The 69,006-nt window shown below is 45.6% G+C and overlaps 1 protein-coding gene across 1 annotated transcript; it reads right to left on the minus strand.

The window, feature by feature from the left end:
* Window positions 1-3,727: 3,727 nt before the first annotated feature.
* LOC115415787 (partitioning defective 3 homolog) lies at window positions 3,728-51,449 on the minus strand. Its single transcript, XM_030129425.1, has 10 exons — window positions 51,387-51,449; window positions 50,376-50,467; window positions 48,266-48,277; window positions 47,292-47,375; window positions 40,055-40,180; window positions 30,964-31,352; window positions 19,963-20,102; window positions 16,793-16,921; window positions 13,943-13,978; window positions 3,728-3,853 (listed from the first exon to the last, which is right to left on the minus strand). The coding sequence occupies exons 1-10, from the start codon at window positions 51,447-51,449 to the stop codon at window positions 3,728-3,730; spliced, it is 1,197 nt and encodes a 398-aa protein (XP_029985285.1).
* Between the last annotated feature and the right edge of the window lie 17,557 nt (window positions 51,450-69,006).

The raw sequence follows: 69,006 nt of genomic DNA on the forward strand, positions 1-69,006 counted from the left end.
TTGTGTTCATGTTGTCCTCTGTGTTTCCTCAGTGTTTCCTCGTGTTCCTCCGTGTTTCCTCCACGTTCCTTTGTGTTTCCTGTGTTTCCTCCATGTTTCCTCCGTGTTTCCTCAGTGTTTCCTCTGTGTTCCTGTGTTTTCCTCTGTGTTTCCTCCACGTTTCCTCCACGTTTCCTTTGTGTTTCCTGTGTTTCCTCATGTTTCCTCCGTGTTTCCTCTGTGTTTCCTGTGTTTCCTGTGTTTCCCTGTGTTTCCTCTGTGTTTCCTGTGTTTCCTCTGTGTTTCCTCTGTTTTCCTCTGTGTTTCCTCCTTTTTCCCCACGTTTCCTTTGTGTTTCCTGTGTTTCCTCCATGTTTCCTCCGTGTTTCCTCAGTGTTTCCTCTGTGTTTCCGTGTTTCCTGTGTTTCCTCTGTGTTTCCTCTGTGTTTCCTGTGTTTCCTCTGTGTTTCCTGTGTTTCCTCCGTGGTTTCCCCTCCACGTTCCTTTGTGTTTCCTGTGTTTCCTCCAGTTTCCTCCGGTTTCCTCAGTGTTCCTCTGTGTTTCCTGTGTTTCCTGTGTTTCCTCTGTGTTTCCTCTGTGTTTCCTGTGTTTCCTTTGTGTTTCCTGTGTTTCCTCCATGTTTCCTCCGTGTATCCTCAGTGTTTCCTCCGTGTTTCCTCTGTGTTTCCTCTGTTTCCTCTGTGTTTCCTCCGTGTTTCCTCTGTGTTTCCTCCGTGTTTCCTCTGTGTTTCCTCTGTGTTTCCTCCATGTTTCCTCTGTGTTTCCTCCGTGTTTCCTCCGTGTTTCCTCCGTGTTTTCCTCAGTGTTTCCTCCTGTTTCCTCCGGTTTTCCTGTGTTTCCCTCGTGTTTCCTGTTTTCCTCCGTGTTTCCTGTGTTTCCTTCGTGTTTCCTGTGTTTCCTCCGTGTTCCTGTGTTTCCTCTGTGTTTCCTGTGTTTCCTCCGTGTTTCCTCTGTGTTTTCCTCTGTGTTTGTCCTCTGTGTTCCTGTGTTTCCTCCGTGTTTCCTCAGTGTTTCCTCCGTGTTTCCTGTGTTTCCTGTGTTTCCTCCGTGTTTCCTGTGTTTCCTCCGTGTTTCCTCTGTGTTTTCCTGTGTCTGTGTTTCCTCTGTGTTCTGTGTTTCCTCCGTGTTTCCTCAGGGTTTCCTCCGGTTCTGTGTTTCATTCAGTGGTTTCCCCGTGTTTGCCGTGTGTTTCCTACCGTGTTTCCTCTTGTGTTTCCTGTGTTTTCGGTTGTTCTCCTGTGTTCCTCAAGTGTTTCCTCTGTGTTTCTCTGTGTTTCCTGTGTTTCCTCAGTGTTTCCTCCAGCTGTTTTACTCATGTGTTTCCTCCGTGTTTCCTCTGTAGCTCACTGCAGGTGCATGTGGACTTTTACTGACGACACATAAATGTGGGCATCAGATAAAAGGAACCGTATGTGGACATTAAGCCTGTGTGACACAGTGCTGGTGCCAGCTGCGGCCACAGTAACTGACAGACCATAATAGTTGGCTGATGATGGGGCTCATCCACACAGCTGGCACCCACGTCAGCCAATCAAATTAACCGGCCAATTACACTTCTAACGCACCGCCAAAAAACACGACCAATTACCTGCACTGGTCCAGATGTGACTGAAGAAAGACCAGATGTGAGGACGAGAGGAGAGAGCAAGCGTGATTAAATTACACATCTGTGATGGGGGTGGAAACGGACCAATGTGGAAACGGACCAATGTGGAAAAGGACCAATGTGGAAAAGGACCCAATTTGGAAAACGGACCAATGTGGAAAAAGGACCAATGTGGAAACGGACCAATGTGGAAAAGGACCAATGTGGAATACGGACCAATGTGGAAAAGGACCATGTGGAAAAGGACCAATGTGGAAAGGACCAATGTGGAAAGGACCAATGTGGAAAAGGACCAATGTGGAAACGGACCAATGTGGACACGGACCAATGTGGAACCGGACCAATGTGGAAAAGGACCAATGTGGAAATGGACCAATGTGGAAAAAGGACCAATGTGGAAACGGACCAATGTGGAAACGGACCAATGTGGAAACGGACAAATGTGGAAACGGACAAATGTGGAAAAGGACCAATGTGGAAACGGACCAATGTGGAAACGGACCAACGTGGAAACGGACCAACGTGGAAACGGACCAATGTGGAAACGGACCAATGTTGGAAACAGACCAATGTGGAAACGACCAATGTGGAGCCGTGAAGGCCTTTGGATCTGAGGAGCCTTTACCAGCTGCTGCGTCAGCTCTGACACACACTGAACCTCCCATCACACACAGGAGGGCCCTACACACACTACAGACTAGGGATGCACCGATACCGATGCCAGTATCGGGGATCGGTCCAATCCCGAACGCATGTACTCGTACTCATTAAACTCCCCCGGTACAACCACACCCATACCACTTTCCAGCAGCATGACGTTCATCACTTCATAGTGCAGCAGGTACGTGACGAAGGAATGATGTCAGCAGTGTGGAGATTTTCAGAGTAAATGACGGTGACAAAAGTAAAGCTGACTGCAAGTGATGTTCAGCCATCCTGTCCAGGTGAGGGGTGAAAACGGGCTCATTCAACACTAGCAATCTCATAAAACACCTGAAGTACCAACACGATACGAAATTCAAGGAACTGCTAATGCTAGCAGCGGGGAAACCCGACACAACCGACTTTGCGGCAAACGCTGTAGAAGACGGAGAAAGTGTCCAGGAGACAGCAGTGGAGGATAACAGGCTCCTCCCAGTTCACTGCTCCGGATGACCAGCCTTTGACTGTTGGTGACCAATATGGATTTGGACGTCTTCTCAACGTACTGGAGCCCAGCTATGAGATCCCCAGCACAGACACGGCGGTTACCGAAGCTGCACGACTTCGTTTCAGATATTAGCTTCACCACAGATATTTGGACCAGCAGTGTCATCAGCTTCACTCAGGGTTTCCAACTTTTTTTTGCCTCCTGACCCCATTTTATCATCACCAAATTCCTGACAACCATAGACATTCAAACTGAGACTTTTATTTTACTAAAATTCATTGTTTTTGATCACGTAATAGTTTGCTATACTATGTTGCAAATAAAAGTTAATTTTAGAGAACACTTAGGTGATATCATGTATTATATACATACACTAGAAACAAAAATTTAAGGATATTTTTCATTTTTTGGGCTATTTTTTTCAGTTGGGATTCTTGCACAGCGCTTTTTAAATTTTTGCGTGTGAATTGAATTGAAACACTTTTTTTAATGACCAGACAGTTTTATTTACAAATGGCAAAATGGACAAAAAACATGACCCAAAACAATTAAATATCCTTAATTTTGTGTTTGTAGTGTACATATACTCTGTTCGGTCTTGTTTTTGACTGACTGTGTCCAGTACAGACACACCCTCTCAGATTTTACATCCTAAATTTGATTTGACACTGAATTTTTAATAGGAAAAATTTGTGGTGTTTTAATTATAATGAAAAATATATTGAATCATAAAAAATATTTTCATCAGTATCTTTTTTTTTTTTATCAATTAGTAGAAATTTCAGGCGACCCCATTCGACCACAAGGTTGAAAAACACTGGCTTAACTGCACAGTGGATCGATGAAAATTTTTACCGCCACAGAAAGTGATTCCGGCATGCAAGACCGTTTCGGGGCTCACACACTAGCCAGGCCATCGTTGGTGCGTTCGATGAAATGCTTCAGACGTGGAGCATCTCAAAAAGTTCTGTTCACGTTGTGCTCAGGGATAACACCAAAAACATGCTGATGCTGAAGTCCAGAGCCTGCCGTGTGCTGCACACAGCCTGCAGCAGGCTGTTCACAGGGCCTTTTGGCACAGACGGGTGAAGCTGATGCTGTGGCAGTCACACGGAAAAACAGTCGGACATTTTAACATTCCGCCTTAGCCTACTCCCACCTGGAAGATACTGAGGTGCAGCTCAGCCGGCCGATAAAAAGACTCCAACAGGATGTGCAGACCGCTGGAATAGCAGGTCTACACGCTGCAGTCTGTTATCGAGCACAAGAGGACCCTGGGAACTTCTGGTTCCCGGTACGACCTCCCTGACAATCTGACTGCTCATCAGTGGACACTTGTGGAAAAGGCCGTGTCTGTGCTGGCTCCGTTTGACCACTTAACCCAAAAGTGAGCTCCTCCATCGCACTGGCATCAGCTCATTCCTGCTGTGAACCAGCTTCTGACACGTCTGACTAGGGATGCACCGACCCCCATACCAGTATCAGGCATCAGCTCCAATACCTCAGTGCGTGTACTCGTATTTGTACTCGTAAAGTAATCCGATTACAAATGCACTGATACCACTTGTGTCCGTGTGCCATTCCCAGTTCAGTGCAGCAGGTACGAGGAGGAGCAAGAATGTGTGTGAGTGTGAAGAGTGTGGAGATGGAACCAAAGAGATGATCAGAGTAACACTGACAGTACTGTTCACACACAGATACAGACGCAGCCTTCTGTCTGTAATCTGACTACATTCATCTGTTTTCCAGCTGATGGAGGATGAGTACCCAGACACAGAATACCAGCAGGAGTACGGAGCGGTGCGGACCGCCGCCAGCGGAAGTGCAAACCAAACCTGTCCCTCATCTGTCTTTTCTCTTCCTGCTGAAGCTAAACTTTTAAAGCTTACAGAGAAAACACTACCTTTAGTATCACAGTAGTGTTCCTCTGTCGTCTACAGGTTGGTATTACTGACCTTCTTCTTCTTCTTCTTCATTAAACTTTCCTCTTCTTCGTGGTATTTGTCTAGTATGGTTAATTCAGAGCGACGCCCCTGGTGGAATTAACTGACAAACGCTCCATTCCAACACATTAAATGTCAGTAGCAGCACTTTGTTCCAGTCAGACTAATGACAACGACAATAAAGCACATTTACAAAAGGAACCAACGACTGGAATGGGATTACTAAGGACTAGGATCAGTACTCAGTATCAGCAAGTACTCAAATGGAAGTACTCGTACTCAGTCTGGAAAACAGTGGTATCAGTGCATCCCTACTTCTGACCAAAGAAACAGACCAGGACCAAAGAAACAGACCAGGACCAAAGAACAGACCAGGACCAAAGAGAACAAAACCAGGACCAAGAAAACAGACCAGGGACTAAGAACAAACCAGGACCAAAGAAACAGACCAGGACTAAAGAAACAAACCAGGACCAAAGAAACAGACCAGACTAAAGAAACAAACCAGGACCAAAGAAACAGACCAGGACTAAAGAAACAAACCAGGACCAAAGAAACAGACCAGGACCAAAGAAACAGACCAGGACTAAAGAAACAAACCAGGACCAAAGAACAGACCAGGACCAAAGAAACAGACCAGGTACCAAGAAACAGACCAGGGACCAAAGAAACAAACCAGGACCAAAGAAACAGACCAGGACCAAAGAAACAAACCAGGACCAAAGAAACAGACCAGGACCAAGAACAGACCAGGACCAAAGAAACAGACCAGGACTAAAGAAACAAACCAGGACCAAAGAAACAGACCAGGACTAAAGAAACAAACCAGGACCAAAGAAACAGACCAGGACCAAAGAAAAACAGACCAGGACCAAAGAAACAAACCAGGACCAAAGAAACAGACCAGGACAAAGAAGAAACAAACCAGGACCAAAGAACAAACCAGGACCAAAGAAACAGACCAGGACCAAAGAAACAAACCAGGACCAAAGAAACAAACCAGGACCAAAGAAACAGACCAGGACTAAAGAAACAGACCAGGACAAAAAAAACAAACCAGGACCAAAGAAACAGACCAGGACCAAAGAAACAAACCAGGACCAAAGAAACAGGACCAGGACCAAAGAAACAGACCAGGACCAAAGAAACAGACCAGGACCAAAAGAAAACAAACCAGGACCAAAGAAACAGACCAGGACCAAAGAAACAAACCAGGACTAAAGAAACAACCAGGACCAAAGAAACAGACCAGGACCAAAGAAACAGACAGGACTAAAGAAACAAACCAGGACCAAAGAAACAGACCAGGACTAAAGAACAAACCAGGACCAAAGAAACAGACCAGGACTAAAGAAACAGACCAGGACCAAAGAAACAAACCAGGACCAAAGAAACAAACCAGGACCAAAGAAACAACCAGGACCAAAGAACCAGACCAGGACTAAAGAAACAGACCAGGACCAAAGAAACAGACCAGGACCAAAGAAACAAACCAGGACCAAAGAAACAGACAAGGACCAAAGAAACAGACCAGGATCAAAGAAAGAAACCAGGACCAAAGAAACAGACCAGGACTAAAGAAACAAACCAGGACCAAAGAAACAAACCAGGACCAAAGAAACAGACCAGGACCAAAGAAACAAACCAGGACCAAAGAAACAGACCAGGACCAAAGAAACAAACCAGGACCAAAGAAACAGACCAGGACCAAAGAAACAAACCAGGACCAAAGAAACAGACCAGGACCAAAGAAACAAACCAGGACTAAAGAAACAAACCAGGACCAAAGAAACAAACCAGGACCAAAGAAACAGACCAGGACCAAAGAAACAGATCAGGACCAAAGAAACAGACCAGGACTAAAGAAACAAACCAGGACCAAAGAAACAGACCAGGACTAAAGAAACAAACCAGGACCAAGAAACAGACCATGGACTAAAGAAACAGACCAGGACCAAAGAAACAAACCAGGACCAAAGAAACAGACCAGGACCAAAGAAACAGACCAGGACCAAAGAAACAAACCAGGACCAAAGAAACAAACCCAGACCAAAGAAACAGACCAGGACTAAAGAAACAAACCAGGACCAAAGAAACAAACCAGGACCAAAGAAACAGACCAGGACCAAAGAAACAAACCAGGACCAAAGAAACAGACCAGGACTAAAGAAACAGACCAGGACCAAAGAAACAAACCAGGACCAAAGAAACAGACCAGGACTAAAGAAACAGACCAGGACTAAAGAAACAGACCAGGACCAAAGAAACAGACCAGGACCAAAGAAACAAACCAGGACCAAAGAAACAGACCAGGACCAAAGAAACAGACCAGGACCAAAGAAACAGACCAGGACCAAAGAAACAAACCAGGACCAAAGAAACAGACCAGGACCAAAGAAACAAACCAGGACCAAAGAAACAACCAGGACCAAAGAAACAGACCAGGACTAAAGAAACAAACCAGGACCAAAGAAACAGACCAGGACCAAAGAAATAGACCAGGACCAAAGAAACAGACCAGGACTAAAGAAACAGACCAGGACAAATAAACAGACCAGGACTAAAGAAACAGACCAGGACCAAAGAAACAGGACCAGGACTAAAGAAACAGGACCAGGACCAAAGAAACAGACCAGGACCAAAGAAACAGACCAGGACCAAAGAAACAGACCAGGACCAAAGAAACAGACCAGGACTAAAGAAACAGACCAGGACCAAAGAAACAGACCAGGACTAAAGAACAGACCAGGACCAAAGAAAACAGACCAGGACCACTGCATTAAAACCATGAAGGGGACATGAGCTGCCGCCGTCAAAAGACACTTCACCAACACAGAGAAAAACCCACTGTACTGCATCCAAGGTCAAGTGTGTTCATCAGTGTGTGTTGTGTGTGTGTGTGTGTACTGAATGTGTTGTGTCTTTGTGTGTTTCTGTCTATTCATGTGTGTCAGTCTGTGTATGTGTTCATCTAAATGTGTGTGTGTGTGCATGTATGTGTGTGTGTGTGTGTGTGTGCATGTGTGTGCGTGTGTGTGCGTGCATGCATGTGTGTGTGTGTGTGTATGTGTGTGTGTGTGTGCGCATGTGTGTGTATGTGTGTGTGCGTATGTGTGTGTGTGTGTGTGTGTGCGTGCGCATGTGTGTGTGTGCGTGTGCATGGGTGTGTGTGTTTGTGTGTGCATGTGTGTGTGTGTGTGTGTGTGTGTGCGTGTGCATGGGTGTGTGTCTGTGTGTGTGTGCATGGGTGTGTGTGTGTGTGTGTGCGTGTGCATGGGTGTGTGTCTGTGTGTGTGTGCATGGGTGTGTGTGTGTGTGTGTGCATGTGCATGTGTGTGTGTTGTGGTGTGTGTCTGGTCTATTTGCTGTGTATGTGAGTGTGATCAGAACATTCTTAGTGACTGAATTGTCATACACTGATATGCATGTGGAATATTCCACAGATTGTTCTGCTTTGTCTGATACCAGCTAATATTTAATTTTGACTGTTTCCAGGTATAAAGATCGTTTTTTCTCAAATCTAAGTAATACTGCAGAGGCCAAGGAGATGTGATGCAGGGCTGCAGAAGGCGTCCAGAGGAGCACAAGACCAGCAGGAGGATCTGGAGGAGCCCCTGCCAGAAAGACACCCACAGCCAAGGCCAGCAGTGGTCTGGAGGAGCCCCCCCCAGGCCAGCAGTGGTCTGGGTCTGGACAGTGTGTTTGATGAGACAGCAGAGGAGCAAGAATCACCAGGACTAAGCAGAGCACCAGTGGGAGCTGCCCTTCAGTTAGAGACACACCGACGGGAGAACACAGCCGATGGAGAAGATACCCCGCTGCAGTACTGGGGGGTGAACAAAGGCAGGTACTGGGGGGTGAACAAAGGCAGGTACTGGGGGGTGAACAAAGGCAGGTACTGGGGGGTGAACAAAGGCAGGTTTCCCACTCTGGCTCAAATGTCCACAAACACCTGTCAGCCCCACGCAGCAGTGTGGACAGTGAAAGGCCGGTCAGCCCAGTGGCACACAGTGGAGATGAAAACACTAACACACTCACAGCTGATCATGCACAGAAGCTTCTTTTCATCTTTTCTTTTAAATGTTTGAATGGCCTTGGCCCCTCCCTACCTCTCTGACATGATCCACCCCTATACCCCCCTAGCTCTCTCAGGTCAGATCAGCTGCAGCTTGTGGTTCCAAAAACTAAACAGAAGCTTGGTGTGACTGTGGGCTCTGCTGTGCTTCTGCCCCAGAGCTGTGGACCCAGTTCCCATATATATATATACACACACACACACACACACACATATAGATAGATATAGATATATAGATATATATCTATATATCATGTTGCATTTGTCAGATTTTAATTTGTCTTAGTTTTTATGATGGTTGTATTTTGTGTTCGTAACCCTCTTTGCACCCTGTGTTACCACTGGTTTTACTTATTTTCTTCTTTCATCCCTTGTTTTATGTTTTGTGTACGGCACTTTGTCCAGCTGTGAAGTTCTTAAAGTGCATTATAAATAAAGCAGGTATGGTCTGGTAAAAGAACCTGCCCCTGACTTTTTCCAAACAGGCCTAGCCCTCACAGACAGGTTGATTTCAGTTGTTCTGCCACAGTTTTATGTTGGCTCTGAGATATCTTGTTCCATTTAAGTAAAATGTGTGGAAATGCCATGTTTGTTTTCAGTTGAACATTAAAATGTTATTAACAACAATTTGTTGCACTTGTGTTAATAATTTAGTCTGTGTCCTCTATCCACCAGACCCGCTCCATCCTCCCAGTCCCACCCATGGCTCAATGATACCCTCCGGTCGCTGCGTACCAACCTCAGAGCCACAGAGAGAAAATGGCACAAAACAAAAAGCTCTTCTGACCTGATCACATTCCAGTCACTATTGGTATCCTTCTCATCCAGTGTCACTGCTGCAAAGAAGGTTTACTATAAGAACAGAATTCGTTCTGCCACCGACACCAAGAAACTATTCTCAACCTTTAAAACACTACTCAACCCTCCACCTCCACCGCCCACTACCAACCTGACAGCAGATGATTTTGCTTCATTTTTCACAAATAAAGTGTCTACTATCAGCAGTCAGTTCACTGAATCCACCCATAGACTGCACGCCTCCTTCTTCAACATCATCCTCATCCCACACTGCTTCCTCTCCCCTGACTATGGCTACTACTAACTCAACTGATAAAAGCCCAACTGCGTCATTCCCCTCATTTACTCCCCTCACAGAGAACGAGGTGTCTAAACTCCTTTCCTCTAGCCGTCCTACAACATGCCTGTGGACCCTATTCCATCCAACCTCTTACAGTCTGTAGCCCCCTACTATCACAGCACCAATCACACATGTGATGAATGCTTCACTGACTTCAGGAACATTTCCTACAGTATTTAAACAAGCGCAGGTAACACCACTACTCAAAAAACCTTCCCTCACCCCCACTCAAGTGGACAATTATCGACCAGTCTCACTCCTCCCATACCTTTCTAAGCTCATCGAAAGGGCGGTCTTCAAACAGGTCACAGAATTCTTCTCCCAAAATAACCTCCTTGACATCAACCAATCTGGCTTCAAAATCGGCCACTCCACTGAAACGGCTCTGTTGTCTGTGACAGAAGCCTTGAAAGAGGCTAGAGCAGCAGCCAAGTCTTCAGTACTCATTCTACGGACTTATCAGCAGCATCTGACACTGTCAGTCACCATATCCTGTTATCCATACTCTGGAACATGGGCATCACAGGCCACGCCCACTCCTGGTTTCAATCTTACCTTACTGGTCGGTCCTTCAGTGTGTCCTGGCTAGGGCACACATCAGCAGTTCACCGCCTCACCACGGGGGTCCCCCAAGGCTCTGTGTTGGGCCCCCTGCTTTTTGCCATATACACCACCTCACTGGGTCAGATCATCCACTCACACGGCTTCTCATATCATTGCTATGCTGATGATACCCAGCTCTATCTGTCATTCCCACCTGATGACTCCACAGTCTCAGTGCGGATCTCAGATTGTCTCTCTGACATATCTGCATGGATGAAAGCCCATCACCTTCAGCTGAACCTGTCCAAAACTGAAACTGCTGGTCTTCCCAGCTAAGCCAACCATACAGCAGGACCATCTCCATCACTATGACTCCATACCTCTGGCTCCTACCAGTGTAGCACAAAACTTGGGAGTCATGATTGATAATCAGTTGACCTTCACGGATCACGTTGCCTCTGTCACCCGATCATGCCGTTTCACTCTGTTCAACCTAAGAAAGATCAGACCATACCTAACCCAACAGGCCACCAGCTCCTGGTGCAGACTATGGTTATCTCCACCCAGCTCCTGGTGCAGACTATGGTTATCTCCACCAGCTCCTGGTGCAGACTATGGTTATCTCCACCCAGCTCCTGGTGCAGGACTATGGTTATCTCCACCCAGCTCCTGGTGCAGACTATGGTTATCTCCCGTCTTGACTACTGCAGTGCTCTTCTAACGGGCCTCCCAGCTTGTGTTGTCAAACCACTACAGATGGTCCAGAATGCAGCAGTGCGACAGGTCTTCAATCAGCCTAAAAGGGCACATGTCCCCCCCTTACTCACCCTAAAAGGGCACATGTCACCCCCTTACTCACCCTAAAAGGGCACATGTCACCCCCTTACTTATTGAGTTCCACTGGTCTACCCATAGCTGCTCGCATCAAATTCAAATCTTTAATCCTAGCCACAAATTCTCCGTGGGTCTGCTCCTACCTACCTAGGTGCACTAATAAAAGCTTATGTTGCCCCACGACCACTCCGCTCGTCTAGGGAACGTTGTCTGGTGGTCCCCAGACCTTGTACAAGACAATCCAGGCTCTTTTCATGGGACATTCCCTTTTAAATACACTATATTGCCAAAAGTATTCACTCACCTGCCTCGACTTGCATATGAACTTAAGTGACATCCCATTCTTAATCAATAGGGTTTTAAAATGACATTGATCCACTCTTTGCAGCTCTAACAGCTTCAACTCTTCTGGGAAGGCTGTCCACAAGGATTAGGAGTGTGTTCATGGGAATTTTGGACCGTTCTTCCAGAAGTGCATTTGTGAGGTCCCACACTGATGTTGGACAGAAGGCCTGGCTCTCAGTCTGCGCTCTAATTCATCCAAAGGTGTTCTATGGGGTTGAGGTCAGGACTGTGTGCAGGCCAGTCCAGTTCATCCACACCAGACTCTGTCCTCCATGTCCAAATGGACCTTGCTTTGTGCACTGGTGCACAGTCATGTTGGAAGAGGAAGGGGCCGGCTCCAAACTGTTCCCACAAAGTTGGGAGCATGGAATTGTCCAAAATTCCCATGAACACACTCCTAAACCTTGTGGACAGCCTTCCCAGAAGAGTTGAAGCTGTTAGAGCTGCAAAGGGTGGAGCCACGTCAGACTGAACCCCATAGACTAGGAATGGGATGGCACTGAAATTCATATGCGAGTCAAGGCAGGTGAGTGAATACTTTTGGCAATATAGTGTATTTTAATAAGGTTTTTCCCAGGATTATCACAGATTTTCCCAGGATTATCTCTGGACCTGCTGCGGTGGTCCTGCCTCTCTCCTGCCTTCATCATCATCACTCACTTATCCTCAACTGCCTCCATGTGTCTCCCCCTACTCCCCCCTTCTCCCCCTCTCCCACAGTCTCCATCTCTATCGCTCTCTCTTTTTCTCTTTCTCTACTCTCTCTCTTTAACCCCAGCTGGTCCTGTCAGTCGTCCATCCTCAGGAGTCTGGGTCTGCTCCAGGTTTCTGCTGCTAAAGGGAAGTTTTTCCTTCCACTGTCACCAGTTACAAGTGTTTGCTCCTGGAGGATTCTGTTGGTTTCTGTAATTGGCTTAGAGTCTGGTTTGGACCAACTCTATTTATAAAGTGTCATGAGAGAACTTTTTTGTTATGATCTGGCGCTATATAATAAAATTTGATTGACTGAGTGATTTGATTAGTTTTCCCCTGTAAGTTGCTTTGGAAAAAAGTGTCTGCCAAATGCATAAACATAAACATAATTTAGTGAAATGTATGGCAATGCCATGTTTAACAAAACATAAGGTTAAATGTGATGAGCAGCACTCTGGTACAGTCAGACTGTAAAGACAGTATGACAATGAAGCACATTTTCTAAAGAACTCAGAACTGTTACAGTATTATTAACCCTTTCATGTATGAATTATGACAACCATAGTCAAGATTTTTTTCTTTTTTCTTGTTTTTATCCCCCCTTGGCATGAAAAAAAAAGCAATTGAGTTTTTTTAATGAAGTTACAAAATGTCCATGCGTTTAATTTTTGAAGTAAAGAAATGTGTTTAAAACCCAATATCAGAAAGTGAGATAAAAACAATGAAAGATTATAATCCTACTAATCTGATGTTTTCTCACATTTTAACATATTCTACTGCTAGTTATTACTCACTTCATGGAGGTAATATGCAAAAAAAAAAAAAAACTTTTTGTCTAACAAATAATTGATTTGCACTAAAACATGTTACTGCAGATCAGGTTTATCAAGAACAGCCAAGTTACAGTAATGGGATGAATTGCAGTTTATGGGATGATGTAGTGTCCACTGTGTGGCTGATATGAACTAAAACAACCAAAACCCATGAATATACAGAGAACAGCTGGAGAATAGCTGTCCACTGGAGTGACCACTATGCATGAAAGGGTTTAAGTACTCGTACCAGTACTCAGTATCGGCAAGTACTCAAATGTAAGTACTTGTACTTGTACTGGGTCTGGAAAAAAGTGGTATCAGTGCATCCCTAGTCAGTAGTGTATGGTCAGTAGTGGTCAGTAGTGGTCAGTCTGTTCTCCATTCCAGTTCAACCCTCAGTAAACATGCTGGTTAATATTCACCACACATACCACAGTCTGTAGAAAACCCAGAGCAACAGCCTTATCCACAGCTGACAAATAAAAGCAGACTCCCCCCCTGCCCCCCCCACTGTCACCCCCTCACTCTGACAACCACGGCTCGGGGGGGGGGGGGGGGGGGGGTTCAGAGCCCCAGCTCCATACTGATGAACCATGAAATGAGGATTTGTTGGACTAAGTGTGGATGCAGATGCAGTGAACTGAGCACCGTGTGTGTTTACTACAGAGGAAAACTCCCAGCATGCATCTGTGTTTGAGGACCAGCTGGGTGGGACGACACATATGAACAACAGGCATGAAAAGGGGAGGAGCAGAGGATAAGTAGAGGAGAGGTTTACATGAGTGTGGGCAGAGTCTTACCAGGTCTGTGGGGGGGTGCACCTGTGGTTCAGCATTCTAGAACAAAAAGAAGAAGAAGACAGTCATATGTGGTCCTAAATCTGACCCAGACCACTGTCATATGTGGTCCTAAATCTGACCCAGACCACTGTCATATGTGGTCCTAAATCTGACCCAGACCACTGTCATATGTGGTCCTAAATCTGACCCAGACCACTGTCATATGTGGTCCTAAATCTGACCCAGACCACTTTCATATGTGGTCCTAAATCTGACCCAGACCACTGTCATATGTGGTCCTAAATCTGACCCAGACCACTGTCATATGTGGTCCTAAACCTGACCCAGACCACTGTCATATGTGGTCCTAAATCTGACCCAGACCACTGTCATATGTGGTCCTAAATCTGACCCAGACCACTGTCATATGTGGTCCTAAATCTGACCCAGACCACTGTCATATGTGGTCCTAAATCTGACCCAGACCACTGTCATATGTGGTCCTAAATCTGACCCAGACCACTGTCATATGTGGTCCTAAATCTGACCCAGACCACTGTCATATGTGGTCCTAAATCTGACCCAGACCACTTTCATATGTGGTCCTAAATCTGACCCAGACCACTGTCATATGTGGTCCTAAATCTGACCCAGACCACTGTCATATGTGGTCCTAAATCTGACCCAGACCACTGTCATATGTGGTCCTAAATCTGACCCAGACCATGTCATATGTGGTCCTAAATCTGACCCAGACCACTGTCATATGTGGTCCTAAATCTGACCCAGACCACTTTCATATGTGGTCCTAAATCTGACCCAGACACTGTCATATGTGGTCCTAAATCGACCCAGACCACTTTCTGGGCCTCTCCACCCACCCAAACCCTCCTTCATCCTCAGTGTTCTACTTCCTGCTCTCGCTCATCCCTTCATCATGCACCTCAGATGCAGCTCCAGATGTGCACCACATCACACCTGATTTTCTGCACAGATAATTATGGGTCACATCTGGTGTCTGTGTACAAACGCAGCAGTTGGTCCAATCGCACAAACTACATGAACAGTGGCTGGCAAAAATGTGGGAAGTTCCAGGATGTGAGTGGAATCAACAGCATCTGGAAACCTTTGAACAGAGCTGTGCACGTGGAGCCGTGCACGTGGAGCATCCTGCTTATATTCAGAACCAGTGTGTGTTTGTTCTGCCTTCTATGTGTCCTGTGTCTGTCAACGCAGACAGAAGAGAGCGTGGATGAAGTTAGAGACGCAAACGCAGAGGCAACAGACAGGTGAGTTAAAAAAGCACCTAGCATTAGCCAAACCAGGACACAGCAGCTAACATTAGCCAAACCAGGACACAGCAGCTAACATTAGCCAAACCAGGACACAGCAGCTAACATTAGCCAAACCAGGACACAGCAGCTAGCATTAGCCAAACCAGGACACAGCAGCTAGCATTAGCCAAACCAGGACACAGCAGCTAGCATTAGCCAAACCAGGACACAGCAGCTAGCATTAGCCAAACCAGGACACAGCAGCTAGCATTAGCCAAAGCAGGACACAGCAGCTAGCATTAGCCAAACCAGGACACAGCAGCTAGCATTAGCCAAACCAGGACACAGCAGCTAACATTAGCCAAACCAGGACACAGCAGCTAGCATTAGCCAAACCAGGACACAGCAGCTAGCATTAGCCAAACCAGGACACAGCAGCTAACATTAGCCAAACCAGGACACAGCAGCTAACATTAGCCAAACCAAGACACAGCAGCTAGCATTAGCCAAACCAGGACACAGCAGCTAGCATTAGCCAAACCAGGACACAGCAGCTAGCATTAGCCAAACCAGGACACAGCAGCTAGCATTAGCCAAACCAGGACACAGCAGCTAGCATTAGCCAAACCAGGACACAGCAGCTAACATTAGCCAAACCAGGACACAGCAGCTAGCATTAGCCAAACCAGGACACAGCAGCTAACATAGCCAAACCAGGACACAGCAGCTAGCATTAGCCAACCAGGACACAGCAGCTAGCATTAGCCAAACCAGGACACAGCAGCTAGCATTAGCAAACCAGGACACAGCAGCTAACATTAGCCAAACCAGGACACAGCAGCTAGCATTAGCCAAAGCAGGACACAGCAGCTAGCATTAGCCAAACCAGGACACAGCAGCTAACATTAGCCAAAACCAGGACACAGCAGCTAACATTAGCCAAACCAGGACACAGCAGCTAGCATTAGCCAAACCAGGACACAGCAGCTAGCATTAGCCAAACCAGGACACAGCAGCTAACATTAGCCAAACCAGGACACAGCAGCTAACATTAGCCAAACCAGGACAGCAGCTAACATTAGCCAAACCAGGACACAGCAGCTAGCATTAGCCAAACCAGGACACAGCAGCTAGCATTAGCCAAACCAGGACACAGCAGCTAGCATTAGCCAAACCAGGACACAGCAGCTAACATTAGCCAAACCAGGACACAGCAGCTAGCATTAGCCAAACCAGGACACAGCAGCTAGCATTAGCCAAACCAGGACACAGCAGCTAACATTAGCCAAACCAGGACACAGCAGCTAACATTAGCCAAACCAGGACACAGCAGCTAACATTAGCCAAACCAGGACAGCAGCTAACATTAGCCAAACCAGGACACAGCAGCTAACATTAGCCAAACCAGGACACAGCAGCTAGCATTAGCCAAACCAGGACACAGCAGCTAACATTAGCCAAACCAGGACACAGCAGCTAACATTAGCCAAACCAGGACACAGCAGCTAACATTAGCCAAACCAGGACACAGCAGCTAACATTAGCCAAACCAGGACACAGCAGCTAACATTAGCAGCTGTGGAACACACAGACGTACCATCTCTGGTGGAAGGAACGCCTCCTCCTGTCGTAGAACCAGAAGACCCACAGCTCCGCCCATGGGCGTGGCCCTCAGCAAAGACACCACCTCTTCTTGAGTCCGCCCATTCAGGTCCACACTGTTCACCTGAGGAGGAGGAGGAGGAGGAGGAGGAGGAAGAAGAGGAGGAGGAAGAAGAGGAAGAGGAGAAGTGTGTCTTGAACATGTTGACCTCCATCAGTACTCATTTGTCCAGAACATACTGATGGTCTACATGACCTGGTGTGACCCTGATGGACTGGACATACAAGACAACAGCCTGGACAGTCATAAACATTATATATATATATTATATATATATATATATATATATATATATATATATATATATATACTATATATACATATACATATATATATATATATATATTATATATATATATATATATATGTGTGTGTATGGAGGGGGTTGCCGGCATCAACAGTGTGTATTTCCTTTCAGTGATATTTCAGACTGCAGTACTCCACTGATAAAAATAATTGCACATGTCAGTGCTTCCAAACACCTGTGTGTCCCCCCCCCACCATCTGAAGACATTTCAAATGAAAAAGTCCATGGAACAGACCGCTACTGTTACACATGTTTATGTCCACACAGGTTTATTTCCAGTTGTGAGTGATTGACAGGAGTCTTAGTCCCACTAATCAGTACTAATACTAATAAGCCCAATAATATGTGATGTTCAGGGTGTTCAATGTAAACAAAGGGGGCCCTCTAGTGGTGGGAATAAGCTGCACTAACAGATGTTTATGCCAGGAGGTACTGTGACCGCTTTGCTTTGTGTGTTTGCATGCGTGCGTATTTGTTTGTTTGTTTGTTAGCAAGATAACTCAAAAAAGTTATGGAGGGATTTTCATGAATTTTTCAGTAAATGTTGATACTGGTACAAGGAAGAATGACTAAATTTTGGTGGTGATTGGGGTGGGGGCACTCATATGCCTTGGTGGAGGTCTGCACTGTCCAAGTGCTTTTCTTGTTTGTCCTTGTGGTGTTCCCGTAGTCAGTTCAGACATAAGAAGGAACTATCAGACACGTTTCTTTCACTCTGTTTGTATGGCCCCAAAAACGTTTGCCTGAGTATTTATGTTCAGTTGTTGTCAGAATGAATAGTATCAAATATCTCTGATGTGAACCTTTGTTTCTGGATAAAAAAGGTGTTGTAAATCTTCAGTAAATCTGTAAATGCTAATCGTTAGCGTGTCTATGGATTTTCCCATTCAAGTTAGCATCGAGCTAGTGGCCTTTTTCCCATTCATTTAAATGCACACTGAACAAAAATATAAACGCACCACTTTTGTTTTTGCTCCATTTTTCATGAGCTGAACTCAAAGATCTAAAACTTTTTCTGTGTACACACAAGGTTTATTTCTCTCAAATATTGTTCACAAATCTGTCTAAATTTGTGTTAGTGAACACTTGTTCTTTGCTGAGATAATCCATCCACCTCACAGGTGTAGCAGATCAAGATGCTGATTAGACAGCAGGATTTTTGCACAGGTGTGCCTTAGGCTGGCCACAATAAAAGGCCACTCCAAAATGTGCAGTTTTATCACACAGCACAATACCACAGATGTCACAAGTTTTGAGGGAATATGCACTGGTCATGTGACTTCAGGAATCTCCACCAGAGCTTCTGCCTGTGAATTGAATGTTCATTTCTCTACCATAAGCCATCTCCAAAGCTGTTTCAGAGAATTCATGAAGAAGACTGTGCGAGGAAAATGGTGGTCACACCAAATACTGACTGGTTTTCTGACCCCCCTGGACCACCCAATACAGTAAAAGTGCACATTTTAGAGTGGCCTTTTATTGTGGCCAGCCTAAGTCACACCAGTGCAATACTCCTGCTGTCTAATCAGCATCTGGATCTGCCACACCTGTGAGGTGGATGGATTATCTCAGCAAAGGACAAAGGAGAAGTGCTCACTAACACAGATTTAGACAAATCTATGAACAATATTTGAGAGAAATAGGCCTTTTGTGTACAGAGAAAAAGTTTTAGATCTTTGAGTTCAGCTCATGAAAAATGGGAGCAAAAACAAAAGTGGTGCGTTTATATTTTTGTTCAGTGTATAATGCCATGTAAATGTACTAAGGCAGTGAACAGAACTCAGACATGTTTTGTTTGTATGTGTCAGTTTTACAGTGAGTCTACAGGAACAGAGTTGGACAGAAGTTTTGGGCGTCCGTCTTTTCTTGGTAAACCTGTTGTCTATCTGCAGCTAATCGCTACACACACACGAGCAGAAGAATAGGAGTTAAAATAAAACGGCATCAAAAAAAAATTGTCTGCGTCATCTAATGAATGCGTTAAGGCGGTAATAATGCGTTAACTTGCCCAGCCCTATATAATATATATATATATACTTATTTATTTATTTATTTTATTTTATTTTATTTATTTATTTATTTATTTTTTGACCCCTCACCAGTCCTGGATTGTACTGACTGTAAAAGGACATTTTAACTGATAGTTTCTGTCTTTGGTTCTTTCCTTTCTTCCATCTCCTGTATTTAGACGTTCCTTTAACATGTTCCTATTATATTCATATGAATAGACAGACTGACCTTTGACCTCTGACCTCTATTATCTGTTCAGTCCATCTGTGAATCTGTGAATGTTCAACAGGTCCAGTGTGTAAATAGAATGAGAACAGTCAGATGGGACAGATGTTCATATGAATCTAAAACACAAACACTTTAAAGTTCACTTCAGTTTATGTTTGGACACTTTAAGAACCTGAGACCAATGGAAGGAACCAAAGAATTAAAGGCACATCAGCCAAAGTATCTGGTGTTCCTTAATGAAGGTTCTGTTTTCTCTGTCTGTTTCTTTCTCTGTGTGCAGGATAACTCAAAAGTTATGAACGGATTTGGATGAAATGTTCAGTAAATGTCGAAACTGGAACAAATGAGTAAAGTTTGGTAGTGATGGGGTGGGGGGTGGGGGGGGTGCCCTGGGGGGGTCTGTGCTCTCAGAGTGCTTTTGTAGTTACTAGTACACACTGATACACACTAGTACACACTGATACACACTAGTACACACTGATACACACTAGTACACAGTAGTACACACTGGTACACAGTAGTACACAGTAGTATGCCCCAGTACTTGGGCGGTGCTTACCTCCAGGAGGCGGTCTCCTGCCTTCAGTCGGCCATCTTGGATGGCGGCTCCTCGGGGCAGGATGTTCTTGACGTAGATTGGCGCTGAACCTCCGATGGGGACGTCTCTGGACGTGATACTGAAGCCCAGACCTTCAGGACCTGCAGGAGCAGAGAGCAGGGGACACCTGAGGACACCTGAGGATGTGGACAGGTCTGTCCAGCACTGCTGTGTCCATGTGGACCTGTCTCTGATACAGACACTGGGTTCAGTCAGGTGGACTCAGACATGGGTGGACTGTCCCCAACTGTCCCCGACTGTCCCCAACTGTCCTCAACTATCCCTGACTGTCCCCAACTGTCCTCAACTATCCCCGACTGTCCCCAACTGTCCTCAAGTGTCCTCAACTATCCCCAACTGTCCCAGACTGTCCCCATCTGTCCTCAACTATCCCAGACTGTCCCCGACTGTCCTCAACTATCCCTGACTGTCCTCAACTGTCCCCAACTATCTCCAACTGTCCTCAACTATCCCCGACTGTCCTCAACTGTCCCCGACTGTCCTCAACTATCCCCGACTGTCCTCAACTGACCCAGACTGTCCCCAACTATCTCCAACTGTCCTCAACTATCCCTGACTGTCCTCAACTGTCCCAGACTGTCCTCAACTATCTCCAACTGTCCTCAACTATCCCTGACTGTCCTCAACTGTCCCCGACTGTCCTCAACTATCCCCGACTGTCCTCAACTGACCCAGACTGTCCCCAACTATCTCCAACTGTCCTCAACTATCCCTGACTGTCCTCAACTGTCCCAGACTGTCCTCAACTATCTCCAACTGTCTTCAACTATCCCTGACTGTCCTCAACTATCCCCGACTGTCCCCAACTATCCCAGACTGTCCCTGACTCTCCCCAACTGTCCTCAACTATCCCCGACTGTCCTCAACTATCCCCGACTGTCCTCAACTGTCCCAGACTGTCCCCAACTTTCCCCGACTGTCCTCAACTATCCCCAACTGTCCTTAACTATCCCCGACTGTCCCAGACTTTTCCCGACTGTCCCCAACTGTCCCCGATTGTCCTTGACTATCCCCGACTGTCCTCAACTGTCCACAACTGTCCCCGACTGCCCCCAACTGTCCCCGACTGTCCTCAACTGTCCCAGACTGTCCTCAACTATCCCCGACTGTCCCCAACTATCCCAGACTGTCCCTGACTCTCCCCAACTGTCCTCAACTATCCCCGACTGTCCTTAACTATCCCCGACTGTCCTCAACTGTCCCAGACTGTCCCCAACTTTCCCCGACTGTCCTCAACTATCCCCAACTGTCCTTAACTATCCCCGACTGTCCCAGACTTTTCCCGACTGTCCCCAACTGTCCCCCGATTGTCCTTGACTATCCCCGACTGTCCTCACTGTCCACAACTGTCCCCGACTGCCCCCAACTGTCCCCGACTGTCCTCAACTGTCCCGACTGCCCCCAGCTGTCCTCAACTGTCCCCAACTGTCCCAGACTGTCCTCAACTGCCCCCGACTGCCCCCAACTGTCCCCGACTGTCCTCAACTGTCCCGACTGCCCCCAGCTGTCCTCAACTGTCCCCAACTGTCCCAGACTGTCCTCAACTGTCTACAACTGTTCCCAACTGCCCCCAACTGTCCCCGACTGCCCCCAACTGTCCTCAACTGTCCCCAACTGTCCCAGACTGTCCTCAACTGTCCCCGACTGCCCCCAACTGTCCCCGACTGTCCTCAACTGTCCCTGACTGTCCTCAACTGTCCCTGACTGTCCTCAACTGTCCCAGACTGCCCTCAGCTGTCCCCAGACACTGCCATTATATATGGATTGAACATATGAAGGCATGAACATATGCCTTAAATCCCTGAGTCCACATGTGAACTGTATCTGTGTCGTTTCCATGAATCCATGAGGCTCATGGTTTATCGGCTGACTGTTGAATCTAATATTCAGAGTTTTACACCTGATAACTTTATTTCCATTTGAACATGTCTGTGTTTGGATCCTTTAGTGGATGACGCCTTAGGGAACTGTGGTTTCATTTATTCAGCTTTTTTACCTCCTCCAGGAGGTACTGTGATCACTTTGCTTTGTTTGTGTGTTTGTTTGTTTGTTTGTTCATCTTTGGTGTAAAACTCTTCCACCCATCTTTCCCAGATCTTCCCCACAGATAGGCCTAGGCCCTCGGACCAACCCAGTCCATTTTGGTCCCAGTAGGACAAAGTTCAAGGTCACAGCAAGTTCACAACATCTACAGTTTTCCATCTGTCATCATTGAGACATTTTCCGAAATTCATCCAAAATTCCAAACGACTCCGATTCTCCTCCAATTGGATCCACCTGTAGCTTAAAACAATCTCTTGTATCTGGAACTAAATTGTTCACATCCACTGTGGAATGTGGACTCTGTGGACCCCACCACCACCACCACCCCCCTCCGTTGATGAGCCCCTCCTCCTCCCAGCTGCACACTTGCTTCCTCATTAATGCTCTGGTAAACTCCTGCAGTGCTCCTGTTCTAAACAGGGGGGTGGACCTGTTACACCCCCATCAGCTTGATTAAGAAGAACCCAGACTATTTCCTGTTACGACGCTCTTGTTTGATTGATTCCGATCCTCCTGGGATTAGGACGGAGCAGAGGAGTCTGGTTCAAACCAGTAAACAGAGCAGGAGATGAATGAGTTTAAAGGTTCAGGCTTCAGTCAGAGCTCCCACCCACATACATGAAGCCCCCACCTCTGAGGAGTCAGACCCACACACATGAAGCCCCCACCTCTGGGGAGTCAGACCCACACACATGAAGCCCCCACCTCTGGGGAGTCGGACCACAGCGGAAAACCACAGGTCACATGAACCAAGAGAACACATCTGTATTGCTGTGTTTACACTACGAGGAACGGCTCGACTCCATTCTGGTACCAGGTCCTATTCCAGACCGTTTCCACTCTGGTACCAGCTCCTATTCCAGACCGTTTCCACTCTGGTACCAGCTCCTATTCCAGACCGTTTCCACTCTGGTACCAGCTCCTATTCCAGACCCTTTCCACTCTGGTACCAGCTCCTATTCCAGACCCTTTCCACTCTGGTACCAGGTCCTATTCCAGACCCTTTCCACTCTGGTACCAGGTCCTATTCCAGACCGTTTCCACTCTGGTACCAGCTCCTATTCCAGACCGTTTCCACTCTGGTACCAGGTCCTATTCCAGACCCTTTCCACTCTGGTACCAGGTCCTATTCCAGACCGTTTCCACTCTGGTACCAGGTCCTATTCCAGACCCTTTCCACTCTGGTACCAGGTCCTATTCCAGACCCTTTCCACTCTGGTACCAGGTCCTATTCCAGACCATTTCCACTCTGGTACCAGCTCCTATTCCAGACCCTTTCCACTCTGGTACCAGGTCCTATTCCAGACCCTTTCCACTCTGGTACCAGGTCCTATTCCAGACCCTTTCCACTCTGGTACCAGGTCCTATTCCAGACCATTTCCACTCTGGTACCAGCTCCTATTCCAGACCCTTTCCACTCTGGTACCAGGTCCTATTCCAGACCGCTTCCACTCTGGTACCAGGTCCTATTCCAGACCCTTTCCACTCTGGTACCAGCTCCTATTCCAGACCATTTCCACTCTGGTACCAGCTCCTATTCCAGACCGTTTCCACTCTGGTACCAGCTCCTATTCCAGACCGTTTCCACTCTGGTACCAGCTCCTATTCTAGACCGTTTCCACTCTGGTACCAGGTCCTATTCCAGACCGTTTCCACTCTGGTACCAGCTCCTATTCCAGACCGTTTCCACTCTGGTACCAGGTCCTATTCCAGACCCTTTCCACTCTGGTACCAGGTCCTATTCCAGACCCTTTCCACTATGGTACCAGCTCCTATTCCAGACCGTTTCCACTCTGGTACCAGCTCCTATTCCAGACCCTTTCCACTATGGTACCAGCTCCTATTCCAGACCGTTTCCACTCTGGTACCAGCTCCTATTCCAGACCCTTTCCACTCTGGTACCAGCTCCTATTCCAGACCGTTTCCACTCTGGTACCAGGTCCTATTCCAGACCCTTTCCACTCTGGTACCAGGTCCTATTCCAGACCGTTTCCACTCTGGTACCAGCTCCTATTCTAGACCGTTTCCACTCTGGTACCAGGTCCTATTCCAGACCGTTTCCACTCTGGTACCAGGTCCTATTCCAGACCCTTTCCACTCTGGTACCAGGTCCTATTCCAGACCCTTTCCACTCTGGTACCAGCTCCTATTCCAGACCGTTTCCACTCTGGTACCAGCTCCTATTCCAGACCGTTTCCACTCTGGTACCAGCTCCTATTCCAGACCGTTTCCACTATGGTACCAGCTCCTATTCCAGACCGTTTCCACTCTGGTACCAGGTCCTATTCCAGACCGTTTCCACTCTGGTACCAGGTCCTATTCCAGACCGTTTCCACTCTGGTACCAGGTCCTATTCCAGACCGTTTCCACTCTGGTACCAGCTCCTATTCCAGACCGTTTCCACTATGGTACCAGCTCCTATTCCAGACCGTTTCCACTCTGGTACCAGCTCCTATTCCAGACCGTTTCCACTCTGGTACCAGCTCCTATTCCAGACCCTTTCCACTCTGGTACCAGGTCCTATTCCAGACCCTTTCCACTCTGGTACCAGGTCCTATTCCAGACCGTTTCCACTCTGGTACCAGCTCCTATTCCAGACCGTTTCCACTCTGGTACCAGCTCCTATTCCAGACCGTTTCCACTATGGTACCAGCTCCTATTCCAGACCGTTTCCACTCTGGTACCAGCTCCTATTCCAGACCGTTTCCACTATGGTACCAGCTCCTATTCCAGACCCTTTCCACTCTGGTACCAGGTCCTATTCCAGACCCTTTCCACTCTGGTACCAGGTCCTATTCCAGACCCTTTCCACTCTGGTACCAGGTCCTATTCCAGACCGTTTCCACTCTGGTACCAGCTCCTATTCCAGACCGTTTCCACTCTGGTACCAGCTCCTATTCCAGACCGTTTCCACTCTGGTACCAGCTCCTATTCCAGACCGTTTCCACTCTGGTACCAGCTCCTATTCCAGACCGTTTCCACTCTGGTACCAGCTCCTATTCCAGACCCTTTCCACTCTGGTACCAGCTCCTATTCCAGACCGTTTCCACTATGGTACCAGCTCCTATTCCAGACCGTTTCCACTATGGTACCAGCTCCTATTCCAGACCGTTTCCACTCTGGTACCAGCTCCTATTCCAGACCGTTTCCACTATGGTACCAGCTCCTATTCCAGACCGTTTCCACTCTGGTACCAGGTCCTATTCCAGACCGTTTCCACTATGGTACCAGCTCCTATTCCAGACCGTTTCCACTCTGGTACCAGCTCCTATTCCAGACCGTTTCCACTATGGTACCAGCTCCTATTCCAGACCGTTTCCACTCTGGTACCAGCTCCTATTCCAGACCGTTTCCACTATGGTACCAGCTCCTATTCCAGACCCTTTCCACTCTGGTACCAGGTCCTATTCCAGACCCTTTCCACTCTGGTACCAGGTCCTATTCCAGACCGTTTCCATTCCAGAATACTACCCACTTTACAGGTACATCTAAAAAAATTAGAATATTATGAAAAAGTCCAATATTTTTTGTCCCTCATTTCAGAAAGGTAAACCCATATATTATACAGACTCATTAGACAGAGTGACATATTTACCTCCGCCAAGGAGGTTATGTTTTTGCCAGGGTTTGTTTGTTTGTTTGTTTGTCTGTTTGTTTGTTTGTCTGTCCGTTAGTGTGCAACATAACTCAAAAAGTTATGGACAGATTTGGATGAAATTTTCAGGGTTTGTTGGAAATGGGATAAGGAAGAAATGATTAAATTTTGGTGGTGATCGGGGGTGGGGTGGCCCACGGGGGGGGCCACTGATCAGCCTTGGCGGAGGTCTGCGCTCTCCGAGTGCTTCTAGTTAAGCCTTATTTCTTTAATGAAAACCCAAAATTCTGTGTCTCAGAAAATTAGAATATTGCATAAAATCAATTAAAAAAGTATATTTCAAACAGAAATGTCAGTGTTGTGTTCAGTCTGTTCATTCGTCTGAACTCAGTCCTTGGTTGGTTCTACTTTGACATGAATTCCTGCATCAGTGTGTGGTGTCATGGACCTGCTCAGACCTAACCCTAACCCTGTGGACCTGCTCAGACCTAACCCTAACCCTGTGGACCTGCTCAGAACTAACCCTAACCCTGTGGACCTGCTCAGACCTAACCCTAACCCTGTGGACCCGCTCAGACCTAACCCTAACCCTGTGGACCTGCTCAGCCCTAACCCTAACCCTGTGGACCTGCTCAGACCTAACCCTAACCCTGTGGACCTGCTCAGACCTAACCCTAACCCTGTGGACCTGCTCAGCCCTAACCCTAACCCTGTGGACCTGCTCAGCCCTAACCCTAACCCTAACCCTGTGGACCTGCTCAGCCCTAACCCTGTGGACCTGCTCAGACCTAACCCTAACCCTGTGGACCTGCTCAGCCCTAACCCTAACCCTGTGGACCTGCTCAGCCCTAACCCTAACCCTGTGGACCCGCTCAGACCTAACCCTAACCCTGTGGACCTGCTCAGACCTAACCCTAACCCTAACCCTGTGGACCTGCTCAGACCTAACCCTAACCCTGTGGACCTGCTCAGACCTAACCCTAACCCTGTGGACCTGCTCAGACCTAACCCTAACCCTGTGGACCTGCTCAGACCTAACCCTAACCCTAACCCTGTGGACCTGCTCAGACCTAACCCTAACCCTGTGGACCTGCTCAGACCTAACCCTAACCCTGTGGACCTGCTCAGACCTAACCCTAACCCTGTGGACCTGCTCAGCCCTAACCCTAACCCTGTGGACCTGCTCAGACCTAACCCTAACCCTGTGGACCTGCTCAGACCTAACCCTAACCCTGTGGACCTGCTCAGACCTAACCCTAACCCTAACCCTGTGGACCTGCTCAGACCTAACCCTTACCCTAACCCTGTGGACCTGCTCAGACCTAACCCTAACCCTGTGGACCTGCTCAGACCTAACCCTAACCCTGTGGACCTGCTCAGACCTAACCCTAACCCTGTGGACCTGCTCAGACCTAACCCTAACCCGAACCCTGTGGACCTGCTCAGACCTAACCCTAACCCTAACCCTGTGGACCTGCTCAGACCTAACCCTAACCCTGTGGACCTGCTCAGACCTAACCCTAACCCTGTGGACCTGCTCAGACCTAACCCTAACCCTGTGGACCTGCTCAGACCTAACCCTAACCCTGTGGACCTGCTCAGACCTAACCCTAACCCTGTGGACCTGCTCAGACCTAACCCTAACCCTGTGGACCCGCTCAGACCTAACCCTAACCCTGTGGACCTGCTCAGACCTAACCCTAACCCTGTAGACCTGCTCAGACCTAACCCTAACCCTGTGGACCTGCTCAGACCTAACCCTAACCCTGTGGACCTGCTCAGACCTAACCCTAACCCGAACCCTGTGGACCTGCTCAGACCTAACCCTAACCCTGTGGACCTGCTCAGACCTAACCCTGTGGACCCGCTCAGACCTAACCCTAACCCTGTGGACCCGCTCAGACCTAACCCTAACCCTGTGGACCTGCTCAGACCTAACCCTGTGGACCCGCTCAGACCTAACCCTAACCCTGTGGACCCGCTCAGACCTAACCCTAACCCTGTGGACCCGCTCAGACCTAACCCTAACCCTGTGGACCAGCTCAGACCTAACCCTAACCCTGTGGACCTGCTCAGACCTAACCCTAACCCTAACCCTGTGGACCTGCTCAGACCTAACCCTAACCCTGTGGACCTGCTCAGACCTAACCCTAACCCTGTGGACCTGCTCAGACCTAACCCTAACCCTGTGGACCTGCTCAGACCTAACCCTAACCCTGTGGACCTGCTCAGACCTAACCCTAACCCTGTGGACCTGCTCAGACCTAACCCTAACCCTAACCCTGTGGACCTGCTCAGACCTAACCCTAACCCTGTGGACCTGCTCCGACCTAACCCTAACCCTGTGGACCTGCTCAGACCTAACCCTAACCCTGTGGACCTGCTCAGACCTAACCCTAACCCTGTGGACCTGCTCAGACCTAACCCTAACCCTAACCCTGTGGACCTGCTCAGACCTAACCCTAACCCTGTGGACCTGCTCAGACCTAACCCTAACCCTGTGGACCTGCTCAGACCTAACCCTAACCCTGTGGACCTGCTCAGACCTAACCCTAACCCGAACCCTGTGGACCTGCTCAGACCTAACCCTAACCCTGTGGACCTGCTCAGACCTAACCCTAACCCTGTGGACCTGCTCAGACCTAACCCTAACCCTAACCCTGTGGACCTGCTCAGACCTAACCCTAACCCTAACCCTGTGGACCTGCTCAGACCTAACCCTAACCCTGTGGACCCGCTCAGACCTAACCCTAACCCTGTGGACCTGCTCAGACCTAACCCTAACCCTGTGGACCTGCTCAGACCTAACCCTAACCCGAACCCTGTGGACCTGCTCAGACCTAACCCTAACCCTGTGGACCTGCTCAGACCTAACCCTAACCCTGTGGACCTGCTCAGACCTAACCCTAACCCTGTGGACCCGCTCAGACCTAACCCTAACCCTGTGGACCAGCTCAGACCTAACCCTAACCCTGTGGACCTGCTCAGACCTAACCCTAACCCTGTGGACCTGCTCAGACCTAACCCTAACCCTGTGGACCCGCTCAGACCTAACCCTAACCCTGTGGACCCGCTCAGACCTAACCCTAACCCTGTGGACCTGCTCAGACCTAACCCTAACCCTGTGGACCTGCTCAGACCTAACCCTAACCCTAACCTGTAGACCTGCTCAGACCTAACCCTAACCCTGTGGACCTGCTCAGACCTAACCCTAACCCTGTGGACCTGCTCAGACCTAACCCTAACCCTGTGGACCTGCTCAGACCTAACCCTAACCCTGTGGACCTGCTCAGGTGGAACGTTAGCCCAGGTTGGTCTGATGGTGTCCTTCAGCTCTTCTGTTTTGGTGGATCTGCTGTCTCTGGTCTGCCTCTGGACAGTCCTCCACAGGTTCTCTCTGGGTTCAGCTCAGTTTTCTGCTCCATCAGTCCCAGTAACACCAGGGTCATGGTACCAGCTTTGGTTCCTTTAACAGTGCGGGCAGGAGCCAAGTCCTGCTGGAAAAGGAAATCAGCATCTGCAGAAAGTTTAAAGTCAGCAGAAGGAAGCAGGAAGTGTTCTAAAATGTCCTGGTAGATGGGGGTGTGGACTGTGGACCTCAGAAAACACAGTGGACCAACACCAGCAGATGCCATGGAGGACCAAACCAGCACAGACTGTGGACAGTCCACAGTCCTCTGTTCAGATGAAAGTCCATTTTTCATGTCATTTGGAAATCCAGGTCCCAGAGTCTAGAGGAGGAGAGAGGAGCAGAACCCACGCTGAAGTCCAGTGGGAGTTACCTTTTAGTATCTGGTCCCCAGTCCTGGAACCTCAGCGGAAGTGACACCAAAAAAATAGGACCAGGTACCAGATTCCAGGTCCTTTTTCAGAATGGAAACGCGAAGAGGCCGAGTCGAGCCAGTTCCGTGTAGTGGAAACGCGGCATATGAGTGTCATGTGGACAGGGGTGGTTCTGTCAGCGTTTGGGGGGGGGGGTTATTTTAGAACCCTGGGGTAGAAGAGGAAGAGAAAAGGCCTGATGTGGGTGTTTTCACTGTTGTGTTTGTGTCCTGACCGGAGCTCCGAACCCAGAACAGGGAACACCTGGGCGCAGACGCCGGCGGCATACGGAGCAGCGCCGTCAGCCTCTGAGCCGTGGCATTTGACAGCAGGCACACAGACCGGCTGTTTCCTAGCAACCACCCCTGTGGTCCTCAGACCTGGCACCCACACCTGGACCGGCGTTGGCAGGGTTGTGGACCACCTGCGCCAGCTGTCAATCAAACTCCACTCCAAGGACAGCAGGGAAACTCCACCCCCTGAATGCACCTGGACCCGTTTATGGTACTGAACGCCCACCCCAGTATTGACGGGTTCACATCTGCACCTGAACTGGGTTTGTCCACCAGAACCAGACAGGCCTTTCCACTAGGGCTGCACCGGGGCACTAGTTTGGACTGAACCGTTTGGGTTCAGGGCCTTCGATACAATATGGAGGTGCAGGGGCGCCACTACCATCTGTGGGCCCCATGAAAGTATACATGTCGTGGACCCTTCATAAAGTTCATAAAGTCAGAATATTCTCAATCTGTTGGACTGGGGGGGGGGGGGTCCGTACATAACGTCACATACGCTAGCATGAAACGAAAACGAAACTTGAAATGCTTTCAGTGTCTGACTCCAGACTTGTATTCAGTTGTATTCACAACTTCTTACCTGTATCCACTGGACCCCCTCCACTGCTCTATGCCCCCCCCCCCCCAAAATACTGGGCCCCATGAATTTGTCATGTAAACACCCCCCCCCACCACCATCGACGCCCCAGCAGAGGTGTACAAAACGAATACATGTGAAGGATGCCAACACTCTGGAAGCAGGTGGACACAAACAGAACCCATGGGCGGGGTTTCCCCTGTGGAGCAGAGCTGATGCCAACAAAAACAAAACAAACTACGGAGCACCCCCCCACACACACACACACACACACACTGTAGTGAAAACATACTGAACCCAACCCTGTCTGTTCTGTTACAGCCCTGCTGTCCACATGAAAGAACACAAGTTCAAAATGTGTTCATACGTTCAAAAACACTGGAGGTTTTGAACATGTACTTGGAATACATGCATTTATATCATTTATATAAGTGGTAATACTACTACTAATACTAACAGAAATACTACTACTACTACTAATGATAATACTACTGATAGAATATGTGCATTCATCTATAGATGCGTTGCACCAGTGTAGTTAATGTTCTTTGAACGTCTTCTGATTATTCAATCTTTTATCGTATATCATTGAACCTTTTCAAACTCACCTTTCTTCAGCTGAATGTTGAGCCTCCTCCCCACCTTTTTGGTATAACCTGCCGTTGGGGCGGAGTTCAGCCCCTTCTGAGGGGAGAGGGCGTGGCCTGTGGGAGGCTTGGCCGCCGACACCGCCGGGTGAGTCAGGGGCGGGTACCCGTCGTTCTGGTCCGGGTGGGGGTGCGTTTGGGAGCCGTGCCTGGACATCCTGTGGGGGGTGCGGTCCACGGCGCTGGACACGGTGCTGCCGCTCAGGGAGTCCGGGCTGAAGCGACCCGAGGCGTACGCCGGGTTCCTGTCGGCGTGGGACAGCTGCTCGTAGTGGGCCTTCATGGACGACGGAACCACGTGGAACATGATGACGGGAGAACGCATGGCCTGACGGAACATGTTCTGGGCTCTGAGGAAAGACGGGGGGGTAAGGGGGGCAGACAGACAGGGAAGGGGGGCACCATAAGACCGGAATTTGTATCTTTAATTCCTACATACTTAAATGATTTCAGTTTGATTCCATTATTATAAAATGTTCAGTATATTCTACACTGTAAAAAAAAAAAAAAAAAAAAACTGTAAAAAAAAAAAAACAGTATTATTCCAGCAGCAGGGGCACCGAAAAAATACTGTAAAATAACAGAAAATAATCATCTCATAAAATACAGTAATTTTCCATAATTCAAATACAGTTTTTTGCCCTAACTTTACATGAGATTTTACATATTGTTTGACTTTTTAATGTTTAATAAAGAATATTTACATGTATTAAAACAATCCAATTCCCTATAAATATAGATATAAATAATTTTCAGTGAGACTCAGTTGTCCAATCCACTGATAAAAACTGTATTTGGACAGTTATCAGTGCTTATACATGTCATACATTCACAAAAATACATTTATTCACCATTTTTGTTGTGAAACCTCCTGTAATTACACAAGATATTTGTCAATGAACAAACAAGTCTGGTTCAACTGACAGAACTAATACTTCTGTTACTGTTAACTGTCAGTAATTTTATCTCATTTTATTTATTAATTTTTTTTTTTTTACAGCATTAAACTTTAAATTAACAGTTTAATCTCATAAATAGAAAATAAATATTTGTGAATTTATGATACATTTGCAAATGTATTTTAACTGTATTTTTCAGTGAAAAAAAATTCTTTTAAAAAAATGAAATTTTTTGGTTATTCAGTTACAGTTTTTTCCTGTTATTTTACATTTGACATGTAAAATCACAGTCTGTTTATGTCATTTCATTGATATTTTCCTGCATCTGAAAAATACAGGAAAAATCTGTAAAATAAACAGTGAAAATTCTGTAATTCCTTATAATAATATAAAGAATAATTCCTTTAAGAAAAAGCATGTGAAAAACCTGAAAAAACTGAAGTTTGTTAGTAAATAAATAAATAAAGTGCAGTTTTAACAATATTCTGCCTCAATTTATCACTTATACATTTGTATTAAACACAGTGTTACACAAACATGTGGAAACAGGCAGAATGTTGGTAAAAATTTGGAGTTTGTAACTAAAATAAGAAGAATTTCTCATTCAATTTCTTGGTAGTTTTTCGAGGTTTTTCGAGGAAAAAATACTGTAAAATAACAGAAAATCCATTATTTTACAGTATTTTTTCGGCACCCCTGCTGCCGGAATAATACTGTTACTGTTAGGGATGTCTGATAATATCGGCCCACCGATATTATCGGCCCGATATTGGCATAAAAATGTAATATCGGTATCGTTTTTTTTCATTTCATTTCATTAAAACCGATAAAATAATGCCTTGATTTCACCGGCATTTACTGACGCATAAATGAAGCATTGTTTGTAGCTGAAAGAAATGTGCAGTTTTCAAAACTGTACAGTAGAGTTGCCACACTGTAATAGACTCATGGAGGGAGGGAGAGAAAAGAAATAAATACGGCATTTTTTCCACAACTTAACTCTTTCTTCGCCAATGACCAGATTTCCGTCACTCCGTGTTTCACTGTTAGACTGTAGCTGAAGCTGTTGCGGATCGTGTGAATTACTTTCCTTAGTCCAAAAACAAACAGTTAAGCAGCTTTTTTGTAAAATGACGGACCGGGTTTAATGTTTTCACACTGGAGTCTCCGTATCCCATGGCAACGCATCCAGCGTCAGTCACTGAATGAGGAAATGCAGACTGTGCAGGAACCGCACACAGTTTCAAAAACCTTAAAGATGATTATGGAGACAGAGTCTGACAGTTCAGTATGTGATGGAGCTGCAGAAGAACCATTTAGAGACAGGAACGGAGAAACAGAAGGTGAGGGAGACGGACACGGAACACGGGAACACGGAGCGGCTCAGGTCCGACACCAAGTGTGTGTGTGTGTGTGGGGGGGGGGGGGGGGGGGACGGAGCGACACAGAGAAAATGACAGACAGGAGGAAGAGAGAAGAGACATTTGTAGAGGACATTCAAGGAGAAGACAGACACACAGACATGGGACAGACAAAGGACAGCTAGTGTTCATCTGTTAGAGTGAGTTCAGATTCAGACTGAGGACACAGAACAGATTCAGCTGTAGAATGTCAGTGGGGACACAGGGAAGACACTGTGGGATTTGGCTGGAGTGGGAAAGAAATACATACATATATTCATACACAGATAAATAACTAGATGTCCATAGAATTATTTACAGAACAAACACAGCAGCTGGTCCAACAGGAGGACCTGGTCCAACAGGAGGACCTGGTCCAACAGGAGGACCTGGTCCAACAGGAGGACCTGGTCCAACAGGAGGACATGGTGCAGCCAAGGAAAGGCCAGAAATCTACAGTATTTAGTGAATTTGTTTCTTTTTTTCTTGAAAATGAGGAATATTGAAGTGTTTATATAAAAAAACTAAACTACTATGTGTTAGACTTATAACTGATGTATGTAAATGTGATAAGTTTAGAAGGAACCTGGTGCTTTAGAAGATGTTTGGTCTAAAGTTTGGTGTAGATTCCTCTAATATTTTGTGGAATGATGGGATATCTTAGAGCTGTTTGTTACTATTACTCATGTTATTATTATTTTATTTTGTGATTTGGAATACAGTGTTACTGTCGGTAAATGAGAAAGAGTCAAAAATGTAAATAGGAAATCAATTTTATCTTGAAAATCAATTTCTTTGGGAAAAAAATGCAGTTTTCTCATTTTTTTGCTCAAAATTCAGTTTTTTCCTGAAAATGACCAATATTCAAATGTTCATATCTCACGAACGAACGAAGATAGAATAAAATCGTTTCTTGTGTTTAAAAGTTGAAGTTCTTTTCTTTCTTTTGATGTATTCAGTGTTCACATACTCCTAACACAACATTTTCAGTCAGCCTCCAAAGATTAGTGAAAATGACCAAAAAGGCTGGCACTGGCTACCAACTCAGTGGAAAATGTTCTGGAGGGAAAGAGTTCAGCTGAAGTATGTGTTCTGTGCACAGACAGTTTACATTTAAAAGCCTTGTTGCATTTGAGAATGCATCCAATGGGGCATCACAATAAAATTAGGCATGATGTGTTCATTCCATGACAGGAGATATGTGATGTTACCTAAAATTGGTTTAATATCCCACATATATCGGCAGCGGTATCGGTAGATATCGGAATCGGAAATAAGCGTTGGACAATATCGGCATATCGGTTTTTGGCAAAAAAGCCAATATCGGACATCCCTAGTTACTGTTTTTATTTTTTACAGTGTATAATCCCCTCATTTGGCTCCAGATGAAGGAGACCTCTATCTGTCGGATAGTTTGCAGACCCCCCCATGTACAGTAGGTGTGAACAGAAGTGTATGTCGGCTGTCATCGCTCTGAACACTGGAGCCTTGTTAGCACCACCTGTTTCAATAAAACACCACTTCAGTACAACCCCCCCACCCCCAACAGCTGAGGCTAAAAATGCCAGGGCCTCCACCGTTGCTAAAGCCCCCCCCCCCGACCCTCCTGTCACATTCCACTGCTGTTTTTTTCCCAGACACTAATAATGTTTCCTGGGAGGATCATCTTTATGATTTCACACTGGATTCAGAGCCAGACAAGATGTAATACCCCCCACCCCCCCACTCCCCCCACCCTCAGGGAAATACAGTTCAAGGACAAAAGCCACTGTTGATTCACTCGTTCCAACAGAGTTCATGAAAATGCCTTCCATTACAGACTTATTCCCCAGTAACAGGGTGGACGTGATGAGATTAAAATACAATCAAAGAAAATTACACCAAAAATACGTCCTTTAACACCTGAAGTTACAATTAGTCTGAATAATTTAAATATAAGATAACTGGACAATCTACAACTATGGCCCCAATCTGCTGCAGGTCAGTCCTGTCCTGGTTCCAGTGCAGAAGGTTTATTCATGTCTGCAGACGTAACTGTGTCGAAAACTACGGAGGTTAATCTGTCTGATCAGATTCTGAATGAGAAAAGCCTTTGAATTTCTAGTGCTGATTTTTTTTGCACTGAAATGAAGTATGAGAATGTTTTTGTCTCTGAATTCAACTATGTCCATAAATTTAGAATTAAAAAAATTCAGATATAAAAAATTCCGATCACACATCTGGGACACCAAGGATAAGCACTGATTCTATCTCAAGTTGAACCGACAGCCAGCCAATCCAGTTACGTTAGGTTGGTCATGTGACACCGATGCAGGAAGCACAGATGTCGGATCTGAATTTTTTGCATCTGAATTTTTTGCATTTTTTTTTCAGGTTATTCACACCGTTTTTGTTCAGAGTTGTAAATGTAAATATTTTTATAATTCAATGTTTGTTTGTTTTTTGCACTTAAACAAAAGAAAAGTTTGCAGTTGTCATTATTTAAGCTAGTGTACTGGTCCGGCCCAGCTGAGATCCAACTGGGCTGAATGTGGAACCTGAACTAAAATGAGTGTGACACCCCTGGTCTATGTGCACAAGTGTGTGTTTGTGTATATGACAGATACACACACGTTTGTGTATATGACAGACACATGTTTGTGTATATGACAGACACACGTTTGTGTATATGACAGATACACACACGTTTGTGTATATGACAGACACATGTTTGTGTATATGACAGACACACACATGTTTGTGTATATGACAGACACACGTTTGTGTATATGACAGACACACACGTTTGTGTATATGACAGACACACACGTTTGTGTATATGACAGACACACGTTTGTGTATATGACAGACACACGTTTGTGTATATGACAGATACACACACGTTTGTGTATATGACAGACACATGTTTGTGTATATGACAGACACACACATGTTTGTGTATATGACAGACACACGTTTGTGTATATGACAGACACACGTTTGTGTATATGACAGACACACACATGTTTGTGTATATGACAGACACACACGTTTGTGTATATGACAGACACACACGTTTGTGTATATGACAGACACACGTTTGTGTATATGACAGACACACACATTTGTGTATATGACAGACACACGTTTGTGTATATGACAGACACACACGTTTGTGTATATGACAGACACACACGTTTGTGTATATGACAGACACACGTTTGTGTATATGACAGACACACACACGTTTGTGTATATGACAGACACACACATGTTTGTGTATATGACAGACACACACACGTTTGTGTATATGACAGATACACACACGTTTGTGTATATGACAGACACACGTTTGTGTATATGACAGACACACACACGTTTGTGTATATGACAGACACACACACGTTTGTGTATATGACAGACACACACGTTTGTGTATATGACAGACACACACATGTTTGTGTATATGACAGACACACACATGTTTGTGTATATGACAGACACACACACGTTTGTGTATATGACAGACACACACACGTTTGTGTATATGACAGACACACACGTTTGTGTATATGACAGACACACACATGTTTGTGTATATGACAGACACACATGTTTGTGTATATGACAGACACACACATTTGTGTATATGACAGACACACACGTTTGTGTATATGACAGACACACACATGTTTGTGTATATGACAGACACACACATTTGTGTATATGACAGACACACATGTTTGTGTATATGACAGACACACACACGTTTGTGTATATGACAGACACACACGTTTGTGTATATGACAGACACACACATGTTTGTGTATATGACAGACACACACATGTTTGTGTATATGACAGACACACACGTTTGTGTATATGACAGACACACATGTTTGTGTATATGACAGACACACACGTTTGTGTATATGACAGACACACATGTTTGTGTATATGACAGACACACACACGTTTGTGTATATGACAGACACACACACGTTTGTGTATATGACAGACACACACATGTTTGTGTATATGACAGACACACACATGTTTGTGTATATGACAGACACACACATGTTTGTGTATATGACAGACACACATGTTTGTGTATATGACAGACACACACACGTTGTGTATATGACAGACACACACATGTTTGTGTATATGACAGGACACACACATGTTTGTGTATATGACAGACACACACGTTTGTGTATATGACAGACACACATGTTTGTGTATATGACAGACACACACGTTTGTGTATATGACAGACACACATGTTTGTGTATATGACAGACACACACACGTTTGTGTATATGACAGACACACACACGTTTGTGTATATGACAGACACACACATGTTTGTGTATATGACAGACACACACGTTTGTGTATATGACAGACACACACACGTTTGTGTATATGACAGACACACACATGTTTGTGTATATGACAGACACACACATGTTTGTGTATATGACAGACACACATGTTTGTGTATATGACAGACACACACGTTTGTGTATATGACAGACACACATGTTTGTGTATATGACAGACACACACACGTTTGTGTATATGACAGACACACACACGTTTGTGTATATGACAGACACACACATGTTTGTGTATATGACAGACACACACATTTGTGTATATGACAGACACACATGTTTGTGTATATGACAGACACACACACGTTTGTGTATATGACAGACACACACGTTTGTGTATATGACAGACACACATGTTTGTGTATATGACAGACACACACATTTGTGTATATGACAGACACACACGTTTGTGTATATGACAGACACACACATGTTTGTGTATATGACAGACACACACATTTGTGTATATGACAGACACACATGTTTGTGTATATGACAGACACACACACGTTTGTGTATATGACAGACACACACGTTTGTGTATATGACAGACACACACATGTTTGTGTATATGACAGACACACACGTTTGTGTATATGACAGACACACATGTTTGTGTATATGACAGACACACACGTTTGTGTATATGACAGACACACATGTTTGTGTATATGACAGACACACACACGTTTGTGTATATGACAGACACACACACGTTTGTGTATATGACAGACACACACATGTTTGTGTATATGACAGACACACACATGTTTGTGTATATGACAGACACACACGTTTGTGTATATGACAGACACACACACGTTTGTGTATATGACAGACACACACGTTTGTGTATATGACAGACACACACATGTTTGTGTATATGACAGACACACATGTTTGTGTATATGACAGACACACACACGTTTGTGTATATGACAGACACACACATGTTTGTGTATATGACAGACACACACATGTTTGTGTATATGACAGACACACACATGTTTGTGTATATGACAGACACACACGTTTGTGTATATGACAGACACACACACGTTTGTGTATATGACAGACACACACGTTTGTGTATATGACAGACACACACATGTATCAGAGTATGTGTTCACAAATACACCTTTAGGATCCAAAGCACAGAAAACATGTTTACATCAGAGGATCGGAGCTTTGAGTTCAGTGTGTAACACACAGAACATGTGCAGAGTGCAGGTGTGCATTCGGGGTGGGGGGTGGGGGGTGGCTTTGGTTAGGGTGCAAATGAAAACATGAGACAGCAGAGGGCTGAAAAGAAAAGGATGGAATGTTCCATTTATCCCACTGTTTCCACTGGAGTGGGTGGAGTTAGAGAAGAAGTTAAAGACACAAGTGGATAAAGACGACAGAGGAAACTGAAGCTGAGGAAACAACCGACAGGAGACACACAGACAGGTGAGGAGACACACAGACAGGTGAGGAGTTAAACACAGACAGGTGAGGAGTTATACAGACAGGTGAGGAGTTACACACAGACAGGTGAGGAGTTAAACACAGACAGGTGAGGAGTTAAACACAGACAGGTGAGGAGTTATACAGACAGGTGAGGAGTTAAACACAGACAGGTGAGGAGTTAAACACAGACAGGTGAGGAGTTATACAGACAGGTGAGGAGTTAAACACAGACAGGTGAGGAGTTAAACACAGACAGGTGAGGAGTTACACACAGACAGGTGAGGAGTTAAACACAGACAGGTGAGGAGTTAAACACAGACAGGTGAGGAGTTAAACACAGACAGGTGAGGAGTTACACACAGACAGGTGAGGAGTTATACAGACAGGTGAGGAGTTAAACACAGACAGGTGAGGAGACACACACAGACAGGTGAGGAGTTAAACACAGACAGGTGAGGAGCTCAGTACGGACAGGTTAGCATTAGCATTAGCTTAGCGCAGTGCCAGGCAGTGCAGCCTGTGCAGTGTCAGGACAGAGGATCATACAAAGACTGAGGACCAGAGGAGGAGGAAGCAGCAGAGGGAGGACAGGAAAGGTTCAGGTGTCAATCAAACAGAGGTCCAGATGCCACTGCCGAGCTGTCTTATTGTTCAAAGCAGATATGAACTCTGGGAGCTGTAGTCTTACTGTTCAAACAGATATGAATTGTGGGAGCTGTAGTCTTACTGTTCAAACAGATATGAACTCTGGGAGCTGTAGTCTTACTGTTCAAACAGATATGAATTGTGGGAGCTGTAGTCTTACTGTTCAAACAGATATGAATTGTGGGAGCTGTAGTCTTACTGTTCAAGCAGATATGAATTGTGGGAGCTGTAGTCTTACTGTTCAAACAGATATGAATTGTGGGAGCTGTAGTCTTACTGTTCAAAGCGGATGTTGCGCAGGTCTCCGTTGTTGATGCGGACGATGCAGTCGTTCTCCTGGAACAGGCCCTGCTGCTCCGCTTTGCCTCCACGCTCCAAACGCTTGACCAACAAGCCCAGAGTCCTGCAACGGTCAACAGGTAGAGTCAGGATGGGGGGGGGGGGGGTCATCAGCTGCTCCCACACCAAACACAGGCCTGAACACTAATCCACTAATCCAACCCAGTGGAAGTGCTGCTGGGTCTGCTTTTTGCTGATCATCCACAGGTGCTCTTTGGAAACTTGTGGTGTGTCTGGTTATTTAGTCTAACAAATCTGCATAAACATGCTAGATTTCAAAAAATATTCCAAGGCACACTGTAGGATTTGTGTCAAAATAAAATGCCTTTATTACTTCATGGCAATCTTTAAAATACAGCCAACATGTTGTGACCTCTGGTCTGCATCAGGGCTTTTTTCACCAGTGACTTACACACCTGCATACAAGCACTGGGAGGAGGGAGGGAAACAAACTAAAAGAAAAAAAAGAATACATACACACATATATACGCGTATAAAAAAAAACAGTAATTTAAATAAATAAATAAATAAATAAATAAATAAATAAAAATATAAAAAACAACAACCCAAAACAAAAAAACAACATAGTAATTAATAAAAAATAAGTACAAATAAAAGTAAATACAAATAAAAAGATCCCTGAATACACAACAGGCCTGAATACACTCAATGTTACACACACACACACACACACACACACACACACCCTTCAACAGGTACACTGTCATCTGTAGGACTAAGACAAGCCCAGAACTCAGAGTCCTGGTGGATCTGCCCCCCCGCCCACAGACCAGCCACTGTCAGTCCTGGGGGGTTTATTAGTCTTTCCTAGTCTTTATTAGTAGTTATTAGTCTTTGTTAGTCTTTATTAGTCATTATTAGTCTTTGTTGGTCATTATTAGTCTTTATTAGTCTCTGTTAGTCTTTGTTAGTCATTATTAGTCATTATTAGTCTTTCCTAGTCTTTGTTAGTCTTTGTCAGTCTTTATTAGTCTTTGTTAGTCTTTGTTAGTCTTTCCTAGTCTTTATTAGTCGTTGTTAGTCTTTCCTAGTCTTTGTTAGTCATTATTAGTCTTTGCTAGTCTTTACTAGTCTTTGTTAGTCATTATTAGTCCCTGCTAGTCTTTGTTAGTCCTTACTAGTCTTTATTAGTCTTTGTTAGTCATGATTAGTCTTTGTTAGTCTTTACTAGTCTTTATTAGTCTTTGTTAGTCATAATTAGTCTTTGTTAGTCTTTACTAGTCTTTCCTAGTCTTTATTAGTCTTTACTAATCTTTATTAGTCTTTCCTAGTCTTTATTAGTCTTTGTCAGTCTTTGTTAGTCTTTACTAGTCTTTATTAGTCTTTGTTAGTCTTTCCTAGTCTTTGTTAGTCTTTACTAATCTTTATTAATCTTTGTTAGTCTTTCCTAGTCTTTAGTAGTCTTTGTCAGTCTTTGTTAGTCTTTACTAGTCTTTATTAGTCTTTCCTAGTCTTTATTAGTCTTTACTAGTCTTTCCTAGTCTTTATTAGTCTTTACTAATCTTTATTAGTCTTTCCTAGTCTTTATTAGTCTTTGTCAGTCTTTGTTAGTCTTTACTAGTCTTTATTAGTCTTTGGTAGTCTTTCCTAGTCTTTGTTAGTCTTTACTAATCTTTATTAATCTTTGTTAGTCTTCCTAGTCTTTAGTAGTCTTTGTCAGTCTTTGTTAGTCTTTACTAGTCTTTATTAGTCTTTCCTAGTCTTTATTAGTCTTTGTTAGTCTTTACTAATCTTTATTAGTCTTTCCTAGTCTTTATTAGTCTTTGTCAGTCTTTCCTACTGACCTACTGGACTGAACCCTGCCCTGTTTGGACAGTCCTGTCATACACACACACACACACACACAGTTGTGTGTTTTTCATGGGGGTCTCAGTGGAACCCTGAAGGCCTGGTTCAGGACCTGGTTCACAAACGGCCTCTGTGAGTTTATTTAAACCAGATGGGGACATTCCAGGGATTCCACCAAAGCTGGGTTCATCTGTGTGTGTGTGTGTGTGTGTGTGTGTGTGTGTAGGTGTGTGTGTGTGTGTGTGTGTGTATAGGTGTGTGTGTGTGTGTTTGTGTGTGTGGTCAGTGTATCCATTCATTCATATAAACTTGCTGTGACACCAGTCCCACACAAATATGACAGAAACTGGAAAACACAAACAACTGTGATTGATCACTGTACACTGGCAAATGGGTTCAGGATGTGAACTGTGTGTGTGTGTGTGTGTGTGTGTGTGTATGTATGTGTGTGTTTTCAGGGCTTCAGAACACTCACATCTGTAACAGAGTTCATTCCACACATTCCTTTGTGGTGTCTGTGTGAAATCACTTCATTACTTTCATAAACCTGACACCACACACACACACACACACCCAGTCTCAGTCTGCGCTCCGTCCATTCAGGCCTATTCCTGTGTGTGCAGCTGAAGGAGCTCACAGGGTCGTTTACTTATTCAACGTCTAAAAGCTTTCAACCACTTCACTTTTCCAGAGCTGGAGTGAAAAGACAAAACAAAAAGAGCTCAGAATACGCAGTGGAACTGTGTCACAGTCAACGTTCTATAAAGGCGTCCATACACTGTGGTTTTACAGACCATTTGTCACTGGTGCTTCTGTTTGTGGATGGGTCCAGATGTTCCTCTAATGGTGTGTGGTTCTTGGTGCAGTGGACATGGGCTAAGGAGAAGACATGAACACCTCACCACCACCTCACCACCACCTCACCACCAGCAGTCGTGTGTTCGACAGGAAAACGCAGCTGTTTGAAATCCTGCTCACTCCTGGTGAGGGTATGGCACTGTCAAAGCACTGCCACGAGCCCATGGGCCTCAGATTCTCACACTGTGCCAATACAATAATAGCTACTGTAAGCTAATGCTAAGCTAATGCTAAGCTAACTCTAAGCTAACAGTAGCTGTCTATTGTCCTAGTGCAGTTTATCTGTTGCATCTTCCCTCTCGTTCCCTTCGCTGTAGGACTGACAGCCCATACTGTCCACGTCTGGACAAACAAGTCCTGCACAAACACGTGGTCGTCTTTTCTTCTGTTTTCATTCCCCACAGATAATGGCACATGTTACCAAAGCAGCTCGTTGGTTTGTGTTTAGCACTACCATCTGGTGACTCACACCAATACACAATCGTCTATGCACTTCCAGGTTCCTTGGTATTTTAACCTTGTATTTCCAGATCCAACACTGGAACTTGTGGTGCATCCTCTGGTGTATGGTCCTACAGTGTGGTGCGTCCTCTGGTGTATGGTCCTACAGTGTGGTGCATCCTCTGGTGTATGGTCCTACAGTGTGGTGCATCCTCTGGTGTATGGTCCTACAGTGTGGTGCGTCCTCTGGTGCATGGTCCTACAGTGTGGTGCTTCCTCTGGTGTATGGTTCTACAGTGTGGTGCTTCCTCTGGTGTATGGTCCTACAGTGTGGTGCGTCCTCTGGTGTATGGGTCTACAGTGTGGAGCTTCCTCTGGTGTATGGTCCTACAGTGTGGTGCGTCCTCTGGTGTACGGTCCTACAGTGTGGTGCGTCCTCTGGTGTATGGTTCTACAGTGTGGTGCGTCCTCTGGTGTATGGTTCTACAGTGTGGTGCGTCCTCTGGTGTATGGTTCTACAGTGTGGTGCTTCCTCTGGTGTATGGTCTACACTGTGGTGCTTCCTCTGGTGTATGGTTCTACAGTGTGGTGCTTCCTCTGGTGTATGGTCCTACAGTGTGGTGCGTCCTCTGGTGTATGGGTCTACAGTGTGGAGCTTCCTCTGGTGTATGGTCCTACAGTGTGGTGCGTTCTCTGGTGTATGGTCCTACAGTGTGGTGCGTCCTCTGGTGTATGGTTCTACAGTGTGGTGCGTCCTCTGGTGTATGGTCCTACAGTGTGGTGCGTCCTCTGGTGTATGGTTCTACAGTGTGGTGCGTCCTCTGGTGTATGGTTCTACAGTGTGGTGCGTCCTCTGGTGTATGGTTCTACAGTGTGGTGCATCCTCTGGTGTATGGTCCTACAGTGTGAGCAGTCAGGTCACATACCAGCATCGGTCCGTACAGTGTGAGAACATGATTCGTGAGCCTGACTTTACCACTGATTCGCACAGTTTGAGATGGAGCTGCGTGCAACAATCAAAATAATCGCACAGTGTATGGACGCCTTAATCTAACACAGAGGAAACTCAAGTAACACAAACACACCTGAACACTGACCAGAGCCGGTGGACTACAACTATAAAAACTGACAGTAGAAATGAAAACAACAGCGGAATGAAAAATACAACGCTCTGAAAGTGTTTGAAGATGACAGACTGATCTACTGTTACTAAATCTGGGGTTGAATTCCCTAAAGCCTGAGTATGAGGCCCAGAGGAGGGATACACGTGGATTAAAACATGAATAAACACTGACAACTGAAGTTTGAAAGTATGAACTGAGGTACTGACACCAGGCTGAAAGTCCGGTCCTGTTAACAGTGACACCAGGGTGAGCACCAAACAGAAAGTCCAACAGAAAGTCCAACGGAAAGTCCGACAGAAAGTCCAACAGGAAGTCAAAAAGGAAGTCCAACAGGAAGTCAAGAAGAAAGTCCAAAAGAAAGTCCAACACAAAGTCCAACGGAAAGTCCAACGGAAAGTCCAACAGGAAGTCAAAAACAAAGTCCAACACAAAGTCCAACGGAAAGTCCAACAGGAAGTCAAAAAGAAAGTCCAACAGAAAGTCCAACAGGAAGTCAAAAAGAAAGTCCAATGGAAAGTCCAACAGGAAGTCCAACAGACAGTCCAACAGAAAATCAAGAAGAAAGTCCAACAGAAAGTCAAAAAGAAAGTCCAAATGTAAGTCCAAAAGAAAGTTAAAAAGAAAGTCCAAGAGAAAGTCCAAGTGAAAGTCTAACAGAAAGTCAAGAAGAAAGTCCAACAGAAAGTCCAGCAGAAAGTCAAGAAGAAAGTCCAACAGAAAGTCCAACAAAAAGTCCAACAAAAAGTCCAACAGAAAGTCCAAAAGGAAGTCAAAAAGGAAGTCCAAAAGAAAGTCCAAAGGAAGTCAAAAAGAAAGTCCAAAAGAAAGTCCAATGGAAAGTCCAACAGGAAGTCCAACAGACAGTCCAACAGAAAGTCAAAAGAAAGTCCAAATGAAAGTCCAAAAGAAAGTTAAAAAGAAAGTCCAAGAGAAAGTCCAAGTGAAAGTCTAACAGAAAGTCACGAAGAAAGTCCAACAGAAAGTCCAGCAGAAAGTCAAGAAGAAAGTCCAACAGAAAGTCCAACAAAAAGTCCAACAGAAAGTCCAAAAGGAAGTGAAAAAGGAAGTCCAACAGAAAGTCCAAAAGGAAGTCAAAAAGAAAGTCCAAGAGAAAGTCCAAGTGAAAGTCAAGAAGAAAGTCCAACAGAAAGTCCACCTAAACCAAGCAGATGAAGACACGTTCACTCCTTTACCTGAAATAAAAACTACCATCGACCCTGAAACATCATCAAATGAACTGGAATTAAAGGTCAGTTCAACTGTACATCATGTTTACTGTCATGTATTATGTCAACTTCTAGAACTTTCATTTGAATTTCATCTTTAAGTCTTTTATATAAAACCTGAAAAATGGTAAAAACTAAAACTGAATAAATCGAATTTAATCCTCAGAACAAAAACCAAAAAAGGCTGCACAGAAAATGAACAGTGACATGAGAATAAACAGAAGAAAAAACCACAGACGTCTGCCTGGGACTGAGTACTTATTACGAACATCAAACTGACAATTGAGTTCTTTTCATAATAATAATAATGATCCATACCAAATTTAAATACTAACACATTTTAGACATTTTTATAAATATTACATTAACATTATATTAAATTGACATTGTGCTAAAGGTGTATATATTTAATGTCAAACTAGTCTGAGTCTGTCAACACTTCAACTGTGGATTTACTGGAGATCAGTCTCTCAAACAGTAATTCAGTAATTTCAATAATTAAGTCACATTTTTTCACTGATCAAAGGTTCATTTATTAATTAACAACCATTTAATTAATTTTTTTTAGTAACAAAAGATGGCACTTTTCAGTTTATATTCTGCACAAAATGTTCTTATAAAGATGTGTCATTTTTTGTTATATATATTACAGTTACATACAGGGTGGGGAAGCAAAATGTACAATATTTTGAGGCAGGGATTGAAAGACAGTGTATGACCAATTAATTTACTGAAAGTCATGAGAATTTATTTGCCACAAGAAAATGTCCATAATAGAAAATGTTTTTATTCTATGTGTCCTCCTTCTTTCTCAATAACTGCCTTCACACGCTTCCTGAAACTTGCACAAGTGTTCCTCAAATATTGGGGTGACAACTTCTCCCATTCTTCTTTAATAGTATCTTCCAGACTTTCTGGTAATAGTTTTGCTCATAGTCATTCTCTTCTTTCCATTATAAACAGTCTTTATGGACACTCCAACTATTTTTGAAATCTCCTTTGGTGTGACGAGTGCATTCAGCAAATCACACACTCTTTGACGTTTGCTTTCCTGATTACTCATATGGGCAAAAGTTTGTGAAAAGGTATGGATAATAGTGTTAGGTATGATTATGACATCAGTATATGTTTGGGTTCAAAACAACTGACGTAGTGCCTGCTGAGAAAAAACAACTAAATGTTCAGTGTACATTTTGCTTCCCCACCCTGTATGCGTTGTTTGTTTACACAGTTTTGTAAATATAAAAAGACACCTTTGGCACAGGAACATATTTGGACTGTTTTGTTTTTTTTCAGTCTAAACGCTAAAGTGAGAGTTGGGGGTACTGGGATAAAAAAAAGTCTATTTCAGGGGGTACTCTTCTGTAAAAATGTCTATTTCAGGGGGTACTCTGCTGGAAAAAGTCTATTTCAGGGGGTACTCCACTGTAAAAAGTGTATTTAAGGGGTACGCCGCTGTAAAAAGTTAGAGAACCACTGGTGTAGATCAAACAATTACAGCTGGAATAAAAATGAAAACTAAACAAATAAAAATAAAATATCAAATAAATTAAAATAAAATAAACAAAAAAAGTCAACCCAAATCAAAACCATCATTTCCCAGGTGAACTGAAGCCGTTTCAGACGTGTCGGACTCTTTGTGTCCTGGAATCGGGTCAACACCTCAGCTTCAGAGCGCTGACTTTGATTGACAGATGGATTGGTTTGTATTGATTACCTGCGGTCCCTCCCACTGAAAGGCACCACGTGGATCCCCAGGGGGCCACCGTCGTTTGACACCTCCACCAGTTTGACTATGTCTCTGGGAGACGGGGGGGGGGGGGTGACACCATGTGGGCGAGAAAGAAAAAAAAAAAAAGAGACAATAATAATGGAGGAAAGAATGATGACAAGTGATGCAAATCAATAACAAAAGGAAAATAAAGAAACAACAAAACGGCAAATTCAAAGTAATGACACACAAGTGAAGAATACAGTGGTCCCTCATTTATCGCGGGGGTTACCTTCTAAAAATAACCTGCAATAGGCGAAATCTGCAAAGTAGTCTGCCTAACTTCTCCCTTCCTTCAGCGTGTCCAGAAGTCCAGCTGTTTGTGCGATGGTTAGAATCTTCCTCTGCCTTTTGGGTGCGACCACAGGTGCCTTTATCGGCGCGGAACGTTTCGTCGACATTGTGGGTTTTGTCGGGGAGAAAACTCACAAACATACAGCACTTCAGAGTCACACTGCTAGAGTTCGAACATTTATGTAAATTTGGTGAGAAGAACTCATTCTGTACTGAACAGGAGACACGGCACAGAGGAGACGGACTGACAATGCTCTACAGTCCATTAGCCAATCAGGACGCAGAACACAACGTGTGTTCATATGCTGTACAAAAAAAAAAAAGCATGCAAAATTGCACTAAAAAAAATCCACGAAACAGCAACGCCGCGAAAGGTGAACCGCGTTATAGTGAGGGACGACTGTGATCCAGAACAGTGAAGGTCATTGTGAACTCAAACACACACCAGGAGTCTATGTGTGACCTTTAGAAAATGACAGAACAGGTTTGTGAGGCGGTTCTGCACCAGTTGAGCTGTAAAACTAAGAAGGAACATGTGTGGAGCAACCACCTGGAACAGACTGAACAGCTGCGATTAAGTCTGAGAAAAACAGGAAGAAAGGATGGACAGAACACCAGAGGCATACCTGCAGATTAAACTGGAAGCATGGGATGCACAGGAAATAACAACAGACACAGTGTTAATATCAGCAGGTGGAAGGGTTAGTGCGGAGCACAGCACCAACAGCTACACAAACAGTGTTAATGACAGGAGGTGGACAGGTTAGTGCGGAGCACAGCACCAACAGCTACACAAACAGTGTTAATAACAGGAGGTGGACGGGTTAGTGCGGAGCACAGCACCAACAGCTACACAAACAGTGTTAATGACAGGAGGTGGACAGGTTAGTGCGGAGCACAGCACCAACAGCTACACAAACAGTGTTAATAACAGGAGGTGGACGGGTTAGTGCGGAGCACAGCACCAACAGCTACACAAACAGTGTTAATAACAGGAGGTGGACGAGTTAGTGCGGAGCACAGCACCAACAGCTACACAAACAGTGTTAATGACAGGAGGTGGACAGGTTAGTGCGGAGCACAGCACCAACAGCTACACAAACAGTGTTAATGACAGGAGGTGGACAGGTTAGTGCGGAGCACAGCACCAACAGCTACACAAACAGTGTTAATAACAGGAGGTGGACGGGTTAGTGCGGAGCACAGCACCAACAGCTACACAAACAGTGTTAATAACAGGAGGTGGACGGGTTAGTGCGGAGCACAGCACCAACAGCTACACAAACAGTGTTAATGACAGGAGGTGGACGGGTTAGTGCGGAGCACAGCACCAACAGCTACACAAACAGTGTTAATAGACCCTTTTTCAGCCTGCGTCACATAATGTCGCGCTCATCTTGTCAACAGAAGCGGTGCTGTTCTCCAGAGGTTCTGACTGACAAAGACCAGGTAGCAACTGGTTAGCAAACTTTGACAAACTGTTCCCAGTATCAACATGTCTGGTTGTTGTGTATACGGTTGTACGAATCGCTATTCCACCGGAGGATTCAAGTTTTATCAGATTCTGACAGGATCACAGCCATTTGAAAACAAACGGCGGCGTCTGTGTCTGCAGGCGATTAAAGGCGTGGACTGGAATGAGGACTGGTGTCTGCAGCGCCCACTTTAGATCAGCTAAGGTTATCCATGTACTCTGTCATTTTATGGAAAAGCCTTGTTTACATTAGTGAACTGTTATCTACAAACCAACAACACCAAACTACAGGCTACTCACCCCCCCCCCCCCATACAGGTGCAGTTCACTGTGAGGACGGACGTTTCTGGTTGGTTGATTCTAACCCAAGCTTCATACGTTGTTGTCTTGTGTCCTTGTCTGTCACTAGAGAGAACTTCCCATTTCAAAACACAAAACTGCAAATCTATGTCATGGTATTTGACGTTCTGTACATGAGCACAGACAACGGATTCAGAAGCATCCAAAGACTTCTACGCTCACAGTTTCTCAACTAAATACATATATTTGTCCACTTGGTAACGTCTTCAACCCACTCGTTAATAGAACACAGATCTGGCAGTTGGACACCATTTGTCAAAGTCAACTTGTTCAGGTAACATTCGCGATCTTTAGTTGATAATCTTCTTGCATAGCTTGACAAGCTGTTGTTCTCCACCATACTTTCGTTGCCAAAATGTCTGCACATATGTTCTACGTCATCATTGTGTACAAACAGAAAAAGGGTCTATAACAGGAGGTGGACGGGTAACTGCAGAGCAGAGCACCATCAGCTATACAAACTAAAGACAAAAGGATGGAAAGGAGGACAAAGAGCTGAACACCAGCCTCTGGACGAAAGAAAACCTAGATTAAAACAGATTTCCCTCTAGTTTATTTACAGCAGGTTTCCCTTTCGTTTATTGTGTTGGAAAAGCAGGAGCTGCGTTCCTTCACTCAACTGTTTTCATCGGTATAACCTTTGGGTTCTGTAATGGCTCCATTTTCCAAAACACTAATTATTTCTTTCAAGTTGTGATCTTGGAAAAAGCCGTCATCTGTCATTATTTAACTGAATAGTTACAAAAACACAGACTTCTGCAGTGACTCTTCAGAGGCTGCAAACACTTTTCATTTCAGCATCAGTTTGAAACCAAAGCAGAAAAGGTGTGGGTTTGACAGTGAACAGAAGAGCAGGTGGGTTAATGCAGGTTCTAGGACCTGGTCCAGTACTGATGACTTACTCTAGAGACCTGACGGGGGTGTGGTCCATACACGAGTCGGCCCGGCCCACCGGCTCGATCCGCCCATTCTCCTCTTCTCTGGCCTCGTCCTCCTGGAAAAAAGCACCAACGGACAAAAAGGACAAAAAGGACAAAAAGGAGACCATTAGTCCATTTGACAGCAATGCAACACACCTGACACCGAGATATACATATACAGTACCGGTCCACAGTTTTCGAACACCCCAAATGTTCCAGTTTTGTATTGAAATTCAAGCTGTTCCAGTCCAATGAAAAGCTGTAAATGGTACAAATGCCGTGTTTCCACTACATGGGACCGGCTCGACTCCACTCTGGTACCAGGTCCTATTCCAGACCGGTTCCACTCTGGTACCAGGTCCTATTCCAGACTGTTTCCACTCTGGTACCAGGTCCTATTCCAGACCCTTTCCATTCCAGATCCTCACTCTTTCCAGTCCCTGGTCGTCATAGCGATGCGGTGCGTTCCTTCTGTGTGCTCTGCTCACAGTTGCTGATAAACTCACTGGTTGCCTGTTGTCTGGTCAAACTCCTGCTGAATGTTTGCGTCTGAACCTCCTGGACAAACCATGGTGTAGTTTTACAGACTGTCATCATGTGGATTCACCTACTGACAGATTTACTGGAAAAGGGCGGGGCATACAGACCACTCTGACCAATCAGGGGTCTGCAGTGTTTACACAGTGTCACCTTTAGGATCTGGTCCCCAGTCCTGGAACCTCAGAGGAGGAGGTACCAAAAAACTAGTACCAGGTACCAGATCCCAGGTCCTTTTTTGTAATGGAAACGCAAAAAGGCCGAGTTGAGTCGAGCCGGTACCACGCAGTGGAAACGCGGCATAACCTTAACCCGTCCCAGAGCCGGACCCATGTCCTGGTGGATCCTCTTCTTTCAGGTGCTGAACCTGGATGTTGTCCGTGACACTGTGGGATTGGGTTTGTTTCTAAAAGCACAGATCTCTTTGTGGAGCTGAGCTGGAGGTGAGGTGCTAACCTGAACCTGCTGCAGCCAGGAGGACATGACTGGAGGAGGTCTGCCACAGCTGTAAAAATACATGTCGTCTAGCAGAAGTGTCCAAACACCCTGAGAAAAAGTGTCCAACCACACAGAGAAGAAGTGTCCAAACACCCTGAGAAAAAGTGTCCAAACACACAGAGAAGAAGTGTCCAAACACCCTGAGAAAAAGTGTCCAAACACACGGAGAAGAAGTGTCCAAACACACGGAGAAGAAGTGTCCAAACACACGGAGAAGAAGTGTCCAAACACACGGAGAAGAAGTGTCCAAACACCCTGAGAAAAAGTGTCCAAACACCCTGAGAAAAAGTGTCCAAACACACAGAGAAGAAGTGTCCAAACACACGGAGAAGAAGTGTCCAAACACACAGAGAAGAAGTGTCCAAACACACAGAGAAGAAATGTCCAAACACACGGAGAAGAAGTGTCCAAACACAGAGAAGAAGTGTCCAAACACACGGAGAAGAAGTGTCCAAACACACAGAGAAGAAGTGTCCAAACACCCTGAGAAAAAGTGTCCAAACACACAGAAAAGAAGTGTCCAAACACACAGAGAAGAAGTGTCCAAACACACGGAGAAGAAGTGTCCAAACACACAGCGAAGAAGTGTCCAAACACACAGAGAAGAAGTGTCCAAACACACAGAGAAGAAGTGTCCAAACACACAGAGAAGAAATGTCCAAACACACGGAGAAGAAGTGTCCAAACACAGAGAAGAAGTGTCCAAACACACGGAGAAGAAGTGTCCAAACACACAGAGAAGAAGTGTCCAAACACCCTGAGAAAAAGTGTCCAAACACACAGAGAAGAAGTGTCCAAACACCCTGAGAAAAAGTGTCCAAACACACAGAGAAGAAGTGTCCAAACACACGGAGCCTTTTGTCTTCGCTGTTCAACTCAAACACAGACACTAAGACACAAAGAGGAGGCGCTGGGAGCAAAGAGGAGAAACATGAGAAGAAGAAAAAAAGAAGGTCATTAAAATTTAAGAGTGACACCAGAGAGGAGAGATGAGTACAAAGGAGGAGAAATGAGGAGAGAGGAGGAGAGAGGAGGACAGAGGAGGAGAGATGAGGACAGAGGAAGAGAGAGGAGGAGAAATGAGGACAGAGGAGGAGAGAGGAGGAGAAATGAGGACAGAGGAGGAGAGATGAGGACAGAGGAGGAGAGATGAGGACAGAGGAGGAGAGAGGAGGACAGAGGAGGAGAGAGGAGGAGAAATGAGGACAGAGGAGGAGAGATGAGGACAGAGGAGGAGAGAGGAGGACAGAGGAGGAGAGATGAGGACAGAGGAGGAGAGAGGAGGACAGAGGAGAAATGAGGACAGAGGAGGAGAAATGAGGAGAGAGGAGGAGAGAGGAGGATATAGGAGGAGGAGAGAGAAGGACAGAGGAGGAGAGAGGAGGAGAAATGAGGAGAGAGGAGGAGAGAGGACAGAGGAGGAGAAATGAGGAGATAGGAGGACAGAGGAGGAGAGAGGACAGAGGAGGACAGAGGAGGAGAAATGAGGAGAGTGGAGGACAGAGGAGGAGAAATGAGGACAGAGGAGGAGAGAGGACAGAGGAGGACAGAGGAGGAGAAATGAGGAGAGAGGACAGAGGAGGAGAAATGAGGACAGAGGAGGAGAGAGGACAGAGGAGGACAGAGGAAGAGAAATGAGGAGAGAGGAGGACAGAGGAGGAGAAATGAGGAGAGAGGAGGACAGAGGAGGAGAAATGAGGACAGAGGAGGACAGAGCAGTGTCAGTGAAGGCCTCCCCAGCATCCACCTGTTCATCAGTATGAAAATGAACCCCGTTACCGAGGTTACAGTACTGTTGCTATGACACTGTGCACCTGGAGGACACACAGTGTGTGTGTCTGTGTGTGTGTGTGTGTGTGTCACCACAGGACTGGTCAGACCACAGGCTAACTGTTAGCACTGTTTAAACCACAGCGGACCTGTGTTCACTAATCAAAGGGGCGGAGCCACAGCAGACCTGTGTTCATTAATCAAAGGGGCGGAGCCACAGCAGACATGAGTTGAATCTTCCGGTTGTGTTTTTACAGACTGTTGATCATATTATCGTGTACCTGTTTGATCAGATCCTATATTTATATCTATATATTTTTATTAGCTTTATTATAGTGTCGGTACGCTGTGAGGTGGCAGCCCGACCATCCGACTATCCTGTGGAGGGCTAACAACCCACCCAGGAGAAACCCCTTTTGTTACGAAACTGACCAGAAAAAGAAGCCAGACTGCCCAACACAGTAACGGACCCCAGCCTGCCCACGACCAACGAGTATGGATCAGCCTTCGTCATAGGACCCGTGTCGCCATATGGAATATCCAGACACTCCTTCGCCCCGGAGCTGCCACCCTGCTGTCTCGAGAGCTCTGCTGCTATAGCATCACCCTGGCAGGGCTCTGTGAAGTTCGATGGCAAGGCAATGGTGAAACAACAGCAGGCAACTATTGCTACATCTGGAGTGGCCCCGAGAGACGGACAGGCCTTTATGGCGTGGCACTTGCCATCCCAAAGGCCCTCCGTAGGAGCCTCATCAGCTGGACACCTCTGAGCGACAGACTGTTGTCGGCCCGCTTTCTCCACCAACACGGCAAGTTGACAGTAATTGTTGCCTTTGCCCCCACAGATGTCGCTGATGAGGATGCGAAGGATGCCTTCTTCGACCAACTCCATCAGGCTGCCGGCCAAGCCCCACCACACGACATCACCATCATCCTCACGGCTGCCAAAGCCACTCTGTCCAGCTATGATCGGCCCACAGGCTCACCTGTCAGAACAACTTTTGCAGACAGGTCCACAAACGACAATGGTAACCGCCTTCTCCTTCTCTGCCATCACAACAACCTCTGCGTCGTTGATACCTGGTTTCCTCATAAACTCATCCATCACTGGACATGGTACAGCCCAGATGGCAGAACCAGGAAAGCGCTGGACCATATCCTCATCTCTCGACACTGGAAGTCATCTGTCACCAACTGCCGTGTGTACAGAGGAGCAGAGCTTGGCAGCACTGCCCATCGTCTGCTGGTGGCCCAGCTTAAGCTAAAGCTGCGAGCCAACCAGCACACCAAGACTCAGCCTCGCCTGGACTCCCTCTTACTCAGCGACCCAAACATCGCCATAGACTTCAGTTGCTCCATCCACCGTACCTTCGATGACCTGGCCTCTGACAAAGTGACCGACTGGACAACCTTCAAGAAGAGTGTCATCCAGTCAGCTCACAATGTCCTCGAATGTTCACAATCTTCCCTGAAAAGGCCTTGGATATCAGAGAAGACACTCGACGTCATTGACCAGCGGCGTGAGGGTCGGCTCTGAGGTGACCTGACGGAGTACCGGCGACTGAACCGCCTCCGCAATGTGGCTATAGCTGAGGACAGGGAGAAGTTCTGGAAAGCAGAAGCCGAACATCTAGAGTCCGCAACCAACAACATGAGCCGTGTCTTCAGTTTGCTGCGCCAAGCCCATAATGGTCCACGCATCAAGATAGCCCTGGTGAAAGATTCTGATGGCAACCTCATAACAACTGAAACAAACTGCCACAAATGCTGGAAAGAGCACTTCAGCCTCCTCCTGCAGTATGGTACCATCCCAGCTGATCCCACCATGCTACCGGCCGCAAACGCTGCAGCCCCTAGCGACGCCTGTAGGACAGACCCTGTTACACCTGAGGAAGTCAGAGCTGCCCTGAAAAAACTCAACAACAGGAAGCCCCCCGGCATCTGTGCAGTAGCCACTAAGATGCTAAAATCTGGCAGGGACAGCATCGTCGAGTGGCTTACCCAAATTATAAACCAGGTGTGGGACACAGAGAGGCTTCCCAGCGCCTGGACCAGAGGAGTCATCCTACCTTTCTGGAAACGCAAGGGTGACCAGCTAGCCTGCAGCAACCACCGAGGCATCACCCTTCTATCCATCCCAGGCAAGGTCTTCACCAGGATCCTGCTCGCCCGTGCTCTCCCAGCCATCAGAAGCAGCCGCCGTCCCCAACAGGCTGGCTTCATGCCTAGCCGCTCCACAACAGACCACATCTCCACTGTTTGTCTGCTGATAGAGAAGACTTTTGAATTCTGCAAAAATTGCAATTTTTACATCGGGTTCACAGATCTGAAGGCTGCCTTTGACACCATCTGCCATGCTTCACTGTGGAGCATCCTACAGGCCCTCGGAGCACCACCTAAGATCATTGCCCTGTTCAAGCTGCTTTACAGCAACGCACAGAGCTGTGTCCGAATCAATGGCAAACACTCAGACTGGTTCTCCATCTCCAGTGGCGTTCGCCAGGGCTGCGTGGCTGCTCCCAACCTCTTCAACTGCATCACTGATCATCTGATGACCAGGGTTTGTGAGAGGGCCCCCGGAGTGTCCCTAGGCAGTTACCACCTGACTGACCTGGAGTACGTTGATGACACCATCCTGTTCAGCACATCCTACAGTCAGCTGACAGATGCTCTGGGCAGATACAGTGAAGAGGCAGAGAAGCTTGGCCTCCAAGTGAACTGGACAAAAACCAAGTTCATGCATGTCGGTGATGGGCCGGATCCACCTCCCTTGGAGCTTGGTAATGACATTGTAGAGCCGGTCAAGAGCTTTGTGTATCTGGGGTCCATGGTGACAGACAACGGGGACCTAAAACCAGAGATTACCTGCAGAAGAGCCCTGGCAGCATCAGCTCTGCAGTCTCTCTGGAAACCACTCAAGCGGCACCAGACCATCTCATGCAGGACGAAGCTCCGGATCTACAACTCTGCCGTCCTCTCCATCCTGCTCTATGGCTCAGAAACATGGCCCGTAAACAAGACTCTGGCTGCCAGAATAGATGGCTTTGATAGCAGGGCTCTCAGAACCATTGAAAACATCAGGTGGCCCCAGCAGGTTTCCAATGAGGTGCTTTGAGCCCGCACATGCCAGCCAAAAGCATCCAGCCTGGCCGCACAATGTCGCACCTGCTGGTTCAGTCATGTCCTCCGCCTCCCTCCTGACCATCCGACAAGAGCCATCCGTCAGTTTGACCCAAAGGCCGCAGACTGGAAACGACCACGAGGCGAGTCCTGCACCTGATGGCTCCACGTCATTGCGGGCGACCTCCAACAACATGGAGTTACCATGGAGGACGCAGAGCAGCTGGCACAAGACCGCCACCGATGGAAAACACTGGTTCACCCGGTCGGCTCAATGCACTGGGACGGGACACCTGCCCCATCGCAGGAGCCCTAGTCGTAGTAGTAGTTATTAGATTTTGTATTTTTAATTACATCCTTGTGCAGCACTTTGGACAGTTTGTTGTAAATGTGTTATAGAAATAAACTGGACCTTGTCCTGTGATTGAAATGCCCAAAGTACCAACACTTTTTGTCAAACCTTCAGGTTCATCCTCTGAATTAGTCTGATTATGACACTGAAGTGTTCAACACTGGGCCGTTGGTTTGGACACACACGCCCCCTAAAGGCAGATGTTTGGACCAATCAGAGGCCAGGATGGACTGTTCAAATGGAGTGCTCAGTTAGCGCCGCCTGTGCTAATGCAAAGAGCGGCCTTTGAAGACACTGATGATGAGACGCAGACAGGTGGACAGGGTGGACAATAAGTGGAGGACAAACTGAGTCTGCTGGGGGGAGGCCGGTACTCTGGGGTGGACGATGTGTGTGTTCTAGCGGACGAAAAGTGAACGTCCATGTACTGTGGCTGGACCCTGGTTGGATCAGTCCCATAGGACTGACAGGACTGGGTTGGGACTGAACAGCAGCATTTAGACAGGGTTCAGATCCTGTTCTATCTTCAGAGTCTGTGTAATTCAGACAGAACTGTTCGACTGGAGCCCACAGTCAGTCTGTGCCCCAGGGAAATCTGACTGAATGCATTTACATGTGAACAGACCCATTTATAATCAGAGTGTGTGGGTGCAGGTTCTATTGGGTCTGCTATGTGCTGAGAATTCCCTTTGTTTTGTTGTGATAAATAAAGCTGCGGCACTTCCGTCCTCTATTCTGCCCTCTGGTCCATCTTCTGTTCGTCCACTCTTTCAGCTCCCCTCCACAGCACACGACCAAAACCAATAACAGTTTGTATAAAATAGGACCTAAATGTCCACAGTGCTGCTAGAGCTGTCCACTAAATTCAACAGCAATGTGTCCAATTCAGTCCCATCAGAGGAGGAGGGTGGACCCCAGCAGAGCCCACTGTGCATGTTCTAGTGCCACGTTTCCACTACGTGGTATCGACTCAACTCGACTCGGTCATGTTGCATTTCCATTATGAAAAAGGACCTGGAATCTGGTACCTGGTACTAGTTTTTTGGTACCTGGTACTAGTTTTTGGGACTCTGGTACCTGGTACTAGTTTTTTGGTACCTCCTCCTCTGAGGTTCCAGGACTGGGGACCAGGTACTAAAGGTGACACTGTGTAAACACTGCAGACCTCTGATTGGTCAGTGGTCTGTATTCCCCGCCCTTTTCCAGTAAATCTGTCAGTAGGTGAATCCACATGATGACAGTCTGTAAAACTACACCATGGTTTGTCCAGGAGGTTCAGACGCAAACATTCAGCAGGAGTTTGACCAGACAACAGGCAACCAGAGAGTTTATCAGCAACTGTGAGCAGAGCACACAGAAGGAACGCACCGCATCGCTATGACGACCAGGGACTGGAAAGAGGGAGGATCTGGAATGGAAAGGGTCTGGAATAGGACCTGGTACCAGAGTGGAAAGGGTCTGGAATAGGACCTGGTACCAGAGTGGAAAGGGTCTGGAATAGGACCTGGTACCAGAGTGGAAAGGGTCTGGAACAGGACCTGGTACCAGAGTGGAAAGGGTCTGGAATAGGACCTGGTACCAGAGTGGAAACGGTCTGGAATAGGACCTGGTACCAGAGTGGAAAGGGTCTGGAATAGGACCTGGTACAAGAGTGGAAACGGTCTGGAATAGGACCTGGTACCAGAGTGGAAAGGGTCTGGAATAGGACCTGGTACCAGAGTGGAAACGGTCTGGAATAGGACCTGGTACCAGAGTGGAAAGGGTCTGGAATAGGACCTGGTACAAGAGTGGAAACGGTCTGGAATAGGACCTGGTACCAGAGTGGAAAGGGTCTGGAATAGGACCTGGTACCAGAGTGGAAAGGGTCTGGAATAGGACCTGGCACCAGAGTGGAAAGGGTCTGGAATAGGACCTGGTACAAGAGTGGAAACGGTCTGGAATAGGACCTGGTACAAGAGTGGAAAGGGTCTGGAATAGGACCTGGTACCAGAGTGGAAATGGTCTGGAATGGGACCTGGTACAAGAGTGGAAAGGGTCTGGTATAGGACCTGGTACCAGAGTGAAGTGGAGTTGAGCTGAGCTGAGTCTGGCTGGTTCCACATAGTGGAAACGTGCATATGATCCTTCAGTCCCATCAGAGGAGGAGGGTGGACTGGGTGGAGAGGGTGGACCCCAGCAGAGCCCACTGTGCATGTTCTCAGATCAGACAACAGAAGCCTGATCAGAGGCAGAGCCATTGGACACTCACATGTTCATTTCCTCCCAGAGCTGAGAGTGAGCCACACCTGAAACGAACGGCTCCAGGTGTCAGGGACTCCTGGAGTGTGTTTGATTTAACCACACCTGCAGCCAAACGGGCGGGGCACCATGTCTTACTTCAATATATTTAACAGACATACACTATATTGCCAAAAGTATTCCCTCACCTGCTTTGACTCCCATATGAATGTCAGGTCCATCCCATTCCTAGTCTATGGGTTCAGTCTGACGTGGCTCCACCCTTTGCAGCTCTAACAGCTTCAACTCTTCTGGGAAGGCTGTCCACAAGGTTTAGGAGTGTGTTCATGGGAATTTTGGACCGTTCTTCCAGAAGCGCATTTGTGAGGTCCCACACTGATGTTGGACAGAAGGCCTGGCTCTCAGTCTGCGCTCTAATTCATCCAAAGGTGTTCTATGGGGTTGAGGTCAGGACTGTGTGCAGGCCAGTCCAGTTCATCCACACCAGACTCTGTCCTCCATGTCCAAATGGACCTTGCTTTGTGCACTGGTGCACAGTCATGTTGGAAGAGGAAGGGGCCGGCTCCAAACTGTTCCCACAAAGTTGGGAGCGTGGAATTGTCCCAAATGTCTTGTTCTGCTGAAGCATTCCCAGTTCCTTTCACTGGAACTAAGCGGCCCAGCCCAGCTCCTGAAAAACAACCCCACACCATAATCCCCCCTCCACCAAACTTTACACTCGGCACAATGGGCTCCCACAAGTATCATTCTCCTGGAGACCGCCAAACCCAGACCCGTCCGTCAGATCGCCAGATGGAGAAGTGTGACTGGTCAGTCCAGAGAAGGCTCCTCCCCTGCTCTACAGTCCAGTGGCGGCGTGCTTTACACCACTGCATCCACCGCTGTGCATTGCACTTGCTGATGTATGGCTTGGATGTGGCCGCTCGGCCACGGAAACCCATTCCATGAAGCTCTGTGCGCACTGTTCTGGAGCTAATCTGAAGGACACATGAAGTTTGGAGGTCTGTACCATTGACTCTGCAGAAAGTCGTCCACCTCTTCGCACTCTGCGCCTCAGCATCCGCTGACCCCGCTCCGTCAGTTTCCGTGGCCTACCACTTTGTGGCTGAGTCGCCGTCGTTCCCAAACACTTCCACTTTCTTATAATCCAGCTGACAGCTGACTGTGGAATATTTAGGAGCCAGGAAATGTCACCACTGGATTTGTGTCACAGGTGGCATCCTATCACAGTTCCACGCTGGAATTCACTGAGCTCCTGAGAGAGACCCATTCTGTCCCAAATGTTTGTAAAAGCAGTCTGCATGCCTAGGGCTGGATTTAATCCACCTGTGGACATGGAAGGGACTGGAACAGCTGAGTCTGAGGATTGGGATGGAGGAGACAAGACTTTTGGAAATATAGTGTATGTGTGCAGAAAAAACTCCTGTGATCACTTAGTTCAGAAAGCACTGTCTGCTGTGAGTGTATTAAGAGACGACTGAAGGAGGAGAAGGAAGAGGAGGAGGAGGAGGAACAGGCTGAAGGAGGAGGAGGAGGAACAGGCTGAAGGAGGAGGAGGAGGAGGAACAGACTGGAGGAGGAGGAATCACAGTGGTGTCAGAATGTGACAGACTCGGACATGTTCCACAGTGGTCCCAGACTGTGCTGTGGGATCAGTCTGCTCTAATTGTCCACCTGTCCTCCAAGACTGTGGATTCAGCTCCACATGTGGTGGTGCATTCACTGACCTAAAAGCAGAGGTGAGCAGGGCCTGACCAGGCCAGGCCAACCCAGGTCAGACCAGACCAGGCCAGGCCAGGCCGCTCACAGAGCTTGTTACATGATGCACCGTTTAGTGACATGAGCGTCCCAACGGAGACACCGACCAAGAAAAGTAGAGACCTGAGAGAAGAATGGAACTGTGGGTAATAGAGACAACACACACACACACAGATACATAGATACACACACACACACACACAAAAAAAAAAAAGGTCAGAGGAAAACAGACAAACTGCCTCTGCATCCTCTGAGTCTAGGACTAGAGTTAAAGTCAGCCACAGTTAGGGTTAGGTTTAACCTTAACTAACCCTAGCATTAGCATTACCATTAGCACACACAATAAGGCATTAACCACAGGATAGCAGACAGGCTAACGTAGCATATTAGCATTAGCACACACAATAAGGCATTAACCACAGGATAGCAGACAGGCTAACGTAGCATATTAGCATTAGCACACACAATAAGGCATTAACCACAGGATAGCAGACAGGCAAACGTAGCATATTAGCATCAGCACACACAATAAGGCATTAACCACAGGATAGCAGACAGGCTAACGTAGAATATTAGCATTAGCACACACAATAAGGCATTAACCACAGGATAGCAGACAGGCTAACATAGCATATTAGCATTAGCACACACAATAAGGCATTAACCACAGGATAGCAGACAGGCTAACTTAGCATGTTAGCATTAGCACACACAATGAGGCATTAACCACAGGATAGCATACAGGCTAACTTAGCATGTTAGTGTTGGCACGGACCATAAACTCAGTAGAAAGTCAACTCCAATCCCACCCACAGAAGCATATTTGGACTAACAGTCCCTTCCCTTCGAACCTCCATCATTGTAGTTCTAGTGGTTCCATATAGGACTACAGCTGAAACCCTACAGAACAGTTGGATCAGATGTAAATGGATCCAAAGACAAACACAGAGCAAAGAAAACAGAATTTACAACAGAAATGACACTGACACAGGAAATAGACTGGACCAGTGGAAAGATGACCATATCTGATCACCTTAGAGCTGGTGTTGGTAGATCAGCACAAATACATGTGAATGGGTTCAGACGGCGCCATACTCAATGTCTGGAACTACTGGCCCCGCCTCCAGAACCAAGAAGGAGGTCCATATTTGGTCTGACATTTTTTATAGTAGGAGTCTATGGAAGTGTGGTAACTGTGTTTATATAAAGGCTCTGGTCCTGTTGTATGTAACTGTGTTTATATAAAGGCTCCGGTCCTGTTGTACGTAATTGTGTTTATATAAAGACTCTGGTCCTGTTGTACGTAACTGTGTTTATATAAAGGCTCCGGTCCTGTTGTATGTAACCGTGTTTATATACAGGCTCCGGTCCTGTTGTACGTAACCGTGTTTATATACAGGCTCTGGTCCTGTTGTATGTAACCGTGTTTATATAAAGGCTCTGGTCCTGTTGTATGTAACCGTGTTTATATACAGGCTCCGGTCCTGTTGTACGTAACCGTGTTTATATAAGGGCTCTGGTCCTGTTGTACGTAACTGTGTTCATATAAAGGCTCTGGTCCTGCTGTACCTCGTACCATCGGAGGTGTCTGTTCTTACAGATGACTTCCATGTGACGTCTGACGTATGCTGCGTGCACCTTGGAGGCAGAAGGCACGCCCAGTTCGTACAAAGCAGTGAGTGTCAGTGTGAATAATGCCGTGGTCTTACTGTGCCCTGGGTTGTCAGAACAGGAAGAGCGCACAGACAGAGTTAATCTTTGATAGAATTCCTGCTGGTAAACATCCCTTCCACAAAAATCGGCCAAAGTTCTGGTCGCAGGCATGAAGACGCCAGAACTGGTGTGAGGAGGAACTGAAGAATGCTGGTCTGTGCAGTGCACACTTCAGATCTGTACGGACTGGACATCTACCACACAGAGGTCACAGGAACCCAAAATGTTCTGTCATTGACAGATTTTCTTTTTAAATGATGGAAAATTCTGAAGGCCGTCCGTCATTTTTGACAGATTAAAATACTGAGGGTAGTTTTCACACAACACTGTGAAAAGAACCTGCTGCAGGTTCACTGGTCTGTCTGTGAGCAAGGCACCGAACATTCCATAACAGCATCCAACTGTATAGAACCAACATCCTACCTGTATAGAACCAAAAGCACCTGTATAAAACCAACAGCACCTGTATAGAACCAACATCCTACCTGTATAGAACCAAAAGCACCTGTATAGAACCAACAGCACCTGTATAGAACCAACATCCTACCTGTATAGAACCAACAGCACCTGTATAGAACCAACATCCTACCTGTATAAACCAACAGCACCTGTATAGAACCAACATCCTACCTGTATAAACCAACAGCACCTGTATAGAACCAACATCCTACCTGTATAAACCAACAGCACCTGTATAGAACCAACAGCACCTGTATAGAACCAACATCCTACCTGTATAGAACCAACATCCTACCTGTATAGAACCAAAAGCAGCTGTATAGAACCAACATCCTACCTGTATAAACCAAATGCACCTGTATAGAACCAACAGCACCTGTATAGAACCAACAGCACCTGTATAGAACCAACATCCTACCTGTAAAGAACCAACATCCTACCTGTATAGAACCAAATGCACCTGTATAGAACCAACATCCTACCTGTATAGAACCAACAGCACCTGTATAGAACCAACATCCTACCTGTATAGAACCAACAGCACCTGTATAGAACCAACAGCACCTGTATAGAACCAACAACCTACCTGAATAGAATCAAAAGCACCTGTATAGAACCAACGGCACCAGTATAGAACCAACATCCTAACTGTATAGAAACAAAATCCTACCTGTATAGAACCAACATCCCACCTGTATAGAACCAACATCCTACCTGTGTAGAACCAAAAGAACCTGTATAGAACCAACAGCACCTGTATAGAACCAAAATCCTACCTGTATAGAACAAACAACACCTCTATCGAACCAACATCCTACCTGTATAGAACCAACAGCACCTGTATAGAACCAACAGCACGTGTATAGAACCAACATCCTACCTGTTTAGAACCAACAGCACCTGTATAGAACCAAAAACACCAGTATAGAACCAACATCCCACCTGTATAGAACCAACAGCACCTGTATAGAACCAACATCCTACCTGTATAGAACCAACAGCACCTGTATAGAACCAACAACACCTGTATAGAACCAACAGCACCTGTATAGAACCAACATCGTACCTGTATAGAACCAACAGCACCTCTATAGAACCAACATCCTACCTGTATAGAACCAACAGCACCTCTATAGAACCAACATCCTACCTGTATAGAACCAAAAGCACCTGTATAGAACCAAAATCCTACCTGTATAGAACCAACAGCACCTCTATAGAACAAAAAGCACCTGTATAGAACAAACATCCTACCTGTATAGAACCAACAGCACCTCTATAGAACCAACATCCTACCTGTATAGAACCAACAGCACCTGTATAGAACCAACATCCTACCTCTATAGAACCAAAAGCACCTGTATAAAACCAACATTCTACCTGTATAGAACCAACAGCACCTGTATAGAACCAACAACACCTGTATAGAACCAACAGCACCTGTATAGAACCAACATCCTACCTGTATAGAACCAACAGCACCTCTATAGAACCAACATCCTACCTGTATAGAACCAACAGCACCTCTATAGAACCAACATCCTACCTGTATAGAACCAAAAGCACCTGTATAGAACCAACATCCTACCTGTATAGAACCAACAGCACCGGTATAGAACCAGCAGCACCTGTATAGAACCAACATCCGACCTGTATAGAACCAACAGCACCTGTATAGAACCAACATCCTACCTGTATAGAACGAAAAGCACCTGTATAGAACCAACATCCTACCTGTATAGAACCAACAGCACCGGTATAGAACCAACAGAACCGGTATAGAACCAACAACACCTGTATAGAACAAAAAGCACCTGTATAGAACCAACATCCTACCTGTATAGAACCAACAGCACCTCTATAGAACCAACATCCTACCTGTATAGAACCAACAGCACCGGTATAGAACCAACAGCACCTGAATAGAACCAACATCCTACCTGTATAGAACCAAATGCACCTGTATAGAACCAACAACACCTGTATAGAACCAACATCCTACCTGTATAGAACCAACAGCTCCTCTATAGAACCAACATCCTACCTGTATAGAACCAAGTGCACTTCTATAGAACCAACATCCTACCTGTATAGAACCAAAAGCACCTGGATAGAACCAACATCCTACCTGTATAGAACCAACACCACCGGTATAGAACCAACAGCACCTGTATAGAACCAACATCCTACCTGTATAGAACCAACAGCACCTATATAAAACCAACAACACCTGTATAGAACCAACAGCACCTGTATATAACCAACATCCTACCTGTATAAAACCAACATTCTACCTGTATAGAACCAAAATCCTACCCGAATAGAATCAAAAGCACCTGTATAGAACCAATAGCACCTGTATAGAACGAACATCCTACCTGTATAGAACCAACAGCACCTGTATAGAACCAACATTCTACCTGTATAGAACCAACAGCACCTGTATAGAACCAACATCCTTCCTGTATAGAACCAACAGCACCTGTATAGAACCAACAACACCTGTATAGAACCAAAAGCACCTGTATAGAACCAACATCCTACCTGTATAGAACCAACAGCACCGGTATAGAACCAACAGCATATGTATAGGACCAACAACACCTGTATAGAACCAACAGCACCTGTATAGAACCAACATCCTACCTGTATAGAACCAACAGCACGTCTATAGAACCAAAAGCACCTGTATAGAACCAACATCCTACCTGTATAGAACCAACAGCACCTGTATAGAACCAACAGCACCTGTATAGAACCAACATCCTACCTGTATAGAACCAACAGCACCTCTATAGAACCAACAACACCTGTATAGAACCAACAGCACGTGTATAGAACCAACAACACTTGTATAGAACCAACAGCACCTGTATAGAACCAACATCCTACCTGTATAGAACCAAAAGCACCTGTATAGAACCAAAATCCTACCTGTATAGAACCAACAGCACCTCTATAGAACCAAAAGCACCTGTATAGAACCAACATCCTACCTGTATAGAACCAACATCCTACCTGTAAAGAACCAAAAGCACCTGTATAAAACCAACATTCTACCTGTATAGAACCAACAGCACTTGTATAGAACCAACAACACCTGTATAGAACCAACAGCACCTGTACAGAACCAACATCCTACCTGTATAGAACCAACAGCACCTCTATAGAACCAACATCCTACCTGTATAGAACCAACAGCACCTCTATAGAACAAACATCCTACCTGTATAGAACCAAAAGCACCTGTATAGAACCAACATCCTACCTGTATAGAACCAACAGCACCGGTATAGAACCAACAGCACCTGTATAGAACCAACATCCTACCTGTATAGAACCAACAGCACCTGTATAGAACCAACATCCTACCTGTATAGAACCAACATCCTACCTGTATAGAACCAACAGCACCTGTATAGAACCAACATCCTACCTGTATAGAACCAACAGCACCTCTATAGAACCAACAACACCTGTATAGAACCAACAGCACGTGTATAGAACCAACAACACTTGTATAGAACCAACAGCACCTGTATAGAACAAACATCCTACCTGTATAGAACCAAAAGCACCTGTATAGAACCAACATCCTACCTGTATAGAACCAACTGCACCGGTATAGAACCAAAAGCACCTGTATAGAACCAACATCCTACCTGTATAGAACCAACAGCACCGGTATAGAACCAACAGCACCTGTATAGAACCAACATCCTACCTGTATAGAACCAACAGCACCTGTATAGAACCAACATCCTACCTGTATAGAACCAACATCCTACCTGTATAGAACCAACAGCACCTGTATAGAACCAACATCCTACCTGTATAGAACCAACAGCACCTCTATAGAACCAACAACACCTGTATAGAACCAACAGCACGTGTATAGAACCAACAACACTTGTATAGAACCAACAGCACCTGTATAGAACCAACATCCTACCTGTATAGAACCAAAAGCACCTGTATAGAACCAACATCCTACCTGTATAGAACCAACTGCACCGGTATAGAACCAACAGCACCTGTATAGAACCAACATCCTACCTGTATAGAACCAACAGCACCTCTATAGAACCAACAGCACCTGTATAGAACCAACATCCTACCTGTATAGAACAAACAGCACCTGTACAGAACCAAAAGCACCTAGCAGCAGCTACGGCAGGAAAGACCACTGAGTTCAGCTAGAGCTGGTGACAATACTGCCCACCCGTCTATGACAATATGCTTTAACTATGGGACAGCCTTCCACATACGCTCCAGTCATATGATGAAGATGGGAGGGGCTTTTGGACAGAGACGGTTAATGGACCGTTTTACAGCTAACATATGGGACCGTTTTACAGCTAACATATGGGACCGTTTTACAGCTAACATATGGGACCGTTTTAAAGCTAACATATGGGACCGTTTTAAAGCGAACGTAAGGGACCGTTTTACAGCTAACATATGGGACCGTTTTACAGCTAACATACTGGACTGTTTTAAAGCAAACATATTGGACTGTTTTAAAGCTAACATATTGGACTGTTTTAAAGCTAACATATTGGACTGTTTTAAAGCTAACATATTGGACTGTTTTAAAGCTAACATATGAGACTGTTTTACAGCTAACATATGAGACTGTTTTACAGCTAACATATTGGACTGTTTTAAAGCTAACATACTGGACTGTTTTAAAGCTAACATATTGGACTGTTTTAAAGCTAACATACTGGACTGTTTTAAAGCTAACATATTGGACTGTTTTAAAGCTAACATATTGGACTGTTTTAAAGCTAACATATTGGACTGTTTTAAAGCTAACATATGAGACTGTTTTACAGCTAACATATTGGACTGTTTTAAAGCTAACATACTGGACTGTTTTAAAGCTAACATATTGGACTGTTTTAAAGCTAACATACTGGACTGTTTTAAAGCTAACATATTGGACTGTTTTAAAGCTAACATATTGGACTGTTTTAAAGCTAACATACTGGACTGTTTTAAAACTAACATATGAGACTGTTTTAAAGCTAACATATTGGACTGTTTTACAGCTAACATATGAGACTCTTTTAAAGCTAACATATTGGACTGTTTTACAGCGAACATATGAGACTGTTTTAAAGCTAACATATTGGACTGTTTTAAAGCTAACAGATGAGACTGTTTTAAAGCTAACATATGGGACCGTTTTACAGCGAACATATGGTACCGTTTTACAGCGAACGTATGGGACCATTTTACAGCTAACATATGGGACCGTTTTACAGCAAACGTATGGGACCGTTTTACAGCTAACATATGAGACTGTTTTAAAGCTAACATATTGGACTGTTTTAAAGCTAACATATGAGACAGTTTTAACGCTAACATATGAGACTGTTTTAAAGCTAACATATGAGACTGTTTTAAAGCTAACATATTGGACTGTTTTAAAGCTAACATATTGGACTGTTTTAAAGCTAACATATTGGACTGTTTTAAAGCTAACATATTGGACTGTTTTAAAGCTAACATATTGGACTGTTTTAAAGCTAACATATGAGACTGTTTTGCAGCTAACATATTGGACTGTTTTAAAGCTAACATACTGGACTGTTTTAAAGCTAACATATTGGACTGTTTTAAAGCTAACATACTGGACTGTTTTAAAGCTAACATATTGGACTGTTTTAAAACTAACATATTGGACTGTTTTAAAACTAACATACTGGACTGTTTTAAAGCTAACATATTGGACTGTTTTACAGCTAACGTATGGGACCGTTTTACAGCGAACATATGAGACTGTTTTAAAGCTAACATATTGGACTGTTTTACAGCGAACATATGAGACTGTTTTAAAGCTAACATATTGAACTGTTTTAAAGCTAACATATGAGACTGTTTTAAAGCTAACATATTGGACTGTTTTAAAGCTAACAGATGAGACCGTTTTACAGCTAACATATGGGACCGTTTTACAGCTAACATATGAGACTGTTTTAAAGCTAACATATTGGACTGTTTTACAGCGAACATATGAGACTGTTTTAAAGCTAACATATTGAACTGTTTTAAAGCTAACATATGAGACTGTTTTAAAGCTAACATATTGGACTGTTTTAAAGCTAACAGATGAGACCGTTTTACAGCTAACATATGGGACCGTTTTACAGCTAACATATG

The sequence above is a fragment of the Sphaeramia orbicularis genome, unplaced genomic scaffold (genome assembly GCF_902148855.1).
Source record: "Sphaeramia orbicularis unplaced genomic scaffold, fSphaOr1.1, whole genome shotgun sequence".
In the NCBI taxonomy this organism is placed as follows: Eukaryota; Metazoa; Chordata; class Actinopteri; order Kurtiformes; family Apogonidae; genus Sphaeramia; species Sphaeramia orbicularis.

Excerpts from the sequence above, each read along its gene's own strand:
- LOC115415787 (XM_030129425.1), bottom strand. The coding sequence starts at position 51,449 with ATGTATTTTTACAGCTGTGGCAGACCTCCTCCAGTCATGTCCTCCTGG. Across the intron at positions 31,353-40,054 it reads CGCAACATCCGCTTTGAACA|AGCCCAGAACATGTTCCGTC; the intron begins GTAAGACTACAG and ends GTCTTTCCTCAG. Across the intron at positions 3,854-13,942 it reads TGCACCCCCCCACAGACCTG|CATCAGCTTCACCCGTCTGT; the intron begins GTAAGACTCTGC and ends TGACTGCCACAG.